The sequence below is a fragment of the Benincasa hispida genome, chromosome 9 (genome assembly GCF_027475165.1).
Source record: "Benincasa hispida cultivar pf3 chromosome 9, pf3_genome.v1.1, whole genome shotgun sequence".
Taxonomy (NCBI): domain Eukaryota; kingdom Viridiplantae; phylum Streptophyta; class Magnoliopsida; order Cucurbitales; family Cucurbitaceae; genus Benincasa; species Benincasa hispida.
In genome coordinates this window covers 42,180,426-42,252,514 of record NC_143486.1, presented here as the reverse complement: position 1 = coordinate 42,252,514, position 72,089 = coordinate 42,180,426, and the positions used below count along the sequence as shown (strand labels likewise).

The following is a 72,089-nucleotide window of genomic DNA, read 5'->3' as shown; positions in this document are numbered from 1 at the left end:
TTCTCCGCCCTGGTAGAAAGATGAGGACTTAAGCGGAAACTAACCCATCTAATGATTAACGAGTCATGCAGTCAGTAGGGCCAGAGTCGCATCCAACATCAACCATTAGCATAAACGTAAGATTGGACTAGAGGGGTGCAACCATACATACCCTGTTAGTCCCTAGCATAAACTTGGCATAGAATTGGGTCTAGAGGGGTGCAACCATACATGCCCTGCTAGCCCTAGAAGCATAATCTTTATCTAATTAAAATTTAATCTTATTTCATCATTGTGAACAAACATAATGCATGGGTCCCTTGTCAATAAACGTATTTTAAACATGTAATGCAATATAACAATAACATAATTATGCAGCATATTAAAGGTACACTACCATGAAACACTTAAAGAGGGGGTGAGATAAACTACTTACTTTGACTGCGATCCTAGTTATTCCTTATTATTCCTTATGGTTTAATCAGTAGAGCTTTCCCTCTTAAACCAGAAGGAAATTTGGGCAGCACTTCCCTCGCATTTCCTCCTTCTAACTAACATAATTCCTTCACCCTTTTCACACGATTTTTACTACTGAGTTTTGTTTGAAAATGAGTTTAACTTCCGGCCCAAAGCCTCCTATTTATAGCCGTTTCCAGCTCTTCTTTGTGTGACAACTCATCCTACAAATGGCTTCTTTAAAATTACTTAGGTTTAAGAATATCTCTTAATAAGACACCTAATTTTGGCTAACATTTGCGCTTACGTCATTAACCTTTGTTTGTATTTAATTTTAGGGTTCTCCATGTACAATCTATAAGATCGTGGCCAAATTCAACGCATAATCCACGCTTCTGTCCAAATCTCGCTCTCTCTAGCTTTCTCTCTGGTTTGGCTCCCGTGGCTCCCGCTCTCTCCAGCTTTCTCTCTGGTTTACTCTCGTGGCTCTCGCTTTCTCCAGCTTTCTCGCTAGTTTACTCTTGCTCTCTCCAACTTCTAATTAATCCTTCCTGATTCTGCCCTCTTATTCATTATTTTTGGATAACTTATAAATTTCTTATTTTTTTTCAAATTCTAAATTCCCACCCGATTTTTCTATTAAATTTATTTGTTTTCCTGCTTTCTAAATTAGGGTTAGGATATTACATTTACTACCCCCTTAAATAAAATTCCGTCCTGCTTAACATTTGAATTTAATTTCCTATAGTGTATGCGTACAAATTTGGGTTGTTATATTCTTGTTTCTTGGTTCTTAAACAGATAAGGGTATTTGACTTTCATCTCTTCTTCTCGTTCCCATGTAGCTTCTTCTACTTGTTGATTTCTCTAGAGAACCTTCACTAAACTTATTTCCCGATTACGAGGTGACTTCTTCTCTCTTGCTAGGATGCAAACTGGAGTCTCTTCATATTCCAAGTTTTCACTTATTTGTAGAGGTTCATAATTTACTACATGTGATGGGTCAAACACGTATTTTCGAAGCATCGATGCATGAAAGAAATTATGTATTGTAGAAAGGGTGGGTGGTAATGCCAATCGATAAGGTACTTGGCCAATACGTTCTAATATTTCAAAGGGTCCAATAAAGCGGGGGCTACGTTTGACTTTTCGTCTTAATCGCATAATGCCTTTCATTGATGCTACCTTTAGAAATTCAATTTTTCAGAAAATCAAATTAAAGTATAATTTAATTTTTGAAATTTTTGTTTTCATAAAATTTCAAATTTCAAATATCAAATTTTAAATAAAATAATTCAAATAATCAATTTGAAATAGAATTTAATTAATTAATTAATTAATTAAACAATTTAATTAATTGAAATAATTTAATATCTAATATTAAATTAATAAAATAATAATTCCACAATCTTGAATCTCTATTCATGTAATCAATATTTAAATCAAATTTAAATATTACCCAAATCTCCAATTTCGTTAATTTGATAATTAAACGTGTAATTATATCGTATATAATTACTAATTCCCTTAATTCATATTTGAACATTTCAAATTCACTCATCACGCTATTCTATGGTTTAATCCGTTTGTGAGCTAGTAGGGGACCTAATGAACTAGTAGATCATGGACTTGAAAAATCTGAGATTAATTGCCTAAACGCTTTAAATCGAATTAATTAGCATTTGTTAACTACCGTGTCACTCCGCTAAAGCCCAGTAGTTGCACTCCCCCCGCTGTAGATATATTTCTATCCACTTGATTTAACCGTAATCTGTAAGTTGACCTTTCACAGGTTGTTCATAGTGACAGCTGGGTCAAATGTTGTTTTAGCCCTGAGATTACATCTTGCTTCTTAAGTACCACTGATTCTCTAATGAACAATTGGTTTGTGATCCAATAACTAAACCAAATCCCTCTCAGGCCAATGAGAGAATGGGGCCCCTTGTTCAAGATCTGGAATCAATACTTAATAGAACAACCTCTCTATTATCCCTAAAAGCGGGTAGGAGTGACTTCCTTCTTGCATCCTATGTCGTCAGCTATCTACCTAGTCTTACCCCTGAAATGAGAGACTTATTGAGCCAGCGTTGTTGAGCCAACCCTCACCTATGCAAATCTAAGGATAATCCCCAACAAACAGGAGTTCATAGTTAGTTCAAGATTAAAGTCGAGTTATCTAGGTCATCACTTTGACATAGTCAGTCTTAAACAGTAAACAACGTTATAAAGTAAGAGCGATTTGTTTCTTGGTCCGATCTTACACAAATTCATTGCATTAGACACCTCCACTCGCATGTCTCCACATGAATGATTCAGGATCACATTGTTTATACAAAATACAAAGTGGGTCGCATCCGATAGTGTTACCAAAATAAAGTATCCAACCTTATTCGGTATACTATAGATCATTTTAGATATTTACTCAAACTTGATATATTTTATGTCTCCACATAAAGTCCAAGTCTTCATGTAATAGCCATGGATCTTAGTTTATTGGATTTAGACTTCACAAGTGCAATTTACATATTCAATAGCATATTTATTGAATAAAACCTTAATAACATTTTATTGCAAATAGAATATGTTTAATATTACAAACTGTGAGTTTTAAGACATACAATCCAATAATATCGTTAGCCATACAATTTTTGGGGACACTTATCTTGAAGCTTAAATTTGACACCCAAGATAGGTTTGAAATCATGTGACTTAAAATTAGAAGTTTAGAATTGTTGGAAAATTAGAATATTAACCTAATATAAATTGGTATAAACTAGAGGGTTAATCTATTAATGGTGGGGATTGGGATTTAAGTTAGTATTTAAAAGAAGCCTAACTTGGGAATTAGTTAAATAAAATAGTAATAAGAGAAGAATAAGTGTTTATAAGTATATTATAAGAAATAAAATTGAAACATATGAAAATAGGGTTAAAGTTTATTTTCAAAGGGAAATTATTTCAAATAGTAATGTTAAAAATATTTACAAGATATAGTAAAATTTTAGAACTATCAATGATAGACGTTGATAGACACTGATAAACTTCTATCAGTGTCTATCGATGTCACTGATAGACACTAATAGAAGTCTATTAGTGTTTATCAGTATCTATCTGATAATTCTAAAATTTTTCTATATTTTGTAAATATTTTGGTTCATTTTTCTATATTTAAAAACAACTCATTTTCAAATATGAGTTATTCTAATTTGCTACAAAATTGGGATAACTAAAATTCTCAATTCAATTTGGAATTTATAAATGAAAATTTAATTTAGTTACAACTAAATTGGAAGATTTCAAAGGGAATTTAATTTAATTATAAAGGGGAAGTAATTCAACATCAAAGTAAAATGGAAAATGTATACAATTTTATAGGAAAATTCAATTAATATTTTTTTTCCTTTTATTTAGTTCAAGTTCTTTAAACTTAAGTGAGATGGAAAAGAAAAGGAAGAGATGGGAAAGTAAAGAATTAAAGAGATTAAAACACCTCATTAAGTTGACTGCTGGCAACATTTGGGTTGAGGAGGTGCAGTGGTTGTCGGTTGAGTGTCTAATTAAAGAAAAGACAAGATGGTGGAGGAGATTCACTTGTACAACTCGAGTTTTTCTTCGGTAAAACTTTAGAGAGGACAAAAAGGAAAGAGAGCTGAGTGTCATGGGTCAGTGTTTGAGACAACCAACCGTGCGGCACTTGGGCAGTCTTATTATCAAAGAGCACCAAGTAAGCCTTTAGAGATGAGCTTGTGTCTATTCGAGACACTTAGATACACGCTTTAGAGGTTTAGAGAGAGTTGGGCAAGTGAGTGAGTTTGGAAGAATGTTGAGAGGCTTTATTAAGGAATGATGTTGAGTGGGTTGCTTGTGTTGCTTATGTACAAATGAGGCCCCCTCTTGGGCAATTTATAGGTGCCTCAACCGACCTAGGCCCCCTCAAGGTTGGCCATGGAGGTTTCTAGACACTTCAAGGTATCTTTGACATGTCCCTAGGCCATTCTAGGCCCTTCTACACCTTTCCAAGTACATACATGAACATTCTAGACCCTCCCATTCAAATCTAGACCATTACGGAGTAATCTAGAGTATGTACAAGAGTGTTGATGTTCAAACATTATAGATGGTCTATGAGCCTTCGAGAGTCATCTAAAATGTTCCGGTGTTGTCTAGACCCTTCCGGGACTGTGGGGCTGACTAAGCCATGCTGGCACATTCTGGCACTGTCGAAGCCCTTCCAGCATGGTGTGGGGCTGTCCAGAGGCTTCCAGACACGCCTAGAGGCTTCCCGTGGGTGCTAGCACAGTCTCGTGGCTTCTAAAAGCTTCCAGGGTCGTCTAGAACTATCAGGCGCCTTTTCGTGTCTTCCCAAAGTGTCTGGGTCGTGGGCGCATGAAGGGACTTCCACGCGTCTGTGCCTGGGTGTCCGTCTGTGGGGCGCGCGTACAGGGAGGCGCAGGCATGCATTTGGACTCGTGTACTCTGGACAAGGGCACGGGCTAGGCCGCGCATTCGTCAGCTTCCTTGGCTCCGCACAAGGCCTTGCCTCTCCCGAGCATGTGTGCGTGCTTGACCACGCACATCCTCGATCACACGGGTGCTCTTCTTGGCATCTCTTTCGCCGTGGTGCCTTGCCATGCCCTTGTATGCCCAATCCTTGGCATGTGGGCGCCCCGCCCAAGACACTCATGTCATGTCGTGCTACCTTGCCACACCCTGTATGCCTTCACCCTGGCACGTGGGTGCCCTGACTAAGACACACCTGTCAGCCTTGCATGTCCTTTGGATGCCTTTCGATGGGTCTTGACTCCCTCTTGGCCATGCTATTGGAGTCTTATGCCCCTTAGTAGTGCAATTTTAAGAACGATTTTTGTGGGGCGTGACATGAGGCTACCTAAAGGAGATTAATTGCAAAATTGGAGAAAATTCGAAGATGAGCAATAGTTGGTCTAAAACTTGGAAAACAAAGGTTGATGAACTTTTGGAGCTAATTAAGGACTATTCAAGGAGTTTTATGATCTCAAATCCTAAGGTTAGTAAGTTCTAAAATTGATTTAAGGTTTAATACAAGTTATTTAATGGATTGGTGGCCGGAAATAAGGAATTAAGAGTTGAAATTGTCAGAGATAAGGGAAAAAAAAAGTCGGCCACAGTTGGAGATTGAAGACCGTCACACGGTTGCGCGCACTGTTGTCGTTTGCCTATCGCACACCACCGCACGTCTGCACACGAGTGCTCGCCCTTGCTCGCAGACGCTATGTACACCCTTTGCTTATCTGCTCATCCACCTACTCGTGCTCACGTCCCATCATGAGCATGCCCCTGCGCGTACGCCCAGTGCTCTGGTATGCCCATTTGCACCTCAGCTTTCCCCTAGCGCGCACTTAGTGTCACAATCGCCCTTTCAGAAGATTCACTTAGTGATTGTGCGACACTTGCTCTCACTCAAGAACAAGTTAGCTAATTCGAATTCGAATTCGAATCACCGATGGAACACCGACTGCCTCTCACACCTCTACCCCCGTTTTGGAGAAAATGGGTTTATAGGAAAAAGTTTTTGCAAACGTTTGAAAGCATGATGTAAACAAAGAAAGATTATAGTAGACTAGAAAGCACTAAGCAACAACAACAACTTTATAGCATACCACTTTGGGTGTGAGGATATAATGATTAGTCTTACCGACAAAAAGACATCTGCCACCATTGCATATGGAAACGAGCGAGCAATCATACACTAAGAAAAGTACATAGAAAGTAAACTAACTAGAAAAATGAAATACATAGGATGAAAACATGGTAAGAAGATATGGAGACAGACATGCAACTATGGGCAACACGCCTTAGATAGGCATGACCGTGGCATTCTCCCTCACTCAATTGGTTGATGTCCCCACCAACTGACTCTACTCGAACTCAGCAAATTGTTGAGCAGTTGCTTTGAGGTCTTCTGTGCACTCCCAATGAACTTTTCTATCTTGTAGGCTTTTCCACCTCTCTAGGAACTCTTTCAAACCTTGTCCTGGTCTTTTAACTCTATTGCTTCTTCCACAAGTCTCTCATTGACTTCTTCCTCTATCGTTTTGTTCGTCGTGGTAGGCAGACATGTCACAACACTACATCACTCATCAGCATGGTCGGGGTGATAGGGCTTCAATCTACTTACATGGATGATAGGATAAATCTCCAACCACGACGGTAATTGCTTCCGATAAGAGGCTTTCCCAAACTTTTCGATAACTTCCATTGGTTTTTCATATCTCTTCACGAGGAAACATTCTCTTTGGCCTTGCAATAAAAATTGTTCTGGGCGCAATCTTACCTGAACTTTGTCCCCTAGTAGGACTTGTGTAAGCTATCCGACTCGACGACACGGCGCTTTTCCAAGATACACAGAATATCTTGAGAGGATTTCCCTTCCATGGTTTTAACTGACTCGTGGGTAAGGTCCCTCTCCAACTGAAGGGTCGAGATCATCTTTATCCCATTCGATTGCTTGATCCCGACATGTATAATAGTGGGCGTAGACCTTATGACCACTAAGCATTTGGTGAGGGGTACCGGTATTACCTTGTGCCCGAGCAAGAATTCCATCCCCAATTCCACGTCAAATTCATCCATTTTGACGATCACAAAATCGATAGGGTCACTCCAATCCCTCAACTTTACGACTGTTCTCTTTACCATTCCTATAATAGGCAAGGTCGTAGAGTTCACTGCTTTCATTTTCCCTGCGCCTCTTTCCCAATGAACATTCAACCGCCTGGATTTTGTTTTAGACATAAAATTATTCGTGGCTCTAGAGTCGACCATGGTACTCTTGGCCGATCTATGGTTGACCCAAGCATCTACATACATAAATCTGCCTTTTTGAGGTTCCTTTGTTTCTCCCATATTCCTCTAGAGGGCAGTTAAGAATCTTAGGACCCAAACTCGTGGGGTTTCATCTTTCTATGCTTGTATATTCTTGTCGTCTGTATGAACAGCTTGCCTTTCGAGTTTGAGGCTAATGAGGCTTGAAAGTATTAAAGGTTGCCCGTTTCGGACACTCAGTTTCCTTGTGTTGTCCCTTGCATATATAACAGAATGTGGCTGATAAAAATTCTATTGATTTGGCCCTTACCACGTATTTCCAATCTACGGTTGAAGTGGTTTGCAATTCCAGCTAGTGTCTCTATCTCCCTTACTATTTCTCGATGTGCTTGAATAGTTGCTCTTACTCCCTTTAGTTAGGAATCTCGAATGTTACGTCATCTTTTGAAATTCGTCAGTTAATCAAACAATCGTTCGGCTACTGTGTATGCGGTTAGGAGATCTTGTACTCTCTGTTCATATAATTTTGTTTTCGCCACGATTTCATACCTTCAACAAAACAGAAAACTTTGTATTTTTCAGACATATCTTGTATGTCCAACATCATCCCGGAAAATTGTTTCATATAGTCCCTAATAGTGCTAGTATGTTTCAATTCTCGTAGCTTACGTTTTGCCAAAATTTCAACATTTTCGAGAAAGAACTAAGAACGCAACTCTTGTTTCAGTCTCTCCCATGTGTTGATGGTGCATCGACCCTCTTGGATGTCTAGGAAACGGGATCTTCATTATAACTTGGCATCCTCTACTAAATGCATCATCGCCAAAATGATCTTTGACTCTTAAGCAGTTGTGTTCATAGCTTTGAAATATTGCTCCATATCAAAAATAAAATTTTCTAGTGCTTTCGTGTCACGAACCCCACAGAAGGGCTTAGGCTCGGATACTTTTACCCTGTTGAATTGGACTGCAACCCCAGTTAGAGTCTGGTTTCTTACCACTTTCATGGTGAGGTTAACTCTTGCATTAATGTTTTTGATCTTTGCCATGATGACATGGAGAGTTGCTTGAAATTCTTTAGATAACTCAGACACCATCTGAATTATCACTTTCTGCGAGCTGTCTAGTTTTTCAACATGCTCTTCCATAGGGGCAAGAGAGCCCAACGAGCCATCTCCACGCCTTGAAATTACCAGTTCTCATAGCTTTTGCTTTTATGGTTTCAACTCGTGTTAACAAATCCTTGATGGCCATCCCGTCCAAACAACCAACCATCGCATCGATTTCATTGGCCTTATTAGGGACTTCTTGTAACCGAGTTTCTAGGAACCAAACCTATTTAGGGACTTCCATTAGATTGAGCATTTGCTTTTCTATCTCGACCAACCGGTCAACATGGGACTTGCCCAACTTTTTCGTAGCAGACATGACCACAGCTTCTCAACTTCATGAGCTAACTTAGCTCTGATACCAATTGTCATAATCGCCTTTTTGGAAGCTTCACTTAGAAATTGTGCATCACTCATTCTCACTTAAGAACAAGTCAGCCAATTCGAGTTCAGATCGTTGATGGCACATCGAGTACCTCTCACAACCTCCATCTTCGATTCGAAGAAACTGGTTTTAGAAAATGTTGAGAATGTCGTAGAACTCGCAGTTCGTAAATTTTATGTTAAACATTATATTTATCCATAAAATATTATTGAGTATCTTATTCAATAAAGTAGTTGATTTTGCATTCTATTATGAAAATCTAATAAACATATCCATGACTATAGTATGAATACTTTAACTTTATGTTGTGGCATAAATAGGATCAAGTTAATAGTATATAGCCTAAATGTTCTATAAGTATATAGATGAAATTCAGTATCTCATCCTGATAACACTGTTGGATGCAGTCCATTTTATATAGGTAGTACAAATTATGTGATTCACAAATCATTCATGTAGAGACATGTGAGTGGGAGTATCCTATGCAATGAGTTTGCATATAAAATGGACCACAAAATAGTTACTTTTCTTTAGAACGACTGTTTACTGTTAAAACTGACTATTTCATACTTAAGTAACCTAGGATAACTTGATCTTAATCTTGAGCTAGCTATGAACTTTTGTTTATTCAACATTATCCTTTGACCTGCATGGGTGAGAGTAGTCCAACAGCAATGCTCAATAAGCATTCCATTTTGGGAATAAGACCAGATGGATAACTGGGGACATAGCTCTGCAAGATGGAATTCACTCTTACCCATATTAGGGTTAGCAAATAGGTTGTTTTTTTAAGTGCTGATTCCAGGTCTTAAACAATCGGGACTCCGTCTTTTCATGATAGAGAAGGACATGATTCATAAGTAGTATTATGAATTAAAATTGTTCATTAGAGGGTTAGTGGGAACTTAAGGAACAAGATGTATTTGTAGGGGTAAAATGGTAATTTTAACCTAGCTGAAAATACAAACAACCTGTGAAGGATCAACTATAGTGAAAAGAGTGCAACTATCGAGCTTTGGTGGTATGTCTTGATAGTTAACGAATAGTAATTAATTCGATTAAAGAGTTTTAACGAATTAATTACAGATCGTTAGAGCTCATGATCTGTAGGTCCATTAGGTCCCTCTACTAGCTCATTAAATTGGAGTAACAAATTGAGTATTGATGTATGAAATTAGGGTTATGAATTTGAAATGTTCAAATTCAATTTTAGGGTTTTCGATTGATTGTATATGATGCAATTATAAACGTTTAATTTAATTGAAATTAAACGAAAATTGAAAAATAAATTAATATTTAAATTATTATTTAAATATAAAATTGATTTATTGGTGATATTGATATTTTATTAATTTAATATTTAGATATTAAATTAATATTATTTTAATTAAGAAGTTTAATTAAAAATATTAAAATTAGTTTTATTTAATTAATTATTTTTGAATTGATTTTATAAAACTAAATTAAAAAAATGAAAATGATTTTTGAAATCATTTTTACTTAGTGGATTTTTCCATTTTTTTGGGGAAAATCCACTAACCACATTTTGTTGAATAGTCACCAAATTCCATTTATAGTTTATAATGATCTTCAAGCTGGAGCTGTTCTTCATTCAACCCTATACATTTGCATGAATTCTACCTATATAAAGAAGCTCCATGCATGAAGAACAATAAGCATTCTATGTTATACTTGCTGAAGTGATAACTTGAAAATCCTACAGACCCCTCACTTGTTCTTCATCAATTCAACTTGATTTAGTGTTTCAATCACACTTTCCAGCTTGAGTATAGTAGAGAAGATCTCGATGGTAGTCCTCTTGGTGTTTCAAGCTCTATCTTGATGGATCTCAGCCAAATTTGTGAAGGATATCTTCAAAGGTAATATGTGTTTCAAACCCTCTTTTGAATATCATATGAACAGCATGCTTAAAACTCAAACTAAATGCAGTTTAAGTACTTATTGATTTTGTAGTCTTCCGTTGCATGATATATCATTCCTTCAATTGGTAACAAAGCATAATTTAAGTACTTAACTATTGTTAATTTGAGTTTGGTGGGTGTTTATTCATGAACTGCATGAAATAGTATACTGATGTGGTTTTTTCAAGGTTTTGGCATTTTAATCCTTTCAATTATGTTTTTTATGTTGTAATTGGCTCTTATTTGATTGGCCTTAATATGTGTTTAAGAATTTGTAATTCATATAAAGTCATTAGAATTTGAAATTAGGATGTAATTGAAGAAAGAAATGAAGAAGGTCGAGCTACAAATTTCTAGTTCTTCAACTACTATTTGAATTTCCAGCGAGATTGGACCAAGTTCGAGTGAGATTTTGAGTTCGAACAAGATTTTGAATCAAGTTTGAGCGAGATTCTGTTGGAATTTCGAGCGAGATTTCAAGTTCAAACGAGATATGAATCAAGTTTGAGTGAAATTTCAAGTTTGAACGAGATTCTGATGGAAGTCCTAGCGAGATTTCAAGTTCGAACGAGATTTTGATTCAAGTTCGAATGAGATTTCAAGCCAGAAGCAAGATTCTGATGGTTTGAGCGAGATTTCAATGAGCCAGCGAGAGATCATGTTTTGAATAAGATTTCAACCACCAGCGAGAGATCAAGTTTAAGCTAGATTTCAATCCAAGCGAGATTCTTGAACCGATTTAAGAAGATTAACTGGTTTGACTAGTTTTCTTCAAACTTAACTCAGTTCATTTTCAAAATTGTTTTGATTGGCCTCGTTCAGGTGGTTCACATCTGGTACAAGTATTTTTGTGTGCAGTTTGGAGCTGTTTGAAGCAGTCAAGAAGAGGTTTGGAGCTGTCAACTGTATTTTGTAATACATAGGCTTTTGTTTATTTAAAAATGCCAAAAATAAAAACCGTATCAGTATGTGTTTAATTGTTTATGCATGTGATGTAAGTTATAATTAATTAAATCTTGTATGTGCATACAATATGCCATGTAGATTTAAAATCCCACCGTAGGAAGCATGTTACATGCATTGAAAGTATGTTATAGATTGTTATAATATATAGTATCCATGTATAGTGTTTCTTTTAATATAAATCTTTTATTAAATGCTTTTGATGAATGTTGTGGATGTTTAGAATGTTTAATTTTTGTAAGTTAACATGCTCACTTATGTTAACAACTAGTTTTAACCGTTAAAATAGATTGTTACCTTATAAACTTTGATTACAAACTCAAATTGATTCACTTAAGTTGACGGTTTACATAACACTTCCTACCTGGGGATTATGACCGAAAGATTGAGCATTGTTAACTAATCTTATGAGCTTGTATGAGCAGTGTGAGTTTTAAAACTGGCTTAAACGCTTAGACATCGTAGGGTTATATCCAAATATAATGATAAAAATGATATAGACTTAGGTGGTTTAAAAGTTGGTCATTTTTTAACCTAAGTAAATAGACAACCAAACATTTAGAACACTTCAGTAGGAGGTAAACAATATATATTTGATATATAGTTATCAGCCCTCACCTCCTGAAAAGTTCACACTGTGAGATCCATACTCGGCTTCGTATCGCTTTTACCGTGACTACTCCATTCGGAAAGTGTTTGCATGAGTCAATAACAAGGTGAATGGGGAAAGTAGTTCATAGTAAGTGGGTGAAGGAAATGTGTCAACATTTTCCTACGGTCTCCTCCATTAGTTTGAACCATGAGATTCCTATGTTGCGTCTACTGCCATTTTTAGGCAGCACTAGCTAGTCGTTAACCACAGCGATCCCCACAGAGGGTTGTAACATAGTATTTGGAACAACCCAAGCTTCAGTAATGAATAGGGTCTTATAGTGTTGTCTTGGGTATTGTCTTCCATTTTGGGGGCATATTCTATTCTATAAGATCTAAAAATGGCGGGTCACACTTACAAGAATTACAAATTGTTAGTAAAGATCTTGACCGAAAACGATAAACAAAAGAACTATAGGAGTAAAAAGTTATTCTGATTCAGTATTTGGTCAAGAATTGTCTTGCTTTAGTGAAGGAATTGTTTATTGCCCCACGATAGCAACTGTTCTAAATCACCAAAGTATGGTTGCAAAAAAATAAAGATTTATTGGGTACTTTATTATTTTGTTAGAATTGGATTTAGATGTATAAAGCTTAATAGAATTTGTTTAAATTTTTTCAGCAATGTCAAATTTAATTATACAACTATTAGCTTCCGATAAGTATAACGGTGAAGGATATTCGAATTGGAAATCCAACATCAATACGATATTAGTTGTGGATGATTTGAGGTTTGTGTTGACGAAGGAATGTCCTCCGATTCCCAGTCAATAGCGAACCGAAATATTCAGTACATCTATGATCGTTGGGTTAGGGCTAATGAAAAAGCTCGGGCCTACATCTTAGTAAGTATATCAGATGTACTTAATAAGAAACATGAGGTAATGCCCACCGCCCGTGAGATAATGGCGTCACTTCAAGAGATGTCTGGGCAACCGTCATCCTCTGTTCGACATGAAGCCATTAAGTATGCATACAATACTCGCACGAAAGATGATTCCAACATTAGAGAACATGTTCTCGATATGATGGTCTACTTTAATATTGTTAAGGCTCATGAGGCAATGATAGATGAGATAAGTCAAGTAAGTATGATATTCGAATCTCTCCCGGAGAGTTATCTGCCTTTCAGAACCAATGCTGTTATAAACAAAATTACTTATAATTTGACCACGTTGATGAACGAGTTACAGACATATCAGTCTATGATGAAACTTAAGGAAAAAGAAGTAAATTTTATTTCTAAATTTAAGAAGTTTTTTAAAGGGTCGACATCTGGAACAAGACCTACTGATAACAAAAAGTTTGTTCCTTCTTCTTCAAAAGATAAATCTATACAAATGAAGAAGAAGGGTAAAAGGAATAAGAAAATCACTGCTAAGAATAACAAAAACAAAAAAATGACTCCCAAAAGAAAGTATTTCCATTGCAGAGAGGATGGGCATTGGAAGCGTAATTGCCCAAAGTATTTAGTTGAAAAGAAAGTGGAAAAGGCAAACAAGGTAAATTAGATTTACTAGTAGTTGAAACATGTCTAGTGGAGAATAGTCACCTAACCTGAATATTAGATTCAGGCGCCGCTAATTATGTTTGCACTTTTCTACAGGAAACTTATTCTTGGAGAGAACTTTCTAAACAGGAAATGACTTTCAAGGTGGGAATGGGTGAAGTCATTTCAGCTCATTCAGTGGGAGATGTCACGCTATATTTTGGAGAGTCTTTTATCTTAATTAGGAATGTATATTATGTACCTAAGATGAAAAGAAACTTGATCTCCAGTTTTTGTCTGCTAGAAAATATGTACAGAATACCTTTTGAATCTAATGAAGTGTTTGTTTATTCAAGAGATGTTCATATTTGTTCTGCAAGACTCGAAAATAACTTGTACATATTTAAACCAACTGAAGCAAAAGCCAATCAAAACATAAAGATGTCTAAAATGGCTGAGAATAAAAATAAGAAACAGAAAATTTCTCCTAATGCCTATCTTTCACATCTCAGACTTAACTCAACAAGATTGAGAGATTGGTTAAAAATGGTCATCTAAGTCAGTTAGAAGATAGTTTTTTACCTCCATGTGAATCATGTCTTGAGGGAAAAATGACAAAAAGATATTTTTCTAACAAAGATCTTCGTGCCAAAGAGCCTCTCGAACTTATACAGTCAGACCTATGTGGTCCGATGGGTGTAAAAGCACGAGGAGGCTATCAGTATTTCGTTAGTTTTATTGATGATTGCTCGAGATATGGTTACATTTACTTATTCAGTCACAAGTCTGAAACTCTTGAAAAGTTCAAAGAATTTAAGACCGAGACAGAAAATTTGTTGAGTAAAAGAATTAAAAAAGTTCGATCTGATCGAGGTGGTGAGTATATGGATTTACAATTCTATAACTATTTAGTAGATCATGGAATTCAATCCCAGCTCATAGTGCTTGGAACACCACAACAATATGGTGATGTAGAAAGGAGAAATTGAACCTTGTTAAACATGGTCCCATCAATGATAAGTTATGCTCTCTTACCTCAATCCTTTTGCAGGTATGCAATACAGACTACAGTATATATTCTAAACGTATTTCCTTTAAAAAGTGTTTCAGAAACACCGTATGAATTATGGAAAGGACGCAAAACTAGTTTACGTCATTTTCGTATCTGTGGTTGTTCAGCACATGTGTTGGAACAAAATCCTAGGAAACTGGAAACATGTTTGAAATTATGCCTCTTTGTAGGATACCCTAAAGAAACAAAAGAAGGACTGTTCTATGATTCCCAAGAAGACAAAGTATTTGTATCGACAAATACTACATTCTTGGAAGAAGATCATATAAAGAATCATGTACCTTGCAGTAAACTAATATTGCAAGAAATGACCAAAGATTCTATAGAAACATCAATAAGAGTTGTTGAAAGTTGGTCCATCAACAACTATTGATGTCCCATCACGTCCATCTCAAGATTTGAGTATGCCTCGACATAGTAGGAGGGTTATTTAACAACCTGAACGCTATATAGGTTTAACAGAAACTCAAAACATCATACATGATAATGGATTAAAGGATCCATTAACCTTTAAAAAGGCAATGGAAGATGTTGATAGGGAATAGTGGATAAAAGCCATGGACGTTGAAATGGAGTCTATGTACTTCAACTCTATCTGAGAACTTGTAGATCAACCACATGGGGTTAAATCAACAGGTCGCAAATGGATCTACAAGTGCAAACGATACCAAACGGGCAAGGTGTAAACCTATGAAGCCAGACTCGTGGCAAAAGGTTTTACCCAAAGAGAAGAGGTTAATTATTAAGAAACTTTTTCTCCTGTTGCCATGATAAAATCAATTAAAAGACTTCTATCTATTGCCACATATTATGACTATGAAATATAGCAAATGGATGTCAAGATAGCTTTTCTGAACGGCCATCTTAATGAAAGTATTTTTATGTCTCAACCAGAAGGGTTCATTGAATAATGACAGGAATAGAAAGTCTGTATGCTTAAACGATCTATATATGGGTTAAAACAAGCTTCAAGATCCTAGAATATAAGATTTGATACTACAATCAAATCTTATGGCTTTGAACAGAATGTTGACGAACCTTGTGTATATAAGAAGATAGTAAACAAGACAATAGCATTCTTAGTTCTTTATGTTGTTGATATCTTGCTCATTGGGAATGAGACAAGCTTCCTTGCTGACATAAAGAGATGGTTAGCAACACAGTTCCAATGAAAGATTTGGGTGATGCTTAATACGTTCTAGGAATACAGATCTTTTAGAATAAAAAGAATAGAACCCTAGCACTATCTCAGGCATCTTATATAATATGCAAAATTCCAAAAGAGGTATGTTACCTTTTAGACATGGAATTCATTTGTCAAAGGAACAGTATCCTAAGACCCCTCAAGATGTTGAGGAAATGACAAGAATTCCATACGCATCTGCAGTTCAGAGTTTAATGCACGCAATGTTATGTACACGCCTGACATATGCTTTGTAGTTGGAATCGTTAGTAGGTTCTAATCCAATCTAGGACAAAGTCATTGGACTGCTGTAAAAAATATCCTCAAGTATCTAAGAAGAACGAGGGACTATATGCTTGTATATGGACCAAAGGATTTGATTCTTACAGGATACACTGATTCTGATTTCCCAGATTGATGTAGATTCAAGGAAATCTACTACAGGATCAGTTTTCACTCTCAATGAAGGAGCTACAGTTTGGAGAAACATTAGCAAAGTTGTATCATTGACTCCACAATGGAAGCAGAATACGTAGCCGCATGTGAAGCCACTAAAGAAGCAGTATGGCTACGCAAATTCTTGGCTGACTTGGAAGTAGTTCCAGATATGCACCTACCTATCACACTGTATTATGACAATAGTGGTGTTGTTGCCAACTCCAAAGAACCAAGGAATCACAAACATTGAAAACATATTGAGAGAAAGTACCATCTCATCAAAGGGATAGTACACCGAGGAGACATGATTGTCATGAAGATAGCCTCCAAAGATAATCTTGCTGATCCATTTACAAAGGCTCTCTCGACTAAAGTGTTTGAGGGCCACCTGATTGGACTAGGACTCCGAGTAACATAATCTAGGGCAAGTGGGAGAATATCTATTATGTTAGAGAATGCCCTAGTTTATTGTATTTTCCCTTTATGTTTCTTAACATTGTATTGTATATATTTGTTCTCACTGAAGTTTTAGTCCAAGTGGGAGATTGTTGGGAATGTACTAGAACTCACATTTTGTAAATTTTGTGTTAAACATTCTATTTATCAATAAATTATTATTGATTACTTATTCAATAAAGTTGTTGATTTTGCATTCTATTATGAAAATCCAATAAACATATCCATGGCTATAGTATGAATACTTTAACTTTATGTGGTGACATAAACAGGATCAAGTTAATAGTACATAGCCTAAATGGTCTATAAGTATATGGATGAAATTCGATATCTCATCCTGGTAACACTATTAAATGCAACCCATTTTGTATAGGTAATACAAATGATGCAATCCACAGATCATTCATGTAGAGACATGTGAGTGGGGGCATCCTATGCACTGAGTTTGTATATAGACTGGACCATGAAATAGTCACTTTTCTTTGTAACGACCGTTTACTGTTAAAACTGACTATTTAGTACTTAAGTAACCTAGGATAACTCGATCTTAATCCTGAGCAAGCTATGAACTTCTGTTTAGTCGGAATTATCCTTTAATCTACATGAGTGAGAATAGCTCAGCAACACTACTCAATAAGCATTCCATGTTGGGGATAAGACCAAATGGATAGCTGGAGACATAGCTCTGCACGATGGAATCCACTCTTACCCATCTTAGGGTTAGGAGATAGATTGTTCTCTTAAGTGCTAATTTCAGATCTTGAATAATCGGGGCCCCGCCTTCCCATGATAGAGAAAGACATGATTCATAACCAGTATTATGAATCAAAATTGTTCATTAGAGAGTCAGTGGGAACTTAAGAAACAAGATGTATTTATAGGGGTAAAACGATAATTTTGACCCAGCTAAAAATACAAACAACCTGTGAAGGATCAACTTACTGATTATGGTTTATATGGACAAAAATATATCTACAGTGAGAAGAGTGCAACTATCGAGCTATAGTGGTATGTCTTGATAGTTAACGAATAGTAATTAATTCGATTAAAGAGTTTTGACGAATTAATTACAGATCGTTGGAGCTCATGATTTGTAGGTCCATGAGTTCCCTCTACTAGCTCATTAAATTGGAATAACAAATTGAATATTGATGTATGAAATTAGGGTTATGAATTTGAAATGTTGAAATTCAATTTTAGGGTTTTTGATTGATTGCAAATGATACAATTATAAACGTTTAATTTAATTGAAATTAAACAAAAATTAGAAAATCAATTAATATTTAAATTATGATTTAAATATAAAATTGATTTATTGGTGATATTGATATTTTATTAATTTAATATTTAGATATTAAATTAATATTATTTTAATTAAAAATCAATTAAAATTAGTTTTATTTAATTAATTAATTTCATAAAACAAAATTAAAAAATGAAAATGAAAATGAAAATGATTTTTGAAATCATTTTTACTTAGTGGATTTTTCCATTTTTTTAGGGAAAGTCCACTAACCACATTTTATTGGATAGTCACCAAATGTCATTTATAGTGATGATCTTCAAGTTGGAGTTGTTCTTCATGCAACCCTATATATTTGCTTGAATTCTACCTATATAAAGAAGCTCCATGCATGAAGAACAATATGCATTCTATGTTATACTTGCTGAAGTGATAACTTGAGAACCCTACAGACCCCTCACTTGTTCTTCATCAATTCAACTTGATTTAGTGTTTCCACCACACTTTCCAGCTTAAGCATAGTAGAGAAGATCTCGGTGGTAGTTCTCTCGGTGTTTCAAGCTCTATCTTGGTTGATCTCAGTTGAATTTGTGAAGGATATCTTCAAAGGTAATATGTGTTTCAAACCCTCTTTTGAATATCATATGAACAACATGCTTAAAACATAAATTAAATGCAGCTTAAGTGCTTATTAATTCTGTAGTCTTCCATTGTATGATATATCATTCCTTCAGAAAACGAGTTCAAAGGAAATGGTTATTGCAAATGTTTGAAAGCATGATTTGAACAAAGAAAGATTGTAGTAGGCTAGAAAGTAATAAGCAACAACAACGGCTTTATAGCATACCACTTCGCGTATGAGGATATGATGGTTATTCTTACCCCACATATAATGCATTCTGAACAAAAAGACATTTGCCACTCTTGTATATGGAAACAGGTGAGCAGTCATACACTAAGAAAAGTACATAGAAAGTAAACTGACTAGCAAAATGAAATACATAAGATGAAAGCATGGTAAAAAGAGGTAGAGGCAAATATGCGGCCATGGATAATAAGCCCTGGACAAGCATGACCATGACACTTAGCACCCCTTGTGCGTTGTCTGCCGCCTATCAGTCGTGTGCCGTTCTCCAATTTAGGTGTGGTTTTCTAGCCCTCTTTCTCAACTCGAGTCTAAAGTTCAGCGGCTTTCATCATTGATGAACACTAATGCTAATATGACAAAGAAGTAGAGGTTTATGCCTTCCTTGAATGAATTAGTAACAACTGAGTGTGAATGAAACCCATGTTTGAATTGAAATTGAGATACTGATGCAAGTTTTTCCCCTTTGAATTAGATAAATTCATATCTATAATTGGCTTGGTTCCAAGATGTAGAATCCATGTTGAATCACCATTTAACAGGTCTGCTAGGATTTGGGTCTCTTTCATGGGTAGGACATTAAGTACACGTAACGTTACTAATTAACAAATTTCTAAATGCTGGTGTAGATCCTAAAGAGATTCCACTTCCTCATGAATTTCTCTTGAATCGAGATCTTGGCTCAACTTTATCTTAGTTCTGGTGACTTTTACGGACTCAGAATGAGAAACTGTCATCCCATTGGGTTATTTTTAAGGCCAAATTGGTATTCTAAGATATTTTATTCCTAAATTGGACTGTTGGATTTAGTGTCCTAAATCTCATGGATCTTGTAGTTTGTAACTTGTACATACAAATTATTTATTCAATGAAATAAGAAGTATTTTATTCGACATCTAGAACATATTAACTCAATCCAATAAACTAAGATACAAGGTTATTATATGTAGCTTGAACTGTGTGTGGTAGACATGCAAGTGGATCATGTTCAAGTAATAACTTAAAAGGTTTGCAGTATATGGATATGGTTGTGTAACGACCCGACCTTTCGAGTACTCAAACAAAGGCCATTACAACATAATGCACATTTTCATTTAAACATTTTGACTGTCATAACGTAAGTACAGTGAAAACATGAATAACCGTTCTAAACTGAAATATTCATTTAATAATAAATTCATTAACCAAAACATTTAGTTGGGATACCAAATAAAATGTTTACAAAGAAAATGATCCAAAGAAAATCAGTGAAAACATGTCATCTGATAACATACTCAAATGAAAGGAACAAAAACCATAAAAAAAATATAACATGTGTGGAAGCATTTTCTAATGTCCTCGTATGACTCTATCACAACTTCCTTTTGCCCCTTGCCAGTCCATTCTTATCATTGTCTAAAGAAAAAACATAAAAGAGGAAAGGATGAGTATAACAATACCTAGTAAGAGACCCGCTATTGGGCCCTTAGGTTACTTGTTAACTAGTTTATCTAGGCACCGATGTACACCCATATCATTTCAGTCATAGTGAGTAACCCGAAGGTCCATAAATCAGTCGTAAACATGAACCCAAAGGTCACACATCTCAAACATGATGCACTCAAGTTCATCTTTAATACTAGGATGAACGAGAGATCATCTGTTAGGGAGTATGTCCTTAACATAATGGTCCACTTCAACATGGTAGAAATTAATGGGCCTATCATAAACGAATCCAGCAAGGTAAGCTTTATTCTGGAAATTCTACCTGAGAGTTCTCTTTAATTTCGTAGTAATGTTGTTATGAAAAAACTGACTACAGCCTTACCACCCTTATAAATGAGCTACAAACTTACGAATCATTAATGAAAGTGAAAGGAATGAAAGGGGAGGCAAATGTTTCCTTCTCCAATAAAAAGTTCCACAAAAGTTCGACCTCTAGAACAAAGTCTGTACTTTCTTCCTTTGGTACAAAGAAATGAAAGAAGAAGAAAGGTAGAAAGAGGAATAAAGCTACCTCTACTGTTGCTGCCCAAAAGGGCAAGAAGGCCAAGGTTGCGAAGGGAAACTGTTTTTATTGCAACTAGGATGGGCAAGAAGAGAAACTGCCTAAAGTACTTGGTCAAGAAGAAGAAGGAAAAAGAAGGTAAAAGAAGGTAAATATGATTACTAGTTTTAAAAACTTGTTTAGTGAAAAATGATGATTTTACTTGGATACTCGATTTAGGAGCCACTAACTACGTTTGCTTCTCTTTACAGGAAACTAGTTCTTGGCAGTAGATAGAGGTTGAAGACATGACTCTGGGGGTTGGGATAAGGCAAGTCGTCTTGGTGGTTGAAGTTGGCCGTTTAAAGTTATTTTTCAATTCTAACTTTATTTTGTAGGACAAAGTATATTTTATTCCTCCTTTTAAGAGGAATCTAATTTTTATATCTGGTTTATTAGAACAATTTTATAATATATCGTTTATTCGTGATAAAGCATTTATTTCAAAAAATGGTATTGATATTTCTTCCACAATAAACGAAAGTAACTTACATATGCTAAGGTTGTTAGCATCAAAATCACTCCATAATGTTGAAATGTTCAACATTGCAACAACACAAAATAAAAGACTAATAATTTCTCCAAAATAAAATGCACATCTTTGGCATTTAAGATTGGGTCACATCAATCTCAATAAGATTGAGAGATTGGTCAAGAATGGGCTTCTTAAAGAGTTAGAAGAAAATTATTTACATGTTTATGAATCTTGTCTGGAAAGAAAAATGACAAGATGACCTTTTACTAGAAAATATTATAGAGCCAAAGAGCCCTTAGAACTTTTACATTCAGTCCTTTGTGGTTCAATAAATATTAAGGAAAGAGAAGGATATGAATAATTCATTACTTTTAAAGATGATTATTCTAGATTTGGGTATGTTTACCTATTGCAACATAAGTCTGATATAATTGAAAAGTTCAAGGAGTACAAGGTTGAAGTTGAGAATTTATTGGGTAAAGAGATAAAAACATTTCGATCTGATCGAGGTGGAGAGTATATAGAAATGGGATTCTAAAACTATTTGATAGAACATGAAATCACATCTCAATTCTCAGCACCTGGTCCACTACAACAAAATGGTGTATCAGAAAGGAGAAATAGAACCCTGTTAGACATGGTTCGGTTGATGATAAGTTATACGTCTCTACCTAACTCGTTTGGGTTAAGCAGTTGAGACTGCAGCCTATCTTTTGAACCAAGTTCCATAAAAAAGTTTTTTTGAAACACTTTTTGAGTTATGGAGAGGTCGTAAAAGTAGTTTATGATATCTCAGGATTTAGGAGTGTTCGACCCATGTGCTAGTGGCTAACCCAAAGAAATTGGAACCATGTTCAAAATTATGCCTATTTGTAGGCTACTCATAAGAAACGAAAGGTGGTCTCTTTTATGATCCAAAAGTGAATAAAGTTTTTGTATCGACAAATGCTACTTTCTTGGAGGGGTGTTGATGTAGCTTCATCTAGTCAAGCACATCCTTCTCAAGAGTTAAGGGAGCCTCGACATAGTGGTAGGGTTATTACCAAACCTACTCGTTGTTTAGGTTTAACAGAAACTCAAATCGTCATATCAGATGATGACATTGAGGATCCATTGGCCTATTACTAGGCAATGGGTGATGCAGACAAAGATGAATGGATTAAAGCCACGAATCTTGAGATCAAGTCCATGTACTTCAATACGGTTTGGGATCTTGTAGATCAACCTGATGGGACTAAGCATATAAGTTGTAAATGAATCTACAAGAGGAAGAGAGGTTTAGATGGAAAGATGAAAACCTCTAAGGCTAGAATGATGGTAAAGGGTTATACCTAGGTCGAGGGAATGGATTATGATGACACTTTCACACATGTTGTCATGTTAAAGTTTATCTATATTTCTTGTTCATTGCTGCATATTATGACTATGAAATATGGAAAATGGACGTCAAGAATGCCTTTTTGAATTGTAATCTTGATGAGAATATCTACATGAAACAACAAGAAGAATTCATTGCCCAAGGTCAAGAGCAAAAAGTTTGCAATCTTAATCGATCCATTTATGGATTGAAGCAAGCATATCGTTCTTGGATTATGAGATTTGATACCGCGATCAAATCTTATGGCTTTGATCAGAATATTGATGAACCTTGTGTATACAAGAAAATCATTAGTAATTTAGTAGCTTTCTTAGTATTATATGTGGATGATATCCTACTCATTAATTAAGAATGATGTAGACTTATTGACTGATGTTAAAAAATGGTTGGCTGCTCAATTTCAAATGAAAGATTAGGTTGAAACTCAGTTTGTTATGGGCATTCAGATTATTAGGGATCGTAAGAACAAAATGTTGGCCTTGTCTTAGGCATCGTATATCGAAAAATGCTTTTCAGGTATTCGATGCAGAATTCCAAGAAGGGTTTACTACCTTTCAGGCATGGAATAATCTTGTCTAAGGACTAGTGTCCTAAAACACCTCAAGAAATTGAGGAGATGAGATGGATTCCTTATGCATATGTACTAGGTAGCCTCATGTATGTCATGTTGTGTAGTTGGAATGATCAGTAGATATCAATCCAATCTTGGATTTGATCGCTCGATTGCGGTTAAGACAATCCTTAAGTATCTTAGGAGAATGAGGGACTATATGCTTGTGTATGGAGTTAAGGATTTGATCCTTACATGATACACTTACTATAATTTTCAAATTAATAAGGATTTTAGAAAATCCACATCAAGATCAGTATTCACTTTTAACAGAGGAGTTGTAGTATGACGTAGCATCAAGCAAGGTTATATTGTTGAATCTACCATGGAGGCAGAATATGTGGTTGCTTATGAAATTGCTAAAGAAGTTGTCTGGCTCAAGAAGTTTTTTATAGACTTGAAAGTAGCTCCAAATATGTCAATGTCAATCACTCTATACTATGATAATAGTGGTGTTGTGGAAAACTTCTAGTGGTGTTGTTTAAATATTTATGCATGTGATGTATGTTATCTTTAAATTTAAACATGTATGTGCATAGTGTATGTCATGTAGATTTAAAATCCCATCATAGAAAAGCATGTTTCATGCATTAATATATGTTATAAATTAGTTATAATATATAGTATGCATGATTAGGGTTTCACAAGTTTAATATAATTGTTATATTAAAGTATGGAATGCTTAAATGTATGTTATAGCATGTCTATAGTTTTATAAGAGCTATAAAATGAATTAGACATTTAAAATCTATAACAAAGATAAGATACATGCTCACTTAGGTTTAATAACAACTTGTTTTAATAGTTAAAATAGGTCATTATCTTATAAAACACGGTTACAAACTCAATTGGTCTATAATCATGTCTAAGGCTAGAGGTACTTAAGTTGACGGTTTATGTCACACTTACTACCTAAGGATTATAGCCAAAATGCTGAGCATTGTTAACCGATTTTATGAGCATGCATGAGCAATGTGAGGTAATAAAATGGTTTTATCACTTAGACATTGTAGGTTAAATCCAAATATAAATATTATACTTGGATAAACCACATAGACTTAGGGTGTTTTTTAGTCGAAATATACCTAAGTACAAGAGATACCCAAACAATTAAAATACTTCACTGGGAGTTTAATAATATATACGATATATGGTTTTTCTTATGTCCCTAAGAGTTCACACTGTGAGATCCATGCTCGGCTTCATGTCGCTTTTACCATGACTGCTCCATTCGGATGTGTTTGCATGGGTCAATAACAGGTGAATAGGGGAAGTAGTTCATAGTAAATGGGTGCAGGAAATGTGTTAGCATATCCTACGGTCTCTTCCATTAGTTTGAATCGTGAGATTCTTATATTGCGCTTGCTATCATTTTTAGGTGGCACTAGCTACTCGTTTTCACGATGATCCCCTCAGAGGGTTGTAACATAGGATTCCTAACAACTTAAACTTCAGAAAGGAATAGAGTTTCTTAGTTTTGTCTTGAACATTGTCTTCCAATTTGGGGGCATATTCATATGGTTCTATGAAATCTGAAAATGGAGGGTCACACTTACAAGAGTTACTGAGTGTTAGTAAGTTCTTGGCTGAAAATGGTAACTAAATGACTATAGGAATAAGAGTTATCCTGGATATAATATTTAGTCAATAATGTTTTGCTCTAGTGAAAGAATATTTGACTGCCCCTCAATAGCATTTATTCTGACTTACTAAAGTATCGTTGCAAATAAATAAATATATGGGTAGTTTATTACTTTTGCTAAAATTGGATTTAGATGCAATTTTATCATATAATTTGTTTTTGTTTCAACATGTCGAACTCGATATTCAACTCTTAGCCTCCGATAAGTACAATGGAGACTGTTATTCAAATTAGAAGTCAAACATAAACACGATACTAGTTGTTGATGACCTAAGAATCATTTTAATGGAGGAACGTCCTCCTCTTCCTAATTCTAATGCAACCCGAAATGTTTGGGAAGCCTATGATAGATGGGTCAGCACTAACAAAAAAGCTAGGGCCTTCATTTTAGCAAGTATATCTGATGTGCTTACCAAAAAGCATGAAAACCATGGTCACTGCTAGAGAGATCATAGAGTCGTTACAAGGGATGTTTGGACAGTTGTCCTCATCGACACAATATGATACTATAAAATACATTTACAATTCGCGTATGAAGGAGGAGACGTTTTAGAGAACACGTCCTGGATATGATGGTATGCTTCAATATAGCAGAAGCAAACGGTGTTGTTATAGACAAGAGGAGTCAAGTTAGTATGATAATTGAATCTCTTCCGAAGAGTTTTTAACTTTTTTGTACAAACGTTGTAATGAATAAGATTGATTACAACTTAACAACTCTCCTGAATGAACTCCAGATTTATCAATCCTTAATGAAAAATAAAGAAGGAGAAGCAAATGTTGTTTCCCAAAGGATATTTCAAAAGGGTTCAACATCTAGTTCAAAACCCTCTGAAAAGATGTCTGGACCTTCAAATGATAAGAGTATCTAGATGAAGAAAAAGGAAAAAAGGAGGAAAAATACTCTTGCTACTAAAAGCAAGACGAAAGCTACAAAAGGAAAATGTGTCCATGTAATGTCAATGGGCATTGGAAACACAATTGCCCCAAGTATCTTGTAGAGGAGAAAGCTGAGAAGGCAAATCAAGGTAAATCCCATTTACTTATAATTGAATCATGTTTAGTGTAAAGTTCTCATTTGACCTGGATACTGGTTTCAGACACCACCAATCATATTTGAACTTTCATTCAGGAAACTAGTTCCAAGAAGCAGCTATCAAAAAACAAAATGACTTTCAAGGTGGGAACAGGTGAAGCCATTTCAGCAGAAGCAATGAGAGATATCAAGTTAGGTTTTGGAGGTTCTTACATTTTACTACAAAATGTATATTTTGTACCTAAAATAAAGAGGAACTTAATCTCTATATCTTGTTTATTGAAACATATGTATAAAATCACTTTTGATGTAAATGAAATGTTCATTAGTTCAAGAAGTGTTCGGGCATGTTCTGCTAAACTTGAAAATCACTTGTATGTGTTAAAAACAACTGAGACAAAAAGTATTTTAAATATAGAGATGTTTAAAGCAACAGAAAAAAATAAGAAAAGAAAGATTTCTCCTAACGCCTATCTTTGGCACTTAAGACTTGGTCACATAAATATTAACAAGATTGAGAGATTGGTAAAGAAAGGGTATCTAAATCAGTTAGAAGACAGATCTTTACCTTTATGTGAATCATGTCTTAAGAGAAAAATGACTTAAAGATCTTTTCAGGAAAAGGTCTTAGAGCCAAAGAACCTCTAGAACTTATACATTTAGATCTTTATGGTTCAAAGAATGTTAAAGCTCAGGGAGGATCTGAATATTACGTCAATTTTATTAATGATCATTCTAGATATGGCCATGTTTACCTAATGTATCATAAGTCTGAGACTCTTAAAAAGGTCAAAGAGTATAAGATTGAGGTTGAGAACCTATTAGGTAAAAGGATTAGAACACTTCGATCAGATCAGGGGGGTGAGTATATGGATTTACAATTCCAGAACTATTTAGAAGAACATGTTTAATCTCAACTCACAGCACCTGGTACACCACAACAGAATGGTGTAGCAGAAAGGAGTAATCGAACCTTGTTAGACATGGTTCGTTCAATGATGAGTTATGCCCAGTTACCTTAGTCCTTTTGGGGGTATGCAGTGCAAACGACCATGTATATTTTGAACATGGTTCCCTCAAAAAGTGTTTCAGAAACACCGCATGAGTTATAGAGAGGACGTAAAGGTAGTTTACATCACTTTAAAATTTGGGGATGTCCAGCACACGTGTTGGTACAAAATCCTACGAAATTGGAACGACATTCAAAAGTATGCCTATTTGTAGGATACCCTAAAGAAACAAAAGGTGGTCTATTTAATGATCCTCGAGAAGATAAAGTAGTTGTATTGAAAAATGTTATATTCTTGGAGGAAGATCATATAAGAAATCATCAACCTCACAGTAAATTAGTATTAGATGAAATGTCCAGAGAATCTACAGATACATCAACAAAATTTGTTGATCAAGCTGGTCCTTCTGATCCATCACATCCTTCTCATTTAATGAGAATGCCTCGACGTAGTGGGAGGGTTATTCAACAACTCGCTATATGGATTTAATAGAAACTCAAGTCATCATACCTGATAATGGCTTAGAGGGTCCATTAACCTTTAAACATGTAATGGAAGATGTAGATAGAGATCAATGGATAAAAGTCATGGAACTAGTCGATGCACTTCAATTCTGTCTGGGAGCTCGTAGATCAACCAAATGGGGTAAAACCTATTGGTTGCAAGTGGATCTATAAGAGAAAGCAAGACCAAACTGGTAAGGTGCAAACCTATAAAGTCAGACTCAAAGTAAAAGGTTTTACACAAAGAGTGGGGGTAGACTGATAGGATCCCAATTACGTGGCAATATCAAGAAAGGAAGAATAGAGGAATGGCGGTTGAGTTAGTTAAGAATGTCTTCCAATTGCATTGGGAGAAATGGAGGTTTAAAAGGAGAAGTAAATGGGAAGAGAATGAGGGAAGTTTGAATATTCCGTAGTGAAGAAGGAGAGCTCTCGAGAGTGGGAGTTTGAAAGATGTTGTCTTGGAGAAGCCATTGCAGCGTGCCGCTCATCATCTACGTCCACTAGGCGATCGTGTAGTAAAGCTTAGCGATCGAGTAGTATTTGGTAGATGATCGTATAGTAAAGGTAGGCAATCATATAGTAATTGAGAGGCGATCGTGTAATAGTAATAGTTAAGCGATCGTGTAGAAGTTTATGAACGATCGCGGAGGATTTAGTAAGCGATCGTTTAGTAAAACTTGACGATCGTGTAATAGATTATAAATGATCATTTAGCCTTTAGTAAGCGATCGGGTGATCAATGTAAGAGACCGGCTAATCTTTTTTTATTCCTATCATCTAATAAAGAATTTTTTCATCGTTCAATTGTTTCTCCAGAAGATTGTATCAACACGTTACGATAGTAAAGATTTCAAGAATCAGTGTCCTAACAAATTGGTATCAGAGCAATCACCTAGGCAAGTATGAATAAGAAATATTTGAAGAGAAATTGGAGTTACTGGAACAAGAAATCTTTGAATACCGGGTCGAAATACAGAGGGCGTCAACCATAAAGGAGAAATTAGCGTCGATAGCGAAGAGCATTGAGAGAATGAAATTGCAGGCAGAAAAACATCAAGAAATGTTTGTTTCTTATGTGAGGAAATGGTCAAGAGAAAGAAAAAGGTAACGGAAGAGGTAGCAAGATCGCATACCCATAATGTGTGTGAAGCAAATAGTACGGTGAAAACCGTCGATGAAGAAGCGATGTGTGACCGGAATGATTTCAAGAAAGTCGAAATGCTGGTGATTGGTGGAAACAATCCAGACGTGTGGATATATAGAGCAGACCACTATTTTCAAGATCTCAAATTGACTGAACCTGAGAAGATTACGGTGCCGATTGATAATTTCGACGGCATCGCATTAGACTGGTATCGTTTTGAGAGAAACAGAGAGGCATTCGAAGATTAAGAAGACTTGAAGAAAATGATGTTAGCGCGATTCCGTTCAAGAAGGAGATCGATCTATGGGAGATTCGTGACTACTAAACAAGAAATGATTGTGGAAGTGTATCGATCTGTGGAGGTGCGAAAATCCATTGTCTCGAACCAAGACAAGAAGTTTGTGAATCAATTTTGGCAAGAGTCGTTCTGACTGTCAGGTACTAAACTCCATCACATCTCAGTTTCTCAACCTCAGTCGAAAGGTCAGATAGAGGAGGTGAATCACAACGTGGAAATGAATTGGAGGTGCTGCTGTGGTGAGCTACCGAAAGGATGGTTGAACTGGTGGCATTGTGTGGAATATTAGAAGAACACTACGCATAAAATTTCTATTGGCTTATTCCCTTTTCTGATTGTGTATGGACGACAACCTCTAGTGTTGATTTGCTATGGGAAGGATCGTACGACTACTATGATTTTGGGCCAACAAATGTGAGATAAAGACGCTGCATTGCACGAGTTTAAGAAGAATTTGAGGCTGGCTCAAGAGAAAATGAAGAAGTTGGCAGACAAGGAGCGACATGATGAGAATATCAAATTAATGATTGGTTATGGCTGAAGTTGCGACCCTATTACTAAATTTTTGTTCCGCAAAGGTAGAAGGTGAAATTATACCCCATGTATTACGGAGCATATCAAGCAGTGGAAGAGTCGGATCAGTAGCTTACAAGTTAATCCTTCAAACAATAATGTCGATACACCCAGTGTTTCATGTGACGCAATTAAAGAAATGGGGTGGGCAATCAGAGATTTACCTTGAGGACAAGGTAAAAGTGGAGGGCGGAGGTAATGATAGGATCCCAATTACATGGAAATATCAAGAAAGGAAGAATAGAGGAAAATCAGTTGAGTTGGTTAAGAATGTCTTCCAATTTCGTTAGGAGAAATGGAGGTTTAAAAGGAGAAGGAAACAAGAAGAGAGGGAGGGGAGTCTGAATATTCAGTAGTGAGGAAGGACAGCTCTCGAGAGTGGGAGTTCGGAAGATGCTGTCGTGGAAAAGCCATCGTAGTGTGCCGCTCATCATCCACGTCCACTAGGCGATCGTGTAGTAAAGCTCAGCGATCGTGTAGCATTTGATAGACGATCATATAGTAAAGGTAGGCGATCGTATATTAACTGAGAGGCGATTGTGTAATAGTAATAGCTAAGCGATCATGTAGGAGTCCGTGAACAATTGCAGAGGATTTAGTAAGCGATTGTTTAGTAATACTGGGTGAACGTGTAATACATTGTAAATGATCGTTTAGCCTTTGGTAAGCGATCGGGTGATCAATTGTAAGCGACCGATTAATCTTGTTTGATTCCTATCGTCTAATAAAGAAGTTGTTCATCGTTCAATTATTTTTCTGGAAGATTGTATCAACACATTACGATCATAAAGATTTCAAAAATCAGTGTCCTAACATATACTATGAAGAAACATTCTCTCCTGTTGTCATGATTAAATCTGTTAGAATACTTTTATCCATTGCTATTTTCTATGATTATGAAATATGGAAAATGGATGTCAAGACAACTTTTTTTAAATGGTCATCTTCGAAATTATTTATATGTCTCAACCAGAAGGGTTTATTGAACAGGGTTAGGAGCAAAAGGTTTGTAAGCTTAGATTCATTTATAGATTGAAACAAGTATCTCGATTCTGGAATATAAGATTTGACACTGCGATCAAATCTAATGGTTTTGAACCAAATGTTGATGAACCTTGTGTTTACAAGAAAATAGTCAACAAGACTGTAACTTTCCTGGTACTTTATGTTGATGATATCCCGCTCATTGGAAATGAAAAAGGATTCCTTGCTGACGTAAAGAGATGGCTAGCATTGTAATTTCAAATTAAAGATTTGGGAGATGTATAATATATTATTGGAATCCAAATTGTTCGGAATCGCAAGAATAAAATGCTAGAATATCTTAAGCACCTTATATTGACAAAAAGTTGTTAAGATATAATTGTAGGATCTAAAGGCAACACTAGAGGAGGAGGAGGAGGGGGGGAGGGTGAATAGGGTTGACTACCAATTTTTAAAAAATAATTTTATCTTCAAAAAATGCTCAATAAAGTTAACCACTAATTTGATTAAAGAAAATTTATGCAAGACAAAACTTAAATCATGCAAGTGATGATAATTTCAAATTTAAAGACAATTTAATCAAGGATAAATTTAAATAACAATCTAAAAATTAAATCATGCAATTAGAAAAAATTAAAAAATAACTAAGACAAGAAGCAAAAAATTGAAAACCAGAAATAAAAGAGAGAGAGGAAGAGAAAACACCGAAAATTATAGTGGTTCGGCAAATTGCCTACTCCACTCTCCAAGACTCTTTCTTGGGTATTTCACTAAGTGATCCTCTTGCAGGTGAGGACCAAACCGACACATGACCCTCTTTTTCTTAGGTTAAAGAGAAACCCAAGATCCTTTTTACTAGTTCAGGATCAAACCAATTTCTTTTTCTCACAACCCAAGGTGTACCCACACCTTAATACAATTCCCAAAAATTAAAAGAAAACCTCACAATATTACCTCTTGAAGGCTAAATACACAAGTTGAGCACTAAAAAAAAAACTCACAAAAATAACTCTAGGTCAATTTAGGAGCAAAAAGGACAAGAATTTTGAGAGTAGAGAGAATTGAGAGCTTAAGACTTGATAGCTTTTTGGTGTATCAATGAAGAGTAAAATCAAGTCGAATTTATAGGCGAGGGAGATAAATTTTGGCCATTGGATATGATTGCAAATGAAGGGTGGAGATTGAATAAAAATAGAAAAGGAAAGGATTTGTAATTAAGAGAGGAATTGAAAAGGAAAGGATTTGAAATTAAGAGAGGAATTTTGAAAGATTGGAAATATTGAGATTTAGAGAATAAAAAGGATTTGAAGGATGACAATTTAGGAAGGAAATCAAATTTGAAAATGCTGAAATTTGGTGAGAATTTGGAGAAAATTGGATCAGGAAATTAAAGGAAAATAAGAATGAAAATAAAAAAAAATAGTCGGATGAAATGAGCACCACGTGTACAGAGGAGAGGATTGAGCATCACGTGCTGCATTCTGTAAAGAAACTGCAGGCACGTGCGATGCACGCGCGCGTTTGTGCGTGAAGCTGGGTGACTGCCACTTGTCATTATCTCATTCGTCCACGGTCGCCATGTCATTGCCACATCATGTGCCACGTCAGCAAAAGTGGCCGGTTGTAGCACCACGTCATCTGCCACATCAACTGCCACGTCAGCAAGGTGTCACGTGTCACTGCCACGCTGGATTTCCTCTCCAATCTTCTTTTACTTATAACTTTCTTGTTTGAACTCCGATTTGAGCGATTCAAATTGCGTTGGAATCGTCTTTCCGAGCTCTATAAGATAGTGACTTTAAAACACTGAAAATGTTAGTACAAAAAATCTGAGTTTGTTATTATCAAAATACTTGGTTTGATTAAAGCTCTAAAGCTAACAATAATATGCAAAATTCTAAAAAGGGTATGCTACCTTTTAGAAATGAAATTCATTTGTCTAAGAAACAATGTCCTGAGACGCCTCTAGAAGTTGAGGAAATGAAAAGAATTCATTATGCATCGGCAGTTCAGAGCTTGATGTTTGCTATGTTATGTACACATCTCGACATATGCTTCGCAATCGGAATAGTCAGTAGGTTTCAGTCCAACCCTGGACATAGCCAATGGACTGCAGTTAAGAACATCCTCAAGTATTTTCGGAGAACGAGGGACTATAAGCCAGTGTCTGGTCCTAAGGATTTGATCCTTATGGGGTACACTGATTCTGATCTTCAGACTGATGTAGATTCTAGGAAATCTACTTTAGGATTAGTATTCACTCTAAACGAAGGAGTTATAGTAAGGATAAGCATCAAGTAGAGTTGATAATTATGTTCGATATAATTAATATTTAAAATATTAAGTGGATTTGAAATGTTCAAATTCAATTTTAGGGTTTTGATAATTATGTTCGATATAATTAATGTTTAAATTTATTGAAATTAAACGTAATTAGGGAGTTCAATATATTTAAATATTGATTATATGAATAGGGATTCATATTTGAATTAGGTGTTTTATTAATTTAATATTTAATATTAAATTATTATTTAATTAATTAATTATTTAAATAAATATTTTTTATTAAATTTTTCAATCCAATTTCAGAATTGGATTTTGTTTTTTGTTTAATTTGATAAAATGAAAAAAAAAAGAATTTAAAAAGGGTTTTTAAATTGTCAAAGTGGATTTATCCCAAAAAATAGATTTTGAATGGATTAATCCTTAATTTAACACTAGCCCACTTGGATAGTGCTAATTGAAGTATCAATCAACTGATCCTTGAAGTGCTTGCATGAATCAAATGAATAAATACTTCAATTTTTTGAAATTTGGAGTTCATGCAATCATAAATTTAAAGAAAATTATGCATAAAGTTTTTCTTTTCTCTCAAACCCTCTTCAATCTTCTTCCATTCTCTCTCAATTCAGAGTTCCACCACTCAAATCCAAGGCTGAGAATAGTATTCTCTTGGTGGTCTACTAAAGATTTGAAGGTCAAATTTGTGGAGATTAGCAAAGGATTTGAAGGAAACCTACAAAGGTTGTACATCTAAAACCTTTTTTTTTTTTTTTAATTTGAAACTTGTGTTTAAGTATGATTCTGTTAGCTTCCGTTTTTTTGCATGTTTACTCTTTCAACGAGAGATTGTGCAATGGAGAGATGTAATCGTCATGAAAATTGCTTCGGAGCACAATGTTGTTGATCTATTTACGAAGGCTCTCGTGGTTAAGTTTTTTTAAAGTTACCTAGAGAGTCTGGATCTATGGGATATGTGTCATCTAGTCTAGGACAAGCGGAGAATTATGGGGTATACAGTATGCCCTAGTTTATTGTATTGTACTTCATATTGTACTTTGTATTGTACTTCTCACTTGCTTTAGGACAAGTGGGAGATTGTTGAATTATTACTTTAGGAATCTATAACTTGTACATACAGATTATTTATTTAATAAAATAAGAAGTATTTTATTTGACATTTAAAACTAGAGATGTTCATTCCACAGGGTTGGGGCCCCACGAGGATCCACCCCATTCGAGGTGGGGAATCCCTAATTAGAAGGGGAATGGGGCAGGGAGCGAGGAGGATTTTCTACCCGTTGGCCAAATGAGGATGGGGTTTCCCCGTCCCTATCCTCAGCCCTTGCATCGCCCTGACTCCTTGCCCCGCCATATATATGTATGTATTATATATATATATATATATGTATGTATGTATGTATGTATGTATGTAATTCACAATATTTTATGTATACCTAAACTATGAATTATATATAAATAGATAGATTTATTATAATTGTGATTTATAATTCACAATACCACTCACAACATATATTTATATATTTTGTGAATTATATATGTATACTTTTTTGAAAACTATAGTCTTTACCAATTAGTCTTTTCATAATTCTCATCATAGTTATTTCATACTTTAATATATTTTTAGGATAGAGATGTTAGAACTTTTTTATTTTTAAGACGTGTATATTGTAATGTTTATGTTGAAGGCTCAGGATTAATATTTAAATTTTAATTTTTATAAACTTTGAGATGAACTATTTTAATTATATCTTTGCTCATAAAATATTGTTGTTTTTATATTAAAAAAATTAGTATTTTTATTTAAATAGAAATATATTGGAAAGGATGATTTAATATAAAAAATTCTAAAAATTTTATATAGTTGAGAATAAAATAACTTGTTAAACGATATATAAATTTAAAAAACTAACGAGAAATTTTTCTCCACCGGGATAGGGATTGAAATAGGGGGCAGGGACTGAGAAGCTTTCCACGTCCTCGTCCCCTTGGTGGATATCTCTATTTAGAACATATTAACTCAATCCAATAAATTAAGATCCAAGGTCATTTTATGTAGTTTGAGTTGTACGTGGTAGACATGCAATTGAATCATGTTCAAGTAATAACCTAAAAGGTCTCCACTCTCTCACTCTCCCACTCTTCTGCAATGGATGAGAATTTATTTAATTTAATGTGATATATTAATTTAATTAAATAAAAAATCAATTAATTAATTCAAATATCCAATATTTAATTTAATTAATTTAAACCATATTATAAATGTGCATTTTTCACATAACCTATAGGTTTAATATGAATCTTATTCATATTAATTATAATCTATAGTTTTAATATAAATCTAATTTATATTAATTATATAGTTTAATTTTGAATCTAATTCAAAATTAACTTTGTATATTAATTGTATCATATGCAATTAACATTATATTATTTTTGTATCATATACAATCAATTCCCTTTACAATAATTTGAACTTTACAAATTCTTTCAACTTAAAAATCCTTATTTAATCTGTTTATGAACTAGCAGAGGGACCTAATGGACTTATAGTTATAAGCTCAGATGATTCATGATTAATTAATTAAACTCTTTAATTGAGTTAATCATCATTCATTAACTATGTGACACCCTATTGAAGACCTATAGTTGCACTCCTATGAACTATAGTATATTTATGTGTCCATTGAATTAACCATATTTTGTAAATCAACCCTTCACAAATTGTTCGTAATTGCACCTGGGTCAAATTATCGTTTTACCTTTGTGGTTACCTCTTGTAACTTAAGTATCACTGATTCTCTAATGAACAATTTTATTTATGGTCCAAACATAAACAAAGTCCCATTCCGGGTAGTGAGAGGGTGAGACCTCATCATTCAAGTCCCAAAGTCAGCACTTAAGGGAACAATCTGTCTACTTTCCCAAGTTGGAAAGAAGTAAATTCCATCTTGTGAAGCTATGTTCCCAACTCCTCACTCTGTATCGTTTCCAAAATGGTAGGCATATTGAGTTGGTAGCTAAAATCACTCTCACCCATACAAATCAAAGAACGACCCTTATGAACAAGAGTTCATTTAAATTTTGGGAAAGATCAAATTTTGCGAAAATTGGGTAAAACTTGGGATATATATATAGAAACTCTATATTAATCTTGCTTGAGATTCCATCGAAAAAGCTCAAATATATCGAATTTTGGTGTTAATTATGTCCAAGATTTCACCGAGAAAGCCCAAATATATAGAATCTCACTATTATTTTTCCTAGGATTAACATCGAGATCCACATAATTTTTTCAAATTATATGTAATCTCCTAAAATCTTATACCAATTCTTATGTACTCGAATTTTCTGTTGCAATATTTCCCAAATCTTATATGAAATCTTACAAATCTTACTTCCAATTTATATTTATACAAATTTCTAAATTTATTTTTTGATTATCTAAATAATTTACCAATTATCTTTTCAAATTTCTTCAAATTGTGTAATATTGTAGTGTGGTTTTTTTAATTTTGAAACGATTTGGGAAGATTACATAACATTTCAAATTTTTTACCCAAATCTCGACGTGTAATTTGGTGAGATGTGGTAAGACAAGCCCAAAATAATTGATAAGTTAGAAAAAATAAAAATTTTAACCAAATCTCGGCGTCGATTTCGCCTGAGATGGACCGAGAAAAACTATTTGAATGAATTTTTAAAAAGTATGATAATTTTGTAAGGTGAAAACTTAAAGGTAGGAGTGTTCAAAAAACTCAATGACCCTAAAAACTCGATCAACCCACCCCAACCCGGTTTGTGTTGGGTTATTAATTCATTTGGGTTAGTTTGGGTTAAAATAAATGAAAATTTTATGGGTTGAGTTGGTTCATTGGCTCACAAAAAATAACCGAAACCAACCCGAACTCATTATTAATAATAAAAAGTATGTTTTTTTTTTTACTTCCAATACAATTATAGATACATATATTTATTTTAATTTCACTTAATTTCATGATTATTTATTATCCACCAATAATTTAAAATAGTTTTTTTAACACTATGAGAATAAAATTCTCAAGTAACATTATTTGCTAATCTTATTTCAATACGTGAAGATAATTAACCAAATTCTTTTACATTTTAACATGTTGTTTATTTTTAAAACAAAATTTAAATAATGACTAGAGTAACCGAACCAATCAACCCAAAATTTTTAGGGTTGGGTTGGGTTGGGTTCATTATGTAATAAGGGTTGTTTGTGTGGAAGAAACAATTGGGTTAGGTTTAAAAAGTGCTTCAACATGTCGGACATATATAATTACAGACATCCATAATTTAGGGCATTTAAAGATTTTGTCATCTACATTCTCCAAAAATGAATTGTCGTAAGGGCCTATTTGTTTCACAGATAGGATTTTCAGACAGACATTTAATATCTATGTTTGTTACACAGGTTTCACTCTTTAAAACACATGTTATTTTTAGTTCTATTTAATACCCTCCATACTTATGAGTTTTTTTATATCATGGATAAAGTCTAATGAATTAATAAACTAATATCAATTAATAAAGTCTAAAAGTGGTTGTGCTTTTTAGAACTTTTTGCTATAAAGTGTAAATATTTTTGGAATTTTTCTATTTATAAGAACTTCCCTAATAAGTACTATTAATTTTAATTAATTATTATTAGGCTCAATAAATTTCAACTAATACATTTATTATTGATATTTTATGTTATCAAAATTTTATTATTAACTATTAATATTCTAAATTAATTATTTTTCGTAATTAAATAAAATAATTTAAATAATGTTTAATTAAAAAGTAAATCATTCATTGATATTTAAAATGATTAAATAATTAAAAAGTATAAAAATATATTAAATAAATAATGTTATAATTATTTAATTTTAATATTTATATAATAAAACACATTTATTTAACATCCAGAGATTAATCATCTGTAAATCCAAATACAGTAATAATGATTCGAGATATTTAATACTCATGCTTGTGAAATATTATGTGCCAACCAACCGGCCAAAAATGAAAGAAAATCGAAACCAAAACCTAGTCATACTACAACCGTTCGGTTCCTTTTTGCCATGCCCAATTGCCCAATTTTCTGAAATACGAAACAGGCCTGTGTCATCTTCATAATGGCATTCGACTCTTAGCCCTGTTTGAAGTTGCAGTTCAAGACTACCCAACTGACACAAACCCAACATGTACTGTTTCTTCGGAGACGTAAGATTTCTTAGTTTGTTTTGTGACCAAATTCTTTTCATTCGGACCGTTGTACTCGAACTTCTCCACTCTTTGTTTGCGATCTGAACCATTTCGCTCATTTTTAACCCTATTTGAATCGACTGGTTCTTGAGTTTTGTGATGCATTTGTTTGCAGCTGTCGACCGACGCGGTTTAGCGGTGGAAATAGTTGTTCTGCTGACTGCTTCACTGTATGTATGTTGAAATGGTGAGATATTTTTCGATTCTATTACTTGGGTTTTCTTCTGATGAGTTCTCTTTTCCGATTCCTTCGACTGCATGCTTTTGTTTCATTTAGCTAGTTTAGAATTGGGGTTTTGTAAGATGAGAGCAAATGGGCATGTTGGACCTTGGAATAAAAGGATGCTTTCGCCACTAGGTTATAGGACATTGCATTGTTTTGTTATTTTATTTTATTTTTTTAATGTTAGAATTCAGCATTGATATTACGGATGGGAGTTTGAATTTTGGACTTGGAAAGGTTATGGGTGCCTTAACCTTTGAATTACGCTCATGTTGGGACAAGATAATCCATGTTCATACTCTGTTCATGTTGTTGTGAAAACTTTGCTGATAAAGGGCTTAAGGTCGATGAGTGGGGGTGTCATACAGTGCCTTGCATGATAGTATGGTTTACACGAACAAGATACGGTGGGCTTTATGTCCAGTAGTCTGTGGTTGTGAATGATATGTGTAATAGGCTCTGTAAATTGGAAGATTTTTGCGAGTTTTGTGATCGGGATATTATTTACTCTTGAATGAATGAGACTTGTATGTGCTTTTTTCCCTAACTAAGATAAACCGACTAGGGTGACAGACATTAGACAAGATTATTGCGAAAACTCTGGCTGGTAGATTGAAGCAAGTTCTTCCTAATATCATTTCTAACGCTCAGGTAGCTTTGATAGCAGGCCAGAAAATTTTAGATTGAGTGCATATTGGTAATGAAGCTATTGAAGACTATAGGGAAAGACATGAGGAGGGGATCATCTTCAGAATTGACTTTGAGAAACCCTATGACTATGTGGATGGGGACTTTCTGGACAAAGTCTTAGAGAGGAAAGGCTTTGGGGTTAAGTAGAGAGGTTGGATGAGGAATTGTGTTAGATAAATGTACTTTTCTTTTCTTGTCAATGGGAGACCTAGAGGTAAGGTTTTTCCTATGAGAGGTCTTAGGCAAGAGGATTCACTTTCTCTTTCTCTTTCTCTTCCATTTGGTGGTGCATGTCTTATGTAGTTTGGTATCGGCTGGTGTGGATAAGGGGATGATCTAAGGTTTAAGGTGGGTAAGGGTGTAGTTCATTTTTCACATCTTCACTTTGTGGTTGATACTTTTTTTTTTCTCTCTCTCTTCTCTTCAGTTCAGGTACGGAGGAGGCTTCTTTTGTCAATCTATTAATTGACGCCCTTCTTTGAAATGATCTTTTCCTCGAAGATTAATAGGGGGAAGAGTTCTGTTTTAGGTATTTGTCCCTCTAAGATTCACTCCTAGGTAGCTATGGTTGTGTGTGGAGTGAGTAGGTTCCCCTCTACTTACCTTGGGCTCCCTTTGGGTGATAACCTGAAAAGTAAGTCGTTTTGGAATTTGGCCTTGGAGAAGTTTCAAAGAAGGTTGTCTTCTTAGAATAAAGTTTGTTTTTCTGAAGGAGGAAGACTCACTCTTATTTAGGTGGTTCTAACTGGCATCCCTAATTATTTCTTGTCCTTGTTTAGGCTTTCCAACTCAAGTTAGAACATCCTTGGGTAATGGGAGCTTGACATTATGTAACGAGCCTCTTTTGGCCAAATGGTTGTGGCTTTTCTTCACCGATATCGACTCTTTATGGTTTAGAGTGATTGTAAGTAGATATGACCCTCACCCTATGGGTTGGAATTCTAATGGGGAGTTAAGGGGCCTCTATAAATCCTTCTGGGAACCTATTTCTTTTGAGTCCTTTCTCCTTTTCTCACTTCATAAATTGCTTGGTGGGGTATGGCCTTAGTGTTTATTTTTGAGAGGATTGGTGGGTTAGACAAAAAAACCTTTGTGAATTATTCCCTCGTCTTTATTTTATTTCAGATAAGTAGTTGCATCTTGTGGCGTTTGTGTTGTCTCCATTTGTCCATTCTTTGGGCTTTTGTCACCCTCTCTCCGATAGAGAGGCAGTGGAGGTGGTGAATTTCCTTGTTATCCTTCATTACCGTATTACTGTTCTTGGGAGGAGGGATGTTAAGAGGTGGTCTCTCGACCCTGCTAGGGAGTTTTCTTGTCATTCAGTTGACTGCATTTGAGGCTTTAGCCTTCTCCTTATGGAAGTAAAAGTTCCAAAAAAGGTTAAGGTTTTTGTAGTAGGTTTTATTGGGGAGAATTAATACACTGGATCAAGCCTCAAGACATTTGTAGTGTCCCAAGTTTAGGAAGGGAACATGAATTAACTGTGATCACATTCGAATCAGAGGGGATCATGAGGATATGAAAATATAATTAAGAATGACTTAAAAGAATTCAAAGTCTCTACCTATACCAATAAGATGTACCTTCCTTTTCGGTGGCTAAATCATAAGAACCCCAAAGTTAAACGTGCTTAGCTTGTAGCAATCCTATGTTGGGTGACCTCCTAGGAATTTTCCTAGAAAGCATGCGAGTGAAGACAAAACATGTGAAAGGACCCGTGTTGATTTGTAGGGACAACTTTCACTCTTAGAAGCATTCAAGACAAGTGATGACGATTTTGCCAGGTCACAGGGGATGCAGGGGAATGCCAGGGCAATAAGGTACCGAATTCGAATTCCGAATCCTGGGCTTGGGGCATTACAAATGGTATTAGAGGAAAACCTCTCCGAGCAAGATGTGGTTCAGGGATGAACCAAGAGGAAGCTGGTGGGCATGTAATGCCCCGATTATAGGAGGGGGACATGAATGGACCGAGATCATATCCGAATGAGAGGGGATCGTGAGGATATGAAAGTATAGTTAAGAAAGGCTTGAAAAAATTGAAAGTTACTACGTGTACCAACAAGGTACACCTTCCTTTTTAGTGACTCAATCATAAAAACTCCAAAGTCAAGCATGCTTAACTTGGAGCAATCTTATGTTGGGTGACCTCTTGGAAATTTTCCTAGGAAGCATGTGAGTGAGAACAAAACATATTGAAATGACTCATGTTGGTTTGTGGGGACAACTTTCACTCTTAGAAGCATTCATGATAAGTAAGGACAATATTACCAGATTGCAAGGGATGCAGGGGAATGCTAGGGTAATTAGGTGCCAAATTTGGATTCCAAATCTTGGTCCGAATCTTGGGCCTGTGGTGTTACAACATTCCTCCTTCGTCTTGCATCCACAATGGTGCATTCTCTTTAGGAGCTTGGAGACATCAATGGGATTTGGTTCATTTGTTATGGGAATGCTAGTTTGCATTCCTTTGGAGTTGGTGGCAGAGTTCTACGGGGATCGTGGGGCTCGAAACAGGAATGCTTGTTCTTTATTGGAGGAGGTGGTTTTGAGCTCGCTTTTCAAGGAGAAGATTATGGTGTTGTGACAAGGAGTTCCGTTGCTATTTTGTTAGGCATGTGATTGGACCTAATGATAGAATTTTTAGGTATGTGGAGAGATTTAGTGAGGACGTTTCGAGAGTTATGGAGAATTAGGGGGCATTTGGGGTAAGGAGTTGGTTATTATAGTTCTAGGTTATTATAGTTGGGTTATAATAGTTTGTGTTTGAGATGTAGATTATTTTATTTTGGATTATAATAGTATGTGTTTGAGGTATAAACTATTTTAGTTTGAGAAATAAATAGTAAACACTGTAGCAAAGAATAAAAAAAATGATGAATGTAAAATAGTACATACTGTAGCAAACGAGGGTTTTGAAATAGTGTTGACTGTAGCTAATTGGGGACTACAAAATAGTATTTACTGTAGCAAGAGGTGGTTGTTATAATCTGAAGATAGTCTTTGTCCCAAATGCCCCCTTAGTGCTTCTATTTGGACGTTGGTTTTGTAATTATAATATAGGCCTCGTTCTTTTGGATTGGATTCTGTTTCGTAGTCAGTCTTGGACTTTCAGTTTTTTGGGGGTTTGTTTTTGTGTGTCCGTGTATCATTTCATTTTCTCACTAAAAGTTTGGTTTCTTACAAAAAAAAAAAAAAAAAAAGAAAGAAAGAAAGAAAAAAAATGTGGGAGGTCATTGAAGTTATTGTAAACTTTAACTGTCTACACGGCGAGCTATTTAAAGGCCACAAGCCAGCATTAAACAACATAACAACTCAAATAATTATCCCCAACAGCCTTTTAAACAACCACACGGCTGCTGTAATTGTAAATGCAAAAAGGAAACTGCATACAACAACAAAGGAAACAGCCCGGAGAGGACATAATTCTACATCATTACCGAGGAGGGAGAAAATAGGGATCACACTACTGACATTTTATTCTGAAGCACACTTTTACTTCTGCAGTTTATTTGGTTCTGAGGTTGTCAATAATGACCATTTTAAACACTGCAGGTTGATATTTGTCAGAAATGTGGAGACAGAGGTTTTCTTGAGGCTTTAAATTATTGTAAAAAATGTCAGGCTTATCCCATCCATCGGTATGCATTACTGATAATTGGCTTTATATATTTTATCTTTATATCAAATTTTACTTATCATTGGTTTTCTGTAATTGTTAAATATATCAAATTGTCTAATGTTCTATAACGCATGTGGTCACTCGCCACCACCTTGTGTGTTTTTAGGCATGAAATCACATTATGAGCATCCCGATTTTTGTTTTGTTGAAGGAAAAATGAATAAAATATTGTCCTAGTGAAGTGAGATGCATATATATATCTATATTTTAAATGTAATTGAATTATAAAGGGGAGAATCATGGGGAGAATCATGTACGCTATAGCATTATATGAAGTACATAATTGGTAAAAAAGGTCTTCTTCAATGATAAGATTGGAATGACAGATTTTAGCTAAATGCACTAAAAGGTATGACGAGACATAATATATTTTTATTTAGTTACTACATTGTCCCCCCTCTGCCTGTCTCTGAAAGCACTTTTCTTGGCCCACCAACTGTTGTAGGTGGCAAACTCCACCTCGCCTAGTGATGGGTAACCATTTAGGTTGCTTTAGGAGACTGATGGGAGTTTGAACAACTCAGGTATTACAGCGTTACATTCTAAAAGAAGTTAAGATATGGATACCAAATGATTATGGTCATTGAAGTATGTATAAATGAATATAGAGCTCTCTATTGATGAAGTAGAGGATTGCATAAATGGACTCCCTTGTGGTACTAGGAAAACGGACTCCAATTTAAGTTAATGACAAAAAGGTTTTGAAAATGAACACCAATGAGAATGATGGTATTTAGCCATATCTAGCATTTCATCCCATTCTCTTTCCTATCAGTGACCAAAAATTATCATTCCTTTCTAACCATAAACTCCAAATAGTAACTTTAACTGCAGTCATTCGCAGGATGTTTTCTCTCTGAATTGATGGCCTCCGAAATTGAATAAAACTCCAAACATTCCCTGCTGTACGAGCATGAGAATAAGAGACATTTGAATGTATTCATGAGAAGTCTTAATTTTGATGAATTGAGTCGGTGTTTTAAAATTCCTTCCTGGGTGCACGACTAGGTGCTAGGCATAGGTTTTGGTGCACACAAGTAGGTGCCCATTAGGTGTGTGCCTTTTGTGAAGCCCCAAGTTCCAAAGCCCTGGACCTTGGGGTTCTTCATTCTTCTAAAGAAATAAATAATTAGGGTTTTTCCTTCTTTATTAACTAATAAAATTTCCTAAACCTAAATGTAAAATTCCTCGTCTTTAGGAGTTTGGTTGGAAAGAAATACAAGTAATGTCATTAAAACTTCAGAGCGGTCATGACAACTAATGTCTGATTGGCACATTTTGATGCATTTAATTAGGTTTTGCATTTTGTATTATTACCCTTGTTTAAATATCGAGCAATGGGGCCGTTTTTTATAATTTTGATCCCTTTTCTCTTTCTTGTGTTGAAGTTTCTATCTTTTGGTGAATCTCTTTGTTCTTTCATTCATCTTAATGAAATCTAATATTTTAAATATTGAAAAAAACAAACAAAAAAAAAAGAGTGAAGCAATGGAGATTTCTCAGGCTGACATGCTGCCTAAAACAACCTTTGTTTATGTGCTGTGCTTCATAAGTGGATATGGAAAAGATCGTTTCTAATGGTCCAGTCAATTTGTTTGCCCTTTCTAAAAGCCATTAAATCTAAAATGTCAATGGAATAATTTTCTTTGCTTCTGCTAACTATGTGTGGCTAAATGATTGTCTGAATTACATTTCCTTGTAATTTTTATTTGGAAAATAGATATCTAATTAATTTTGCACTTTCAACCTTCACTCTTGGTCTCTTTACTATGCAGCTATTGCCTAGATCCATTGCCAGAATCTTTTGATGAGTATGTTACTTGGCTTTGTGAAGATTGTGAGGCAACCATTTTGCCAACAGTAAATTCTAAAGTTCAATTAAAAAAGGAAAAGCTTGTAAAACGACTCGAGAAGAAAAAAAAGAAAAAGAAAAAAAAGAAGAAAACAAAGAGGAATGATGATTATGGTCAGAGTAATCCCCTTCAACTACCTGAGGCACATTGCAGTGAAAAGAAGAATGATACAACACCTGGAGGGCCAGGAGAGCCAGTATGTGAAGGTGGGGCCAGTCACAGTCAAGTCGCTACATCATCTGATGCGTGTAATTCCATGAGGCACGACTATTATGTTGCACAGCCTATAGTAGATCCAGTCTGGAGGTAAGAGGTTTTTGTTTAGGGCTAGTCGCAAAATGGGCAAAATAAGTTTTTAAAATTAGGCCCGTAGCCCAAGCCTTTTTGTTTTACAAAAATAGCAAAAAAGAATTCCCAACCCACGATTTAAGACAGGAAATATAAAAAATTGTACGGATATACCTAATACACTTGATACACTTGATACTCGATACAATTGAATTAAAATGATACACTTAGATTTTTTTTTTCCTTTTTTATAAAAGAAGCTTTGAACTTTTTCTTCAAAAGTAGTCGACCCCTTCGCCCCAACATCTCTCTTCAAACAACCTGGCCACTATCCACCTATAATCGAGCTCTGACCACTAGAAACCATCATGTCGCCTCCGTCCTTTGACCCAAAAAACCCATGACGATGCTTGAAATCGAGCTTCTACGCCGCCGCCTTCGAAGCCCTCAGATGGCTTTGCTGCCAAGCCAATTCAATCGAAGGTGGCGATTGAGTTCCGACCACCAGAAACCACCATGTCCCTGCTGTCCTCTGACCTAAAAAACCCACGATGACGCCTTAAATCGAGCTCCTTCAATGATGCCTTCGAAGCCCTTCGCTGCCAGGCCGATTTAAACGAACGTGGCGATTGTGAAGCTCTATTTTACCACATTTGCAAACTCAAAGACTCAAAAGAGACACGCCTGCAAATCCCTAAACTCGATTTGCTACCCAATACAATTTCTCTTTTGTTTATGTCTATTTTTATTTTAAATTTTCAAAATGAAGGACAATTCATATTTTGGTCGTGACAGGGGAACTTTAAATTTTTGGAACCAAAGCATTAGCAGAGTTTGCGTAGTTGTTGCGCATGTGTCTAGCTTAGCATGCTCAAAAGTGTACGAGGAGGCAAAGATGTTACCTGAGTTACTTTCCGTTGAATTACTTCGTAGATGTGATGTATGGCCTAGAGGATTTAAGAAATTGGGGCCAACTGATCAAAGTATTGCTCTGTATTTCTTTCCAGATGAGGAAAGGTGATTAATTTTATTCTTCTACTTCCACTTCTCTCTATCTACTGCTTCAATTTATGAAAATGTGTACTTATTTATTTGTTTATTTATTTTTTTTTTTTGCGGCAGCCAAAAGGCGTTTGATCTTCTGGTAAATGCAATGATGTGCCAGGACCTAGCCATGAAGGCTGTGTTGAAAAATGCAGAGCTATTAGTTTTTACTTCCTCCATGTTACCAATGCGATACTGGAGTAAGGCCACAAATGAACCTTTTATAATTCAGTTTGTTGATTCAATCGTGGTACATTGAGAACTGGTGACGAAATGTATTGATTTACCAAGTATTCTTTTCACTGGAGATGTAATCTTTCGATTATTTTAGGGGTGAAAATTCCAAATGAATGCACATTTTCGCATTTTCTTTCAACCTCTCGTGCAATTCATTTAGCAATGTCATTCCAGCTTCTTGTATTAATCACTGAAAATATCCATGTGCAGGATTTCAAACAAAGTACTATTTATGGGGCGTCTTTCGTGGAAAGCAAGTGCAACCGAGAAATAACGTCGCTTCTGAGGAGGGATCTTTTGCTGATTCATCACCTTGTATGCAAAGCCCTATAAGTCCTATAAGTCCTTTAAGCAACACCAGTATTCTTCATTCTGGGTCACTTCGTTCTTGCTCTCCTCTGTCATATGACTAATTGGTTGATCAAAATCAGTACTAGGTCTCTAAGTGGCAATAGATTCGAACTCTGGCATTGATCTCAGGACGAACATAATTCCAGTTGCTAACCAAAAGACAGATGCTGAAGAATTCTGAATTGAGGTCAGGAATGGTGAGAGCTCAAAAAGTCTTACGTTTAAGTTGGAAACAATTTTGGAGGATGAGTAGATGATGAATTTATATCGTCTTTCTTTCTGGTGTAGATGTACATAGCTCCTCCCCAACTTCGGCTCTTTTGAGGCTATTTCAGTAACTTTCCAATGTTCGTTTCTTCACAGCACCAATGCTGTATGCTAAGGAGAGACGAGTGACTAAATAGTTTCCCCTTAACACCGAAGGCCATTTGAATTTATAGGGGAAGTGCTGCCCTTGCCATTCGCAGTTCTTTTCGGGGAATGGCTTTTGTATTGTGGCTTCGGTTTTACCTCTTTGTTGGTGATGTATAGCTATAGCAAAACAAAGCTTAACTTGAATATCTAAACTTATAATTTTTAGTGTGAAACCTTCTCAAGCCTAACATCTAACCGATCCATGTCAATATTGTTGGTGAGTTGGCTGGGGGTTCTAAAGGGAGAGGTTATTGTTCTTGTAGTTATGCTTGTTATTTAGGTTAATAGCAAATATGTTGCATTTTTCATAACCTCAACATGTGTTAATGACTCATGGTTAAGGATATATGATGTTACAGCAAGCTATGTTTTGTGGTCTTTTTTGTTTGTTAGATACGTTATGATTGCCTCTTCTACATATTGGTCGATTTGTAAATCAAAAGTAGCTTTTAACATTTGAGATTTGTATTAGGTGAGAATCACCCTACTAGGTGCTGAGTTGTTCAAGAGGACTTGTGTTCATGTCTCTTTAACATAAATATCGACATTTAGTGTTGTAAACATCGACGTAGTTCAATCAAGTAAATAAATACTTACCTCTCTAGAGATTAAATATTCTAATTAATATTTTCATATAAAGGAATAATTATACTTTTGATCTCTAAGATTTACTGAGGTTGCATCTGGGTTCTTAAGTTTTTAAAGGACCTTACTCTTACGGTTTGTTTTGGTTCATTTGTTAGTTTTTTTTCCTTTTTTTGTTAATTACTAATGAATAGTTGACGTGATACATTTTTTAAGTTAAATTGTAAATTTGGTTTCTTATAGTTTGAATAAAGTTAGAATTTAATCCCTATGGTTTCTAATTAGAAATTAGTCCCTACGGTTTGATAAAATCAAATAGTCTACAAAGATTATTTATGAGGTAGTATCAAATCATAAGGACTAAATTTTAATTTAAAAAATAATAGGAACTAAATTTTAACTTTTTCATATCATGAAGGCCAAATTTACAATTTCTCCTTTTCCGACTTCCATCTTCCTTTGTTGCTGTTTGCGTTTCTTTCATTTCAAATATTTTTTCTTATCGTTTCCTTTGTATTTTCTTTTTCTATTTCAAATCAACTGCCTGTGCGGGGTGTTTGTTTGAGATTGGCATTGAGGAAATGAGGGAAGAAGTGATTGTGATAACTCTCCCTTTCGTGAGTTATTTAGTCTTAAAAACATAACATATTGAGTGAAAAATATCTGTTTAGTGTAATGTTCTATAACATTATGAGTGAATTTCATCTAGAACAAATCAAACATGTGTTTTTAATCATGATTAGTAAAATAAAACAAAACAAAACAAGTGCAAAAAGAGTCAATTTTTTAGTTGGTTTAAATTTTAATAATTAAATATTGGAAAAAATATTTTAAAACAAAAAGTAGGTGACACATCAGCTTTCTATTAGTGATTAACTAAAAAATTGATGGAGGAATTTAGGGTGCTACTAAAACGAAACCACTTTGGTGTATCTTGAGTAACTTTTTTTTTTGCATCTCACCAAATTGTTTAATCATAATTTGTTATGTGGTAAATTTTGCTTTTTCCTTTTTTGAAATATTTCAACATTTTTTAGATGTGAGTGGTGAAAAGGGATACACATAGATAGATAATGCACAAGATACATCCTAGTACTACCCCTAAAAATATATTTTCCCTAAATAAGTTTTTATAAAATATCTTAGAATGATGTGGTAATGTCTCTCTCTCCCTCCTTCCCACTCATCCCCTCGGTTTCCTAGATCTAAAATTAAACGAACAGGATTATTTTGATGCATTTAAAAAATTGTCCTTATTTTATTTTCTCGATTTCTTTATAATCATTTTCATTTTTTAAGGCAATATTTTCATTTTTTTTAATTAAATTTTAAAAACAAAAAAAAAATTGAAAACTATTTTTCTTTTACGTTTTCGGAACTTGATATGAATTTTGAAAATATAGTTAAAAAGGAAAATAGCAAGATAGAAATTCATAATACATGTCGTTGTCAACTGTAGCCTAAATTATAAGATTTTAAAACTTGTGGATTAAATAAACTATTTTAAACCCACCTTAGAAAAAGAAACATAAAACATTGACCTTAGATTTTAATAAAAAATCAATAAACAGTAGCATGATTCAATTTGCTAAAAAATATATTTTTGATTAAAAGATCAGAAGTTCAAAACTCAACATATATGTCGGTGAACTTTAGAAAAAAAAAAAGTCTTCATTTTCTAGATTTTGTTTTTTTTACCATCGACACATAATTAAATCACTAAATTTTATTTTCTCAAATCATTAAATGGAACTATAAAGCATAACAAAAAAAAGTGGATAATAATGAATGAAATTAATAATTTGAAGATAGCGGTTAGAAATGTGTGAGATAGATTTGAGTGTCTCATTTTAATCATCTATGTCCCCACATATTTAATGTGTGGAGTGTGTGACATTTTAAATCAAGGTTTGGATGTTATAGATTTGTATCACTAATTATAGCCTTTGGGACATTCTCTTATACTATTTAATTAATTTAGCCACGATTTGATTGGTCCAAAGTTTCATACTAATTATTGAGAGCATTTGAGTTGGAAGATATGCAATTGCTTCTTGTGGGGACTTTGCCGACTTCTCTTCAACTTTATGATGTACCACAAGCTTAATGATTTTAATGTTATCGCAATCTCAGTTCTCTATCGATAGAATTCACAATGAAATGTTCATAAAGTGTCAATTATTATAGGCTTGAGAAAAGGATGTATATGAATGAATATATTTTATACTAATATTTAGATTAATAAATAAACATTTCACAGGGTGAAATAATTTTGAAGTTCTTTTATTACAACTTATCTTCATGCCAATGAACTTTTACTAATATGCTTTTTATTTTGTATCTAAAGTTGTAATGGTATAATAGAAATATTGATTTATATTTTGTTTCGAGTCATTTGGGCTTTTAGAGATTTTTTTTTTTTTTTAAATTCCTTATATAAAAAAATACCAAGAAAATTGTCATGTGTAATTTCTTAGAAAAGCATATAGGAGCTTTATGGCCTATGATGTCTATATTGACTCATCTATAAAAGAACCAAAAAAGCAGAAGTTTTACATGCTTTGATAAAAGTTGACAAATCAACCTGGTTAAGCACTCAACATTAAAATTTGTGCTTCTTAGAAAATATTTGAAAAAGTAAGAGTGTCACTCTTCGCACGAGATTTCAAGAAAAATTTATTTCGTGAAACTTGAGCTTTGTATTTGTATTAATTTTATGGAAAGTGAGTACAAGCTCTAATATATAGTCTTTGATGCTTTCAAAATAAACTATAATCTTTAAGTTTGTTGATCTTCTTGAATGATCAGCCTTTGGGCTTATTGATCTTCTTGGGTTGGGCTTGTTGATCTTCTTGGGTGATCGGCCTTTGGGCTTGTTGATGTTCTTGGATGATCGATCTTTGGGCTCGTTGATCTTCCTAGATGATCGGCCTTCAGGCTTGTTGATCTTCTTGGAGGATTAGTGTTCGCACGAGGCTTCCGAAAAACTTGTTCGTGGAGTTGAACTTGAGTTGGTGTCGATGTTGAGGTTGATTTTATTCGATGTGATTCAATCTCTAATACTTGATCCTCTAATTCTCTCGGTTGGATGAATGTGCTTGACTAAGAAAAACACCGAATATTCTGTCTTCTAGGATTTGACATTTGGGTCAAATTCAACCTATTTTTGAGCTTAGTTGGACATTGACCCAAATAATAATATCAAATTGGGCTAAATTAATCTTATCTGATTCAAGTCATGATAAAACCACATGGCGTCATCGAAATTTGTCTTCGACTTTAATTCAGGACATATGTCGAACTCCTAATTGAGCCCGAATTTAATGATTTGGAATTTCGTCATTAATTTAGTAAATGACGTAGCAACTTGTGATTGGTCCAAAATTTCTCATTGAACAAATGCCCCTTTCGAGATTTTTGCACATATATGAGTGGATAAATCTTGAAAAATATAAAATTGGAATCAAAATTCAAATATATTTGTTCTTGAATTTGATCTCAATTGATGTGTAAGTTTAACTTGAATTTGGGATAAAATTTGGAATATCGCTAAATTTATGAAAAATATGTCCAAATTTTAATAAAAAATCAATTGAGATTTTTTTCTTATTCGTAATTTATTTTCACTGAAGATAAAAACTCAATAGGATACCTGAATTTGGAATATGACCAAATTTTAATTTGGGATGCATTTTAGATTTTTTCCATAACTTGATTTGGAAATAGAGATAAGAACCTGAATTTATATGAATTTGATATAAAATTTGGAAGATATCCAAATTTTAATTTGAGATTTTATCCTTAATAATTTGGCTTGACAATAAAAGTCTGGTGATTTGGTGATTTAGATTTGGGATAAAATTTGGAATATGCCCAAATTTTAATTTGAGATTTTATCTTTAATAATTTGTTGAGGATAAAAGTCTGATGATTTAGATTTGGGATAAAATTTGGAATATGCCCAAATTTTAATTTGAGACTTTATTCTTAATAATTTAGCATGAGCATAAAAGTCCGATGATTTAGATTTGGGATAAAATTTGGAATATGCCCAAATTTTAATTTGAGATTTTATTTACAATTTAATATCAATGTTGAACAATTTAATTTTGAATAAAATTTGGAATATGGCCAAATCTTAGTTTATAGGACAAAATCTAATAGAATCAAATTAGATAGGGAATTTGTTTAATTTATTATTTTTTAATTTGAAATTAGGATAGAATCAAATTAAGAAATTTAATAAAAAATCAGATATTTTGAATCAAATCTTTAATTAATTTGGATTTTCTAATTTGTTATGGAATCTAGGAAACCTCTATAAATAGGACCCCAAACCCCTCCATTATCCTCATCCCCTCCTCTTTTTCTAATTTTTCCTTTCTTTCCTTTTTCCTTTTTTCTTCCATCATTTTCTTCTTTTTTTTTTTCTTTCATTTTTTCAAATTTTTTTTTTCTATTTTTTCTTTGTTTTTTTTTTTTCAACACTTTTCTTTTTGTTGTTTTTTTACTACCTTTCCCTCTTATTATTTTTTTTAGTAGGTTTACTAATTAACCCCCCTTACTTTTTGTAGGAGTTAAAGCGCAACTCAAGGGAGTACAACCATTTTTTTAAACCTCATCAACCCATCAATAATCTTAAAGGGTGGGTTTCTCTTCTCATAAGCTTTCTTTTTTACTAGATTTTTCTCTATTTTTTTTGTTGTAGAAATGTCCAGCCGCATGACTGATTCTTTGATGCACATAAGGACGACCATGACATGGTCTATCTATTGCATCCCTGTTCGTGCTTCCTGATCATCATGGGGGCACCCGCAAAGGCTTATAACCCCTTCATTTGATCGCCAACTACCTTGTAACGCCGTTCGTGCATCCTGATCGTCCTGGGATGGGTCATGCAAATGCTTACAACTCTTCCATTCGATCATTCTAGGGAGGATCCGGAAAAGGTTTTTCTTGTAGTACCGATTGTACATCCTGATCTTCATGGGAGAGGCCCCGCAAAGGCTTACAACTCTCCCATTCGATCATCCTAGGGAGGATCCCGGAAAAGTCTACCTCGTAGCAATGTTCGTACATCCTGATCGTCATGGGGGGGGGGGGGGGGGCCCGCAAAGGCTTAAACTCTCCCATTCGATCACCCTAGGGAGGATCCCGAAAAGGTCTGTCTCGTAGCGCCGTTTGTGCATTCTAATCATCATGGGAGGGCCCTGCAAAGGCTTACAACTCTCCCATTTGATCACCCTAGGGAGGATCCCGAAAAGATCTGTCTCGTAGCGCCATTTGTGCATCCTGATCATCATTAGAGGGGCCCCGCAAAGGCTTACAACTCTCCCATTCAATCACCCTAGGGAGGATCCTGCAAAGATCTACCTTGTAGCGCCGTTCGTGTATCCTGATCGTCATGGAAGGGGCCCCACAAAGGCTTACAACTCTGCCATTCGATCACCCTAGGGAAGATCCCCAAAAGGTCTGCCTTATAGCGCCGTTCGTGTATCCTGATCGTCATGGGAGGGGCCCGCAAAGGCTTACAACTCTCCCGTTTGATCATCCTAGGGAGGATCTTGGAAAGGTCTACCTTATTATGTTACTCTTTGATCAAAATTTGAAGATAAGACAAATATTCCATCGAGTATTGAAGATGAGGCAGATATGCCATCAAACTTTGAAGAAGGGAAGAATATGTCATCAAGCTTTTGAGTAGAGTCAGATTGGTCGGAGTCAATCTCGCATATAAGGTGGAGCCGAATGGACCAGAGTTGTCCTCGCATATGAGGTAGAGCCGAATGGACTAGAGTTGTCCTCGCATATAAGGTGGAGCCGAATGGACCAGAGTTATCCTCCATATGAGGTAGAGCTAGGCAAACCAAACTTGATCTCGCATATGAGGTGGAACCACACCAACATTTTTGGAGAGGATGCGAAACTACACCAACATTTTGGAGAAGAGGTAAAGTTGTACCAATATTTTAGAGAGGAAACGAAACCGCACCATGTCTTTAGAGATGGAGTGAAGTCGTGTCATCAGTTTGGAGATGAAGTGAAACCACGCCATCAGTTTGGAGATGAAACGAAGCCACGCCACGACTTTGGAGATGAAGCGAATCGCACCAACATTTTGGAGAGGAAACGAAACCACACCATGACTTTGGAGATGAAACGAAGTCGCGCCATCAGTTTGGAGATTAAGAGAAGCCATGCCACAACTTTAGAGGTGAAGCAAACGACGCCAGACTTTAGAGATAAAGCGAAACTGCGCCAAGATTTTGGAGATGAAGCGAAGGCGCGCCATCAGTTTGGAGATGAAACGAAACAACCTCATGACTTTGAAGATGAAGCGAACCACGCTAGAATTTGAAGATGAGCGAAGCTGCATCATGATTTTGTAGACTGAGTCATTGAAGATGGAGCTGAGCCATGCACACTGACCATGAACTTGAAGATGAAGTGGAACCATGCATACCGACCTTGAACTTGAAGATGGAGCGGAGCCATGCACACCAACCTTGAACTTGAAGATGGAAGTGGAGCCATGCACACCAATCTTAAACTTGAAGATGGAAATGGGGCCGTGCATGCCAATCTTGAACTTGAAGATGGAGCAGCATCGATGAAGCCTCTGAACTTGAAGATGGAAAAGCATCGACGAGACCCTCGCATTTGAGTTTGACAAAGCATCAGCAAATCCTCCGCATTTGAGTTTGACAGAGCATCGATGAATCCTCTGCACTTGAGCTTGAAGAATCGGTGACTCCTCTGCATTTGAGCTTGAAGCATCGGCGAATCCGCACTTGAGTTTGACGAAGCATTGATGAATCTTCACATTGAACTCGACTTTGCGACTTTGAGCATGAAGATGACATTGCAAAGCCTCCAGACTTGAGCATGAAGATGAAGCATTGATGAAGCCTCTAAACTTGAAGAGATGGAGGACCATCGATGAAGCCTCTGAACTTGAAGATTGAAGAGCATCGATGAAGCCTCTGAACTTGAAGATGGAGAAGCATCCAAGTTTGATTTTAAAGATGAAGCGAAGTTCATTCCAATTGTGTGTCTTTTATTTACTGTGCTAGCTCTGTACGAGGGATGAATATTTTCAATCCATTGTGTTGCCCCCAATAGGGATAAACATCTCCAATCTGGAGTGTCATTCTTTAACGGGGATGATCAACATCAATATTGTAGTATCATACTTAGGTGGTTTCTTTTTCTAATGAACTAAACTTAAATTTCTTTAAGTTGCCTTTGTACCCTCAAAGAAAGGGATCAAATCATGACGCAGTTCAACTTTTTTTTTTAACTGGACTAAACTTGAAGTTTCTTTCAAGCTGCCTACATACCCTTCATAATGATAAGGATCAAGTCATAATGTAGTTCAAAAAGAATGTTTTTTTTTATGCGTGTGACTGAACTTAAATTCCTCTAAGTTGCTTCCGTACCCTTTATAATGACAGGGATCAAGTTGTACGTAGTTTGTAAAGAATGTTTTTTTTATGCGCGACTGAACTTAAATTTCTCTAAGTTCCCTACGTACTCTTTATAATGATAGGGATCAAGTCATAATGTAGTTCATACAAAGATTTTTTTTTTTTGGGCCGTTCACATTTTAAGCTCATGTGGGCCAGGAGCATCATGCAGTTTAGACTCTTGCGATGAGGAGCTTCTTCATTTAAACTTCAGAAGCTCTTATTTCATCATGGTTTTGATCATCCTCTTCATTTGTAGGATTCATCAATATGATGAGTTTTGGCTTCACTATCAAGGAACCTTCTGTACTTATGTGAATAGAAAGTTTCCTCTTCATGCGTGAAGGGACACGACTATGAATCTTTTCGTTGTTGTTTTCTTCATAGAATGACGTCGCCTTCAAGATTTTCATCCTTCCTTTATGTTGATCGCTTGTTGTCTTGAGACAATCAGAAGTAGATGTTGAAGGTCGATCTTTCTTTGATGTGGATATACTTAGCCTTTTGAAGGCTAAAGTTTGAGTAGAAGTAGTTATTGGACATTGGTCTTCTTCTCCTACCGTGGCCATACTCAATCATTGAAAGACTGAAAATCGAGCACTTGAAGGCTTAATACGATTGAAGATAGAAGTTCTTTGCTTCATTTCTTCTGAGTCGTTGACTTCTTCGACAGTTATATGATTATTGTCGACTTCCATTATGCCGATAGTGTGACATACAATAACTTTTGATACTTTCTCTGAACGATTATTGATAAAGCTTCTTGTGAGAAATTATGCCAAAGCTGCCGACCGTCGGAATTGAGGGAAGTCCTTGTTTTCTTTCTTAGCAGGCTTAGGCTTCCGTGTCATCCTTTTTCCTTTCTTTTTATGAGCCTTGTTCTTTCTTCTATAGCTTCGATAGGATCGCGACTCTTTTTGGGTGAAGTTTGGGTTTGGCTGTCTTCTTTTTCGACGAGTCACAACTATCCACCCTCATTGTCATCTTCAACGAGCTCATCTTTCTTTTTGGAATTTGTTTTTTGAATCTCTTGCTGAAACCGAATAATTATAGGCTCGAATTCTCTAAACTGGATCGGGCTTTGTCTTTGAGCATGGGACACAGACAGTGTTGGAACACTTGAAGTTACCGCTACTGTAGTGTGATTTGTCTGAGCTACTTCATCTAAATCTAGCTCAATTTTCTTTTCATGAGCCAACTTCATAATTTTTTCCTTCAGCACGAAGCACCTTTCAACTAGGTGACTAACGCCCCGATGATACTTGCAGTAATTAAGATCATCTACTTTTCCTATTTGTTCCAGCCGCTTGCATTTCGGTAGCTGAATAAGTTGCTTTTCTAGCAGTTGCTCCAACATATCTGCCACATCAGAGTTAAGGAATGGATAAACCTTCTCCTATCTTTCTTTAAGAGTTGGACGACGCCTTTCGCCCTCATTGTGCCTTCTTTCAAATTTTGTTTGTTTTCGTTTGGAGGAAAATTTCAGCGGGGTCACATGAACGACCATAGATTCTTTTGTGGCACTATCCATGATTTTTTCAGTGCCTTTGGATTCATTCTTGTATTTTCTCCATTCAGGGACTAGGAAATCTTTAGTTCCCCTGTTGATGATGCTCAACTCCATATCATGAGCACATGTTGCCAACTCCTCAAACGTACGAGGTTTTATCCCTTATAGGATGTACAGAAGCTCTTAATGCATGCCTTGAGTGCACATCTCCACTACAGATAATTCAGTGAGTCTATCTTTGTAATTCAGACTCAAAGCTCTCCATCGATTGATGTAATCGATGACTGTCTCTCCCTTCCACTATTTGGTGTTCGTCAACTCCATCATGCTAATAGTGTGCCTTGTACTATAGAATCAGTTCAGGAACTCCCTTTCTAATTGTTCCCAACTGTCAATCATTTCTGGCTCTAAATCAGTATACCAATCGAAAGCATTTCCTTTCAAGGTACGGACGAACTGTTTAACTAATTGGTCTCCTCTGGTTCCTGTACTTTCGCAGGTTTCAATGAAGTGTGCAACATGTTGTTTTGGATTGCCCTTTCCATCGAACTTCTGGAACTTTAGAGGTAGATACCTAGCTGGCATTCTCAGGTTGTCGATTCTTTTGGTGTATGGCTTGGAGTACATAAAGAAGAACTGTGATGGTCCTCTGTATTGAGCCATTTGTAATCATATTTTGTAGCTGTTGAACTGATAGGGCAGTTATAGAGGTAGATTGTTGCGGCTGGTCTTCCTGCAAGACAATCTTTCCTTTGTCATTGGCTTTTATAGTTGGAGATTGACTCGTTCAGTAGTTTCTCAAGCTTGTATTTGACCTCTTAAAGCAACGATTTCATGATTTTGCTCCTCTATAGCCTTTATTAGGAGATTTATCTTCCTTTCCATCTTTATCATGGCCGACTCAGTCGTTACATCAGCCATCATGACCGACATTATGTCAAGGTATGATTTTTCCTTTGATTGGTCAGAAGTAGAGGCAAAATTATCAAACAAGGGATTTTCTCTTATTATGATCTCGCCTTTAGAAGATTCCATCATTTGCTCCCAGATTTTCTCTACGAAGAAAAAACCTTGTTCTTGCTTCTACATGCTCTCCTTTGAATGGTTGTAGGTGACAAGTTCTGTGTAGGTATTGCTTACAGCAGTTGCTTTGGATGCAGCTTTCTTTGGTGCCATTAGTTTACTTGAATGTTGAGATAGAGATGAGAGGTAGAGATGTCCCACCGGGCATGTCAATTTGTTCGCACAAGATTTCAAGAGAAATTTATTTTGTAGAATTTGAACATTGTATTTGTATTAATTTTGTAGAAAACAAGTAAAATCTCTAATACATAGTATTTTGATGCTTTCAAAATAAACTATAATCTTTAAGTTGGTTGATCTTCTTAAACAATCGGCCTTTGGGCTTGTTGATCTTCTTGGATGATCGGCCTTTGGGCTTATTGATCTTCTTGAATGATCAGCCTTTGGGCTTGTTGATCTTCTTGGAAGATTGGCCTTTGGGCTTGTTGATCTTCTTAGATGATTGACCTTTGGATTTGTTGATCTTCTTCGACGATCGGCCTTTGGGCTCGTTGATTTTCCTAGATGATCGACTTTTAGGCTTGTTGATCTTCTTGGAGGATTAGTGTTCGCACGAGGCTTCCGGAGAAACTTGTTCGTGGAGTTGAACTTGAGTTGGTATCGATGTCGAGGTTGATTTGATGCGATGTGGTTCGATCTCTAGTACTTGATCTTTTGATTCTCTCTCGGTTGGATGAATGTGCTTGACTTAAAGAAGAAAAACACCGAATGTTCTTGAAGTAGAAGTCTTAGAAGAGTCTTTGTGTCTTCAAGGGTTTTCTGTCTTCTAGGATTGTAGCTTCAGGAGTCTTGGGAGTCTTGTACTTGTTGATGAATTCTCTTTGGGCTCTCTGAATGTAGAAAATGCTTGTATCTTCAAAGGACTTCAGTTTTCTGAATGCTTGTATCTTTAAAGGACTTCCATCTTCAGAATGCTTACATCTTAAAAGGACTTCAGTCTTCAGAATGCTTGTATCTTCGAAGGACTTCAGTCTTCAGGTGTGGTCAGCTTCAAGAGTCAAGGAGTCTTCTGATTGTAGAGAATTCCCTATAAGTTCTCTGAAGTATAGAATTGCCGACCCCTCCAAATGAAGAGAGCTTCTCTATTTATAGAGTTCATAGTTGGGCTTGGGCTTGGTTGATCCTTGGGCCTGGCCTTTGAGCTCAATTAGTTGGACTTGGGCTTAGTTGGTCCATGGGTCTAGTCTTTGGGCACAATTAATTGAATTTAGACCTGATTTGACATTTGGGTCAAATTCAACCTATTTTTGGGGTTTGTTGGACTTTGACCCAAATAATAATATCAAATTGGGCAAAATTAATCTTATTTGATTCAACGGTTATGATAAAATTAAGTGGCATCATCGAAATTTGTCTTCAACTTCAATTCAGGGCATATGTCAACTCTTAATTGAGCCTGAATTTAATGATTTGGAATTTCGTCATTAATTTAGTAAATGACGTGGCAACTTGTGATTGGTCCAAAATTTCTCATTCAACAGTCACCATCACCGATGGATCCGTGTGCTAGAATTTTTTCACGGGAGGGTTTTTTTGTTACCTTTATTATTTCCTTTTAGTGCTTTGATTAGAGATAATACAATGGAGACAATGTATCGTTTGTTATTGAATCCTTGAGCATCTAACCTCGAAGTGTAGGTTACGGTATCATTTATCTCGTTAATTGATTATTCTCGTTAAAAACACAGAGAATAGCTTTGTGTAGGTTTTAATATCATTATCTCATTCTTTCCATCCAAGTGTACAATATATATATACACACTTCACTGTAATTCCTTTGATAACTTTAAAAAAGAGCTATAATTCCTAACTTAATTTAGGTTTGTTAATGGATTTTTAATGTTAATTATCCTATTTTGTAGGTATTAAGCACCAAAGAGGTAGAACCGAGCATCTGGAGTCAAATGGGGTTAATTTAAAGCAATTGGATGTAATTTGAGCATTCAAGCTTTAAAGGAAGAGAAACCACCAAAGTGCCCCTAATTGAAGCATCACAACCCTCACTCAACACTCCAATGCAATGGTAAAAGGCATAACGCATGGATGCAAGGCAGCGTTGCTATGTTGTCCAAGAGCATTGCAATGCTACGAGGATGAACAAAGTGCCACCAGCGCCTTGTCGCAACGTAGCATTGCACTAGAGTTGCAATGCCGCTTCAACGCTCGAGGGCTGGATCGATAAGAGCATTGCACCTTCTTGCTAGCGATGCAACGTTGCAGTTGTAATGTAATTATGTTCTTTCGGAATTAGGTAAAGAGACAGAAGAGTTAGGTCATTTTAGAGAGCATGTTGCTTTTTTTTTGCCATTCCAAACTGAAACTCATGTGATTTCCTTTCATTTTGAGTTGTAATTATGATTCTTGGCATCGTGAGTCGAATTCGATGAACGATTGAAGGTCACGATGTCGGATTTTTAGGTTTGTAGGGATTCCATGGAATTCTTTGAGATTTGTTATGCATTTTTTATAAGATGTTTCTGTTTCTTTTTTATTTCCATTCTTTGATTCAAATTCTAGCTCAAGCATATAGGACTGATTTTTTGACGACTCGATTTCTTGTATGTTTATCTTTGCTATGTGTGTTTTTAATGCCTGTAATTGCATTGAAAGCATGCTCAATTCAGTAGCAATAGGTTTTTTTTTGAATTATGGCATGATTTCTAGGCTATCTAGGATCCCCTAATTGCAAAACCTAAAAATTGGAAATGTATTAGGATAAAATTGGCCATTCTTGCTTAATGTCTTAATCAATCCATGAGCGTAATGTAATTAACTAAGTAAATTGCCTTTGTAGCGAGCTTAGTTAATTTAGGGATTAAGACATGTTAATTCTCATTAGGAAGTTTGTATGGACTATCCTTGCATTCAATTGGTCTTAAGAAACAGTTAATTCAAGCATGTTTTCATAATTAATCGATGATTAGATTCATAGAAAACTCTACGATCTCTAAACTAGTGAAGATAATTTTGTATTCAATCTCTCTCTTTCTCATTCTATCTTACTTTTCCGCATTTTAATTTCTGCATTTAGTTTTCCTGTCAATTAAACAACAAAATCATTTTTTTACTGCTTTCTCCAATCAAATTTAGCTTATGAGAGATTTAATTCTTGGCTTCTCTGTTGTTCCATCCCATTCTTGCCACTTATGCTACCTAGTAGTATAGGTCGTTGTCGGGGAAGCAAGTCAATTAATCTTTTCTAGTTGAATTTGACTTGTAAACTTTAAAAACCCCAAAAATATTTTTATTTTTCTTTTGTCTACATGTTTTATCATGGAAGATGATTTGAACATCTATTATGCTCTTCTTGCGAAGCAAGCAGCTTGGCAAAGAGAAGAAGAGGCAAGAGAATTTTGTGAGCTTAGAAATCAAATATTTGAACTAACCTCTCTTATTCATGTTTTGGTAACTAGGCAATTACAGGAGCTTGAGGCATGTAGAGTTTAGTTCCTTCAAGGTCATTCATCCGAAGCATGTTCTTAGTTTTCGTATGGTCTTGCGTGCGATCATTCCCCTTAGAAGATGCCTAGCCCAAGCTTGATGTCGATGGATGCTTCTTTTGCCAATTCAGGTATTTCACAGGAAGATTTGGTTAGGGAACTTTCTAACAGCTCTAGTGAGTTTGTACAAGAATCTCCCTATAGTCATCAAGAATTTTCAAGTTACCAACAGGATGGTTTCTATTATGGATCCAAAGCTAGAACTGATTTTCAGAGTCTGAGTGACCTTGTTGCTCAAATCACCAAATCAGTTGGGAAACTTGAAGAATCCTTGGTGCATCCATCTTCTAAAAGTATCGGAATGAGCAAAGAGTTAACTGACATCAATAACCTCATTGAGCAGTTGGTTTCTCAAGCGTATGACTGAGGTAAGATGTTGAGTCCTTTAATGGATGAACTTGTTGATAGTTCTTTTCAATGCGTGTAGGAGCCTATTGAATCTCACCTGAAGACTCAAGCCCTCATGCTAGCTGAGGTAGATCAGATTTCTCAGCTTGCACATTCTTTACCTCCATTGGTGAGACATTCAGAGCTTTTCATAGTCTGTGGCACTGAGGCTGATCTTATTGAGGAATTCCCTTAGACCGATGATGATGAAGATGTTTATCCACCGCCATGCCAAGAACAAGTGTGCAAGGAAGTATGAGTCTGAACTTCATTTTAAGGAGCTTCAAGTAAAAGAGTTAGAGGCTACCAAGCCTCATCCTGTTTTTCCCTTAATTCTCCATTTAATGCTGAACATTGTTCATCTTTACCTGATGAGTCAGAGTCTTTGTTTTCAGTTGAGTCAGTGGAGTCTGCATTTAGTTTTCAAAAAATGAAAACATTAAAAAATATTTATGTTTCTGGAGCCCTTGAATGCTTCAAAAGCTCGCTCCCATTGTGGCTTCATGGATTTAAGGAAGAAAAAGCTCTAGAAATATGAGAATTTTTTTAGACCTTGACAGGAAAACAACGTCGAGCAACCAACATTAAAATTTGCCCTTCGTGGAAGGAGCTAGGTGAACAAATTTACTGCTTTCTTTTGTTACTTTCTTAGTTTAACTCTTTGTTTTTCTATTGTAGGTTCCTTTCCTTGGTCCTGAAGAAAAAAGAAGCATCTTTTAAGCGGCGAGACCTACTACCACCCCTTAAATACCATGCACAAAAAGGCTTACAAGGGAGATTCTCTATTCCTCTGTCTTTATTTTCATTGGGCTTAGATTAGATATATATTGGGAACAATGCATCAACTTAATTTGGGGGTGGTGGTTATATTTGCATGTCTGGCAAGCCCTTGAGCACTTAAGCTTGTACTTTGTGGTTGAGCTACTGATATGATTTTGTGATTCATGTATTGTGATAATGACTTTCTATGATAGGTTTTAGATAACTCTCTATTCGCTCTGTTTATGATTCACAAAATGTATAAATGATTTTGGGCCAAATTTAAAAACTTTTCTTGATTCTTTTGTATATTTTGAGCACATAGCCCTCTTATATGGTTTTTAATCCTTAGGATTGGGTTATTTGATCCATATGCTTTTTGTCCCCCGAAAGGTCTAAGTGATAGTTGTTAAGAAACTGAAACTCAATTTAGTAATGCATGGTTTGTAGGATTGTATCAACAGCAACAGAAGCATAAGGATCATTTAAATACTCAAATTCACTAATTTTGGCATAATATAAAGCATGCTTCTGCAGAAAAATGGGTTTCAATGCATACTTCTTGTAGAACTTCTTCAAAGCCTCTTCTCCAGCTGCAATCTTCTCCATATCTTATTGTAGACCACCTCAAGATCTTCCCCCCTATTCTATTGGTGCTCTAAATTGAATTGTGAGACTTAAAACAAGCTTGAATCAAGGGATGAAGGAGAAAAGCTCACTGCAGCAACCTTTGTTGAAGAACCTTTCTTCAAACCGAATTTTCTCTCAAAATTCTGTAGATTGCATGCCCGATTTTCACTCCAATCTTCTCATTATATTGCAGATCAACATGCAAAGACAAGAACTACAAGAGTTGCAGCTCATGCGTGGAGAAGACAAGGCCAAGACAATGCAATATGTGTGAGCTACTTGGTGATGGATAATGGAAAAATCCATTTTTCCATTTTGTGTTTTCGTATTCAAATTTTTCCAATTTTATCTAAAAATCAAATTTTGATTTAAAAAATCTATTTTATTTTAAAAATGAAAAATTAATTAATTTCATAAATTAATTATTAAACAAAACTTAATTAATTTAATATCAAATATTAAATTAATTTTAACACATATTCATCTTTATATACTTAAATCATAGTTAAATATATAAATTCTCCTATTCCATTTAATTCTAAAATTAAACATAATTATATCTCATCTAATTACTAATTCCCTTAATTCTAATTTGAACGTTTCAAATTAACTTATCACTCTATTCTAGAGCTAGTCCATTATGAGCTAGTAGGGGGACCTCGCGGACCTACAGATCATGGGCTCCAACGATCCGAGATAAATTGGCTAAACTCATTAGATCAAATTAATCCCCATTCGTTACTAATGGATCACCCCACTAAAGCCCATAGTTGCACTCCACTCATTGTAGATATATTATGTCCACATGACTTAACCATAATCAGCAAGTCGACCCTTCACAGGTTGTTCGTAATAACGGCTGGGTCAAATATCTGTTTTACCCCTGAGATTACGTCTTATTCCTAAAGTCCCTACTGATCCTCTAATGAACAACTGATTTGTGATCCAATCACCAAACCAAACTCTCCCAGCCTAGTGAAAGGGTGGGCCCCTTGTTCGAGACCTGGATTTAGTAATTGAGAGAACAACCTTTCTCCTATCCCTAAATCGGGTAGGCGTGAACTCCGTCTTGCACCTATGTCCCCAGCTATCTATTCGATCTTACCCTTGAAATGGGAGTCTTATTGAGCCGGCGCTGTTGAGCCAACCCTCAACTATGCAAATCTAAGGGCAATCCCGAATAAACAGGAGTTCATAGTTAGCTCAGGACTAAGATCGAGTTACCTAGGTCATCTTGGTGAAATAGTTAGTCTTAAACAGTAAAATGTGTTATAAAGTAAGAGTGACTTATTTCTTGGTCCTGATCTTATGCAAACTCATCGCATAGGACGCCCCCACTTCTAATGTCATAACATGTACGAATTAGGATCACATCATATGTAGCACTTTGCAACTCTTTGTAACAACTACAGAGTAAGCCGCATCCAATGGTGTTACCAGAATAAGGTACCCAACCTCATTCATGTACCATAGATCATTTTGACTATTTACTCGAACCCAATCCACTCTTATGTCTCTACATAATGTTCAAGTATTCATACAATAGTCATGGGTCTTTGTTTATTGGATTTAGACTTTCATACAATTTATGAGATCAATAACAAGTATATTGATAATAGAAAATGTTTATCATTTTACAAACTGCGAGTTTTTAGGACATAAAACCCAACATGCTTGGGTTTTTCCAAACTCTTGTTTTGTAATGTAAAAGCCTTTTGTATGCTAAATAAAAGGCAAACATGTTGTAGAGTAAAAGTAAGATTGTACGATATTTTTGAAGGAGATTACTCCTCTTTCTTAGGGGTGATTAACTTGGGGCGGCTATGACACCCATAGTTTCCCCCTTTAGCTAAAGTGCCGTTAAAGAATTAGTAAGCTTCAGTACCTTTAAAAGATATATTGCTCGTAGTTGAATGTCTTAGGGTTCCTCTTTTGTGTAAAAAACCAAAAAAACAAAAATAGAATAAGAGTTTGGTTCCCTTAAGTTTTACATTACCACCTTGGGTCTAGGAAGCTTAATACTTGATCCTCCAAGCCAGAGTAGGAGAAAACAAGTTGAGGGCTGAATAAAACCTTCCCAGGCTAGTAAAGACCTAGATAGGATTGGCTAAGCACACACAAACATAGGGGGATAGAGAATTAGTTTTAAATTTCTTGATTTAGTGCTTGCATTTGAATGACCCTACTTTGTGAAGAGTTTGTTATCTTTAGCTTTGAAATTTAAATCACTCATTTGCATCACATGATTCATGTCTATATTTTGTTTTACCTTGCTCAGAACGAGCAAGAATTAAGGTTGAGGTGTTTGATAACTCTTAAAAAGAACTATAATTCCTAGCTTAATTATACTCATTAATGGATTTTTAATGTTACTTATCCTAGTTTGTAGATATTGAGCACCGAAGTGGTAGAACCAAGTATTTGGAGTTAAATAGGGTTAATTTAAAGTAATTTATGGTAATTTGAGCATCAGGGTTTCAAATGAGGAGAAATGACTAAAGTGCCTTTGATTGAAGCATCGCAACCCTCGCTTAATACTCCAGTGCAACGCTTAAAGGCAGAATGCATGGATGTAAGGCAAGGTTGCAACGCTACCCAAGAGCGTTGTAACACCACCTAAGAGCATTGCAATACTTCGAGGATGAACATAGTGCCACCAGCACCTTGTCACAAGGCAGCATCATGCTAGAGTTGCAATGCCATTCCAACGCTTGAGGGCTAGATCGACAAGAGCGTTGCTTATCCTTTCAAAAGGAGAATCTAAAAAATCAATACATTGCCTGAGTCATATCTAAGGAAGACTTTTTTGAGTGAAGAAGAAAGTTTTGCTAGAAATTGTTGGAAGAGTCTTCAAAGGTAATTGTCATTTTCTCTTATGCTTAACCTTCAATATCAAGCATGATGACACCTATATTTTATTTCTTATTTTTTTTTTTTTTATAATTTTCAACTTTCCAAAACAAAAAAAAATGTCATAAAACACTTTCGTTGGAGATTCGATCCCTTCACAAAGAATACTGAAAAACTAAGCTGACCGACTATAACCAATTGAGTCAAGTTTGGTCGATCGGTTTAATGCTATATGCAGTCAGAGTCGGTTTTACACAATAAAATCGAACAATCCAAAATGATTTGAATTGACCAAAATATACATTCAAAAAAAAAAAGAAAGAAATTAGTGCATTTAAATAAACTAGTCGCTGGTTTTGATTTATTGGTAGGTGTGATTACCCTTATTTATAAAATATATTTTTCTTAATTTTCTTTTTATATTTTTTCACAGTAACTCTTTTAATCTTTACTTTCTTCTTCATTTCTTTCATTTTTCTCCGTTCTATTCTCTTTTATTTATTTATTTTTTTAAAACTAGAGCATGTATTTCACTGGAGTTATGTTATCACCGCCGACCAGATCTCCTTTTTCTCCTCATTTTCTCGCTCTCTCTCTTTTCTTCAATCGTTCTCTTTAGTTTTTTTCTTTTTAATTATACATTTTCCAACGAACTCTCATCGCTCCGACAAACACTTTCTTTATCTATATTTCTTCTCGTTGAGCTTTGTGAAAGTCAAAATTGAGCATAAATCAACCAGCCAATCAATTGTTGTTCGATCGACATGACCAACTTCTCCATCACTGACTAGAACTGACCAATCTTTTGATAGGTAGGAAAGACATTGGTAAAATTTGTTGGTCATTCCACATCACAGTTCGTTCCTTCTATAGTATAGCATTCTCAATGAGTTGTAGCGATTGACGCTCATCCGCTTTCAGAAGATCACAATTCAACTTCTTGATACCCAATAAACTCGATGCTTTAGCGCTACTGATAAGTGATAAACCTTTCTAAACACCAATCTATTTGGAGATTTTATTAGAGATTTAGTAGTATTAACCCACAAAACTAATAAACTAAGATCCAAGGTTATCTTTTGTAATTAAACATGTATGTGGAGACATGATCATAACTTAAATAGTCTGTAGTAGATGGATAAGGCTGGGTACCTTAACCTGATGAAACTACAAATATAACCTGCTTTGTAATTGTTACAACTGTTGTAAAGTTCTACAAATAATCTGATAATGATCATTCATGTAAAGACATGTGAACGGAGGTGTTCTATACAAAGAGTTTGTATAAATCTAGACTACAAAATGAATAGTCTCACTGCATAACACCGTTGATAGAAGAGAGTTATATTTCATCAGGATGACCATAGGTGACTTGACCTGAATTCCGAGTGAGTTGTGAACTTCTTCCTATGAAAACGATCATTTGATTTGCATGGGTGAGAGTGGCCAATTCGCCGACAATGTAGCGCACACCCTCCTGAGAGGGTTTGGTCATAATTGGACTATGACTTATTGTTCATTAGAGGGATCAATGGTACTTAAGGAGTTAGATATAACTATAGGAGCAAAGTGGTAATCTTGACCTAGTTGTACTTATGAACAATTTGTGAAAGGTCATCGCACCATTGAGTAGTTATATCCAATGGACACATGGACACAGAAATATATCTGTAGTGCGAAGACTGTAGTTGTTGGTCCTTAGTGGAATGATCGACAGTTAATAGAAGTTGGATAATTTAATTAAATAGTTTAATTAATTATCCAAGTACCATTGGAGCTTCAATCTATATGTCCATAAGGTTCTCTCATTAACTCAACTGGGATTATTGAGAATCAAATTAATTTTGGATTAATTCGAATTGTTCAAATTAATTGAAAAAATTAATTATACATGTTATAATTAATACAATGTTGGGTTATATGTCCTAAAACTCGCGGTTTGTAAACATTAAACATATTCTATTTACAATAAAGATGTTACTGAATGTGTAAATTGGACTTATAAAGCCTAAATCCAATAAACTAATGAACCCTTGACTATAACATGAATACTTGAACTTTTTGCGGAGACATAAAACTGGATCAAGTTTGAGTATATAGCCAAAATGATCTACAAGTATAAGGATAGGGTTAGACACCTTATCTTGGGGACATTATAGATGCGGTGCGTTTCGTATTTAATACAAATGATGTGATTCCAAAATCGTTCATGTGGAGACATGCGAGTAGGGACATCCTATGCAAAATATGTTTGCATAAGACCGGACCAAGAAATAGTCACTTTTCTTTATAACGTCGTTTACTGTTAAAACTGATTATTTCAATTCGATGATCTAAGGTAACTTGGTCTCAATCTTGAGCTAACTATGACTTCTATTTATTTAGGATTATCCTTTAATTTGCATGGGTGAGAATGGTTAACATCATCGCTCAATAAACCTCCTATTTTAAGGGTAAGACTAGGTAGATAGTTGGGGACATAGTCCTGCAAGATGGAATTCACTTCTATTTGCTTTAGGGATAGTAAATAGGTTGTTTCCTTAAGTATTGACTCCTAATCTTGAACAAGGGGCCCACCTCTTTATGACTGAGAGGGACTCAATTTATTGGTAGGACCATAAACCAATTGTTCATTAGTAGACCAATGGAGACCAATGGAGACTTAAGGAGCATGATGTATTACAAAGATAAAACGAAAATTTTGACCCGACGTAAATATGAACAACCTTTGAAGAATCAACTTACTGACCATGATTAAATCGAATGGACAGAAATATATCTACAGTGAAGAGAGTGTAACTATTGGGCTTTAGTGGAGTGACCTTATTACTAATGAATGTTGATTAATTCGGTAATTAATCTCAAATCATTGGAACTCATGATCTGTAGGTCCATTAGATTCTCCTATTAGCTCATAAACAGACTAAACCTTAGAATAGTGTGAAGAGAAAATTCGAAATGTTCAGATTTGGTTTAGGAGAATTATTAATTATATATGATATAATTATACATTTAATTATCGAATTAAATGAAATTGAAATATTAGAAGATATTTAAATATGGTTTAAATATTGAACGTGAATAGGGATTCATGTTACAAATTGGTATTTTGATTAATTTAATATTTGATATTAAATTAAATTAATTAATTAATTATTTAAAATTGGTTATTGGAATATAAAAAATTAATTATTGAATTCATTTTAGAATTTGAAATATGTAATTTCAGATTAAATTTATTTTAAAGTAAAATCAATTATAAACTGAAAAAAATAAATTTTAGTCGGTTTTTTCCACATTAAACACCACATTTTCCACTAAATTGAGAGAAGTTTGGTCATCTTCTCTAACTTTTGAATTGCATGTGATGGTTGAATAAGATGAATTTTGGCAGAGACATTCAGTTCATGCAGTTTCTTTTCAGAGAAGAAAGGTTCTCTCATGTTTAACGTACCAAAACTAGAAAAACCTCTCCCAAATCTCTAAATTAACTCTCATTTTGGATCCCACAATTCAATCTAAGGGCTAAGAGAATATTAGGAAAGATCTTCTAATAGTTTACAAGTTTTGGGGAGGAGATTGCTGTTGGATTTGAAGGAATTGGAAGAGTGCGTCAAAAGTTGTGTTTCTAAACCCTACTTTATGTTTTTCCATAAACATGCATACTTGTCTGTTAAAATTGATATAGTTAGAGTGTTTAAGATCCTAATTGCTTCCGCATGTTGATTGTCAATACCTTCATATAATATATTTGATACATTATAATATAAAGTTTTATTTGAGAAGAAATAAATATTTGAATGTGATTCAAATATTAATTATATGATTTTATTCATATAAAAACTACAAGTTAAATTAAATATGAATTTGATTTATATTAAATACTATAGGTTTAATGAGAGAATATCGAACCATATATTATATTTGATATAATATAAATTATATGTTATATATTATATTAGATATAACGTATAATCTAATAAGTTATTTATTATATAAATATATATTAATTAAAATTAAAAATTTAGTTTTTTTAATTTAAGTTTAAATTTTAATTAAAGGGGGAGTTATGAAAATAACTTCCCTCCCCTTATTTTTCCCAGAATCGTGGGATAAGGGGAATGGTTTATCGTCTTCTTCATTCGATATTCATGGAAGAGTGTTCTCTCAAGAATTTTTTCACTCTCTGTGTTTTTTGCATCTTCTCAAATATCTCTCTTCCTCCCTTCCAAAATTAAAAGCAAAGCCCATATCTCTTGCTAGTTCTCATCCAATTAAGAATATAAAGGACTTGTTTTGTGGTGTCCAAGTCTTGTTCGTGTATTGCTGCATTTTGGTGTTCGTGTTCGAACGAGATCCATGAGATCGTGACCGGAGAGGATTACGTGAAGGTTTTTGTGACTTCAAGGGTATGTAATTCAAAACCCTTATTTCCTCTCTTTTTTATAATTAAAGCATGCTGTAATTAATAATGTATGTGGTTTTCGTCCTCTGAATTAATATATTTCTGTGAAATAATTAAATTGGGATGTGATCACACTTCCGTAGGATTTTCACAAACCTTAGATCTATCAATTGACATTTTGAAAGTTGTCTAGTATGCCCACAATACATGATTGAGCTTTGTGACCAATCTCTCCTACTGGTCCTGACTTTCTTTTTTCATAATCAATTTATCCCCATATTTAGCAAGCTTATAATTAATCACTTTATTGTAGGAGTATAATACGTTATTATTAACAGTCTCTCGTGATGTGTCAAAATGTGTGGAAATACGCTTATGCAAGAAACACAACATAACACGTGCATCATTCTTCCTAGTAGCAATAACATCTACTTAGATACATAGTCCACAACAGCTAAGATATATAAGTAACTATCATAATGGAAAAAGGCTCATAAAACTTGTTCCCCAAATATCAAATAACCAACATAGGAGGATTTTATATTGTAGTAGCAAAACCTTTATACAATCAAATAATATTCGTAGTGTATTGATCTAAAAAAATATTTGTAATATTAGCAGAAGACTAAATCGAATCAAAGGGGGCCTAGAAATAGTTTCTCACAAGCTAAGCGGTAATAGGGACATTTTGTGTGGAAAGAGAAATAAAAGGCAGAAAGATAAATGTCCTTTGTTTAGGTCAATTGCAATTTTAATCTACTTGACGTGAAAAAGTCAAATCAAGTTCCCATAATAATTAATTTGTTTAGGTCAATTGCAATTTTAATCCACCCTTCCTTGATTCCTTATACTCGACACTTGACCCTTCCTCGATCACTTGTACTTGACGTTCACCCTTCCTTGCTTACCCTTGACGCTTGACCCCTTCCTCGATCAATTATACTCGATGTTCGACCCTTCCTTGATTCCTTATATTCGACGCTCGACCCTTCCTCGATCACTTGTACTCGACGTTCGGCAACGTTTACTCGATGCCTGCCTTATGCCCACTCGATTCTCAAGCATCCCTCGACACGACCAATACTTAGCCAGAAATTCTCTTTGTAAGGCTAGATCAATAAGTAACCGAGAGTTAAGTTCCCATACATAAACATTTTCCTTCTTCAAACTTATCCTTTACTCAAAACGCACAAATCCAACCTAACTTAAATATTTAACCCAACATTTTTCTTGCTTAAACAATGAACATATGAAAAAAGGGAAAGTAAGGTGCGGGTTTTATAGCAACAAGCATTTCTAATTTGAACGAGTATCGAGTCTTGATTTCTTGAAAGTCATGAAGCTTTAAGAAAGTTAACCTTGATGAAAACAGAACTAATACTCGATCGTACTCGATGGTTCTTGAACAATACTCGGTGCAACTCGATGGTGAAAACGATGTATTCGAAGTTACTCGATAGCGATGAATCGATGCACGATTGACTCGATAATGTGATTACTCGATACGATTTGAAATGTAAACAAATGGAACGTGATTTGTAGTAAAGAATTACTCGATTGGACAAGAAAGATAAGGGAAGAAGAAAGAGACACAGTGTTTATGTGGTTCAGCAAGATTGCCTACGTCCACGAGAAGGTCTGAATTCTCTTTGTAAGGCTAGATCGATAAGTAACCGAGAGTTAAGTTCCCATACATAAACATTTTCTTACAGATTTGGATGTTTGCAGGAAACTAAGAAAAATGATGATAACTCTGTGATTTGAATTTGAAATCAGTGGTATTTATAAGAATATACTAGCTAACCGTAAACGTTAATTATAAACAAACAGAAATCTGAGATATTTGAGTCAAAGCTTCTTC

General features: G+C 35.2%; 2 protein-coding genes across 5 annotated transcripts; both read left to right on the top strand.

The window, feature by feature from the left end:
* Window positions 1-13,017: 13,017 nt before the first annotated feature.
* On the top strand, window positions 13,018-16,548 carry LOC150033824 (uncharacterized). Its single transcript, XM_090317086.1, has 2 exons — window positions 13,018-13,353; window positions 16,402-16,548. Exons 1-2 carry the CDS (start codon window positions 13,018-13,020, stop codon window positions 16,546-16,548), a joined length of 483 nt encoding a protein of 160 aa, XP_090173212.1.
* Window positions 16,549-38,005: 21,457 nt separating this feature from the next.
* LOC120086715 (PHD finger-containing protein 1) lies at window positions 38,006-47,431 on the top strand. Of its 4 annotated transcripts, XR_005484298.2 has the most exons (9): window positions 38,006-38,229; window positions 38,387-38,458; window positions 42,740-42,825; window positions 44,642-45,025; window positions 45,803-46,024; window positions 46,130-46,251; window positions 46,499-46,603; window positions 46,720-46,836; window positions 46,928-47,431. XR_005484298.2 is itself a non-coding variant. In XM_039043488.2 (8 exons), the coding sequence occupies exons 2-8, from the start codon at window positions 38,444-38,446 to the stop codon at window positions 46,731-46,733; spliced, it is 948 nt and encodes a 315-aa protein (XP_038899416.1). In that variant the 5' UTR covers window positions 38,006-38,229; window positions 38,387-38,443; the 3' UTR covers window positions 46,734-46,919. The 4 variants fall into 4 exon arrangements, 3 of the variants coding, with proteins under 3 accessions (XP_038899416.1, XP_038899415.1, XP_090174527.1); XM_039043488.2 differs by lacking the exon at window positions 46,928-47,431 and having other exon boundaries at window positions 46,720-46,919; XM_039043487.2 differs by having other exon boundaries at window positions 46,499-47,226.
* The last annotated feature ends 24,658 nt before the right edge of the window (window positions 47,432-72,089 follow it).

Excerpts from the sequence above, each read along its gene's own strand:
- LOC150033824 (XM_090317086.1), top strand. The coding sequence starts at position 13,018 with ATGTCCTCCGATTCCCAGTCAATAGCGAACCGAAATATTCAGTACATC. Across the intron at positions 13,354-16,401 it reads TGATAGATGAGATAAGTCAA|GATACACTGATTCTGATTTC; the intron begins GTAAGTATGATA and ends TGATTCTTACAG.
- LOC120086715 (XM_039043487.2), top strand. Across the intron at positions 45,026-45,802 it reads ATAGTAGATCCAGTCTGGAG|GGGAACTTTAAATTTTTGGA; the intron begins GTAAGAGGTTTT and ends TGGTCGTGACAG. Across the intron at positions 46,025-46,129 it reads TTCTTTCCAGATGAGGAAAG|CCAAAAGGCGTTTGATCTTC; the intron begins GTGATTAATTTT and ends TTTTTGCGGCAG.